Source organism: Mytilus galloprovincialis, chromosome 11, assembly GCF_965363235.1.
Source record: "Mytilus galloprovincialis chromosome 11, xbMytGall1.hap1.1, whole genome shotgun sequence".
Lineage (NCBI taxonomy): Eukaryota > Metazoa > Mollusca > Bivalvia > Mytilida > Mytilidae > Mytilus > Mytilus galloprovincialis.
The window spans coordinates 22205804-22263848 of record NC_134848.1 but is presented as its reverse complement, the minus strand read 5'-3'; the positions used below and the strand labels follow the sequence as shown (position 1 = coordinate 22263848).

The window sequence follows — 58045 nt, the reverse complement described above, 5'->3', positions numbered from 1 at the left end:
TTCTACCTAGCCTCGATAACATGATTTAAAATTTAAACATAATATGTGATGTCAACAAACACATATTCAGTTAATATTTGGTGGCCTCATGTCCACAATTCTCGAGTTATTTTTCTTTATAATTGGTTAAATTTCCGAAGATACAGTATAATTACAAGCGGGGGGTTGTGTGTCTAATAGATCTGTTATTTTTCTGTTTACATCTTGATGATGTACATATGAAGTGTCATAAACAAATGGTTCTGATATTTGTCTTTAATATTAATGAATTTACATTTAAACCTGTTTAAACCGAACCAATTCAGGACTTAAGATTGTGTTCGGTTTTGACCTATGTTCGGTTTTATCAGGTTCATAACGCATACAATTTGATATGACGGTACTTAAGAACATGTTTGGTTTATACAGGATTTCGGTTTATGCAGGATTCGGTTTAGTCAGGTTTCACTGTATTTTTCCGAGTGTATCACAAGCCCAGTAGACAGCACTTTTTGTGCTGACATGAATTGTCATTGATATGGTTATTTATTGATATTGATTCGAGCATCACTGATGAGTCTTTTGTAGACGAAACGCGAGTCTGGCGTATATACTAAATTTAGTCCTGGTATATATGATGAGTTTATTTACAACCACTGAGTCGATGCCACTGCTGGTGGAGATTTATTTCCCCGAGGGTATCACAAGCCCAGTAGTCAGCACTTTTTGTGCTGACATGAATTGTCATTGATATGATTATATTCATAAATTTAGTGTTTACAAATTTTTGAATTTTTTGGAATACTAAGGATTTTCTACCTCAGGCATAGATTACCTTAGCTGTATTTGGCAAAACATTTAGGAATTTTGGTCCTCAATGCTCTTCAACTTAGTACTTTATTTGGCCTTTTTAACTTTTTTGGATTCGAGCGTCACTGATAAGTCTTTTTTAGACGAAACACGCGTCTGGCGTATATATACTAGTCAACAAAAGAAACGATACACGACTTTGAAATAAAATTTATTAAAAAGTATTAAATATAAAACAAAATGAAATACACTATTTTAAAAAACTTTCATTTGCAATGTATGCACATGTGATAATGAAAATCAAAACATGTCGGAAGGTATCTAAATTCCCCGTAAACGACTATAGGGCGCAAATAAGTTTTGCGGAAAGTTGAATAAAAAATCGACACGTAATTTTCTAAGTACTAAATAAAATTTCATCTTTGTTTAAAAATATTCAATATGCTAATCAAGTTGTGTTTCATGTTGTAACTAATGGGTTGAAATATTGTTTTTTTCAAATTTTTGGGAAAAAAAGTGTTTTTTTGAAATCTCAAAAAATGCTAAAAAAATTTTTTTTTATTTTTGTCTCAAATCAATGCTTTGGATATGAAAACAACACACAGTAAATTTGGAACATTTCGGATTAGTTTTAAGATTGTGACCGCTTTTTTGAATATCACTTTACACATACTGTCTATGGTAAATCAGTTGATAATGTATACATTTTAACGATTTCTCGTGGGGCCGAACTTTGGTAAACAAATAAACGAAGAAACTGTATGATTTTTAAAAACAAATTGACGGCAAACATTGTCTTTACCTTTAAATGAGAGGTTGGCATCATTAGTTGAAACTTCTGTTTTTCAAGTTGTCGTTTGATGTAAATTTTGTAAAAAACAAACAAAATCGTCAAAAAACATCACGAAAGCAAAAAAATATTTTTTTTAAACGGATTTATATTTCCATAATGATTAAGTATTACTACCTTCTATATTGGTCCAATAAACGGAAAACTGTATCATAAATTTGAAAAAAAGTCTTATATCGTTTCTTTTGTTGACTAGTATACTAAATTTAGTCCTGGTATCTATGATGAGTTTATTTAGTTTTATGACCTCCTTTTATAGCCTCAACATTATTATTATAAAAATCACGTTCACCGCATGAAGCTTCATTTTGAAAGAATACGAAATAAAAGGGAGTTGTCCAATCCCCACCAAAGCAATTTGAAAATATTTGCTTTGTGTTCCTAGTTAAACAGACTAATCTTCTACTAAAAACTTTTTTTTTTTGTTTTGTTTTTAATTTTTAGTAATTTCCAAAATTACTAAAATAATTAAAACTAATAAGACCAAAATTGACCTGTTATACAAAACATATTACAAATACTAATGAAATTACCATTCGCTCAATGTGGATAACAGTAGACTTTATTGGTATAATTTCCAATAAAGCAAGACTTTGTTTTGCAAACCTTAAACTGAATGGGATTGTTTTGGTCATTTCTGAGACTGCCAAAGTGGACCTCCGCAAACTGAACTATAAATAGTTGCTGAACATACTGAATGTACATTTTTTTATCAATACAATTGTTACTACATAAAAACAGAATTATATAAGATAAAAATAAAAAAGAATCAGTCGTCCCTCAAAATTTTAACTTGTTTGTCTTTTGAACACGAAGTTTTGAACCAATTGAAAATTATTAATTTATTCGTGTAAAAGTACAATTGGAATCACTTTCACAATATAAAGATAAAGAAATTTAAGATTCAAAATAAAAACAGACTAGTGTCTTTGTTGAAACGCCGTATACATAAACGACTGATGTCAATATTGAATGATCAAGAAATTCCAAAATAAGTCGTTTGTGGAAGCTGCAGCATTGACAAAAACCTAGCAAAACTTGGAAACTCATCTCAGCTTAGGGGTCATCCATAATTGTCAACCATTTTCCAAAGTGTACGAAACATATTCTTGGGGGTGTGGGTAAAAATCAACATTTTTAAAGTACGCTTTTTTTAATTATCAATTAAAACAGTCAGATATGTTTCAGTTATTTTCAATGCAAATTTCTATATTAAACTAAACTATAATAGACTTGATCTTAAATTTTTTTAAGAATGATTGAATCTTGTCTTGAAATCTGAAAATGGTTGATGTACACTTTCTAAGGGAGGGTAGGGGGTCTGACAAAGTGTATGTTTTGTACACTTTGGAAAATGGTTGACAATTATGGATGACCCCTTAATCCGTATCTGTTGTAACGCGTCGAGTTTCCGCAAACTCTCTCTCTCTCTCTCTCTCTCTCTCTCTCTCTCTCTCTCTCTCTCTCTCTCTCTCTATAAATATATATATATATATGTATAGGAAGATGTGGTGTGAGTGCCAATGAGACAACTCTCCATCCAAGTCACAATTTATAAAAGTAAACCATTATTGGTCAATGTACGGCCTTCAACACATAGCCTTGGCACTCATCGAACAACAAGTTATAAAGGGCCCCAACATAACTAGTGTAAAACCATTCAAACGGGAAATCCATCGGTCTTATCTATATCAAAATGAGAAACGAAAAAACACGTACGACAACTACTGTACATCAGATTCCTGAATTAGGACAGGTGCAAACATTTGCAGAAGGATTAAACGTTTTAATGGTACTAAACAGTCTTCCTTTTCTGAAACAATAGTATAACATCACAACATAGAAAGACAGACTATAAAATATCAATTGGAAGGCTTAACTAAATCAAAAAAGCAATATATATGTTTTTGAAACAGTGACTGACAGTAAACTCGACATGACCTGTCCGATAAACTGTAATCTTAACTCACGAAATGTGAGTTGTAAGTTGATAGACCTTCGATGATAGAGAATTGTCTTTTAAAAGACAAACCAATATTTAAAAAAGGCAATGATTGTTAATGCAGCAAACATGCTATGAAGCTGATTTTATCCTGTCAAATGTACAATGTAGCATGAATGAAATAAAGTGGCGAAGGGAATTGCTTAGACAGCTAATAAACGGAACGAAACAATTTTTCCATTTTCATTATTTTTACGGCACTGACCTGGCTGTTTGGCTATAAATATCTAAACGTTAAACCCGCTGCAAAATAGGGCCGAAAGACACCCGAGGGACAGTCCAACTCATAAATTGAAAATAAACTGACACCGTCATGTCTAAAAATGAAAAAGACAAACAATAGTACACATGACACAACATAGAAAACTAAAGAATTAGCAACACGAACCCCACCAAAAACTTGGGGTGATCTCAGGTGCTCAGGAAGAGTAAGTAGATCCTTCTCCAATTGTTTACACCTGTCCTATGTTAGGTTCGCGATGTTCAGTTGTTGTCGTTTGTTGATGTGTTGCATAGATGTTTCTCATGTTTCGTTATTTTTAATATAAACAGATAAATTAGACCGTTGATTTTCCCGTTTAAATGGTTGTACAGTAGTAATTTTTTTGGGGCCCTTTATATTTACTGTTCGGTGTGAGCCAACGTTGAAGACAGCATGTTGACCAATAATGGTTTACTTTTGCAAATTGAGACTTGGATAGAGAGTTGTCTCATTTGCAATCATATCACATCTTCTTATATCTATCTGACAACCGTGATTGATGCCTGAAAAATCTAAAATGGGAAACTACAATTTGTTTAAGTGTTGTGACAGAGGTGCTCTGCCGTACAAGAGAGCGAGTCATTTTGCTATGAGTACACGAGACATTTGACTTTACTTACTAATATTTGATAACATTTATTTGGAATTTCTTGGATATATCTGCAAAGAATTATAATGTTTCCACAGTCCATACCTGTTAAATTCATTTCTGGCTATGTCAAATCAACATATCAACACTTAATATATGATTTTGCATTAAGGAAGACATCAAAAAAATTCATTGGGGATAAAAAAAAACTTAATTCAAATAGTTTGGGATGGGGTAAAAAAAGTTTTGTTTAATTGACATCGATTTTATGTATATCCTTATTTGTCAATCAATTTTTCCCAATTTAAGTTAAGAAGGGTAAGGGGGTCAGTGAAAAAACCGTATGAATTAAATTTTAATCCTTCGTTGAACTTTTGATGTCGTCCCTTATTTGCCTTACAAAAAATATAATAAAAATAAACCAATAAAACAAAATATAATCATTGCTGCTTGATGTGTTGATGTGTATTAAACCATGATATCTTGTACTCCCTTACAACCTATAGTTTTACTTTTTTTAAATTATTTGTAATTGATATATTTCTTTGAAGTTTAATTTCGCCAGATTTTACCATTCATGGCAATTTTTGTGATTAAGTGCATGCTAATTTTTCTACGCTTTTATTTTCAAACGTCTGAATCATGGCTTTGTATTTTTGACACATAATTTAAAACCGATTTCAGTTTTAGCATGCACTTAATCACAAATTTACATAATAATTTGTATATGATTACATAATTTGTCAATATAAAAAGAAATTCTTGACCCCGAATTTAACATTTGCCAGCTGTCAGTCACCAAAATAAATCCAGTCATTAGCGAAAAGTTCAACAAGGGTTATGTACTTTTAAAGTGTGTATGTATGAATAATGAAAAAACATTTTGTCACATTTATGTAGTGCTAGGACTTATATGATTTTATGCCATTGCAATGAATTATTAAAATAGATGTTATAAATGTATGCGGACGGTGTAGATAATGTTAAGCACATGCAAGTCCAGGGTATGTTGATTGAACAAAGATTTTCTGATTGATGGTTTTCATTTTATTTTTGTGACGTATAAAATTTTATGACGTCAGACACACAAATCAATGAATATGTTTGTAGATAGATGTTTTTTGTGTTCTGTTAAATTGTTCCTTTTAAAATTGTTATACGATGATGACTGATGTGCCCATATTTTGACTAGAAAATGCCTGTACCAAGTCAGGAATACATGTATGACAGTTCTTGTCCATTCGTTTTTGATGCGTTTTGTTTTTTGAGTTTTGATTTTGCCATGTGATTATGGACTTTCCGAATTAATTTACCTCTAAGTTCAGTATTTTTGTGATTTTACTTTTCATAACCTTGTCATATACAAAAGACGATGTGGTATGATTGCCAATGAGACAGCTCTCCAACAAGAGGCCAAAGGACACAACACTGCAAGAAAATACATGAAATAACACAATTAAAAATCCATTTCCAATCCTATAGTCTTGTATATAGTCTATAATAAAACAAATCTATTCCGTTTTAGGAAATGTATCTGTGATAGTATAAACGTCACAAAAAATACGTTACTTATGCTGTTTAAATGTCGCTGGTGGAGTTCTGGTGAACTATCGTCAAATCAAAAGAGTTGTCTATTATTATTATGTTGTATTTAGTTTATACATAAAACTTGTTTTGTATTTCCCTGTCCTGAGTGTTCCTTCGTCTATTTGTACTGTATTCCTGTCACATAACGTTGTCATTGTAGTGGTATCATTGCCATATACGCGTAAGGTTTGGCTAGCCATAGAATAAGATTCAACCCGCCATGGTTTTCTCACAATGTTCAGTATCAAGTCAGCAAAATTGGTAGTTGCTATAAAATAGTTCGTTTCTATGTATGTTTGCGGGTGTGTTTTTGTATCAGTTCAGCGTTTCTGTTGTTCTGTTGTTTATCTTTTATAGTCAATGTGTTTCCCTCGGTTTTAGTTTGTAACCCGGATTTGTTTTCGCTTAATAAATTTATGAGGTATATTTCTGTTGAGTTTATCGATAAACAGTAAAATTTATTGTCTGTACCAAGTCAGGAATATGACAGTTCTTGTCCATTCGTTTGATGGGTTTGTTCTTTTAATTTTGACATTTGATAATTAGGGACTTTCCGTTTTGATTTTCCCTCGGTGTTCAATATTTTTGCGATTTTACTTTACATAATTGATGTTATTATCTGAATAGGATTATTACTGATTTTCATAAGTTTCACGACCGATGCTACCAATGGTGATGAACCTAATGGTCTTTCCGGAAAATCCAAGTTTATGAATTTAATCAAAACGATTATTACTTGTTGTCCATTCGTTTGATGTGTTTTATCATTTGAATTTTCATTTTGATTGGGGACTTTTCGTTTTGAATTTCAGAGTTCAGTGTTTTTGTGGTTTTTACTTTTTGAAGTACAATTAAAACGATAACAATGTCTATGCAATCGAAACTTGTCTTGGAGAAAAATTGAGGAATTGGCATTATAATTAGATCAGAATTGCATTTGTAAGTTCATGGATTAAGAGTTTATATATTTGTATTTATACAAGTGGACAGTACCACAGTGCGTCCGAGGCAGATACATGTATTGCCCGCGGTGCTAATAGTTTAATAATTTTCGCTCGAATTGTAAATCTATTATTGTTTAAAGAATCGGATTAATTATTTAGTAGAATGCATGTAGTGCAGATTTTTCTGTCTTGATTTTAAGGTATGCGTGCGTAATCAATTATACGATTAATATATATTTATTTTACCTAATTCGCATAAGTTTGTCGTGCGCAATATGGTGCATCAATTTTTATGATGAATTATGTCGTGTATAAACTGTTTATAAATTCAAGACGTTGTCCGAGCATTTTTCATTTACGAGATTTAACGTGATCGTACGAGAATGTGGCAAGCCGGCATCTTGATCATTTATCTTATTCATCATGCACATGTAAGTTTTTTTTTATATACAAACTAATGATATAATTCTTTAAATGAACAGCCTTTTCTTTGATACTTCGTTTATTAACTGTAAAAATGTATATAAAAACGTGGAAAGGCAATCAAGGTCTTTTTTCCGTACTCCCAACAACAAATATATTATATTTTATTTACCTGTGTATGTTACTTTATTGAAAGTAATGTTGTCCTTTAGGTTAAAGTTGTCTTTTTGTCAATTAATATTGTATTTATATTGTGTCATAGGTCAAAACTAGATTTGTAATTGCTAGCAATAACGGATGGCACCCTTCCCCCATTGCCAGGATAACAGCAGCCATTTTGAAAATTCCAAAGTCAAAGACCGGAATTACACATGCCTATTAACATTTTTGTAAAGTTTTAGAAAGATTGGAGCATTTTGAAAATTTTGAAATTTTTTCGCATTTTACCAGTTTCCATGGTAACGGCGGCCATCTTGGTGGTGCCAACCCTTATTTGCAAATCTGCACATGGTGGTTAACATTATTGTAAAGTTCCATTTGCATTGTTCCATACAGTTCCGAGAAATCGCCTGGACAAAAAAAGTACATGTTTCTTGGGTGTTTTATATGTCTTTTTGATCCAGTTAAGTCATTTCAATTGATATTTAACAATGTATCTTTTTATGTTGCAATGTCAAAAATAAAGGTAACATTAGGATATCACTGTTCGAAAGTCATAAGTCGAATGAGAAAACAAGAATCAGGGTTACAGCCGAAAACCTCGGTAAAAACATCAACTATAAGAGGAAAACAACGTAACAACAGAAAAACTAAATTGAAAAAAAACCGACACACACACATAAATGAACTATAAGATAACAACAGCCATTTTCCTGACTTAGTACAGGACATTTTAAGAAACAATGGTGGGTTGACCCTGGTTTTGTGTTTAGCAAAACCTCGTGTTTTAATGGCAATGTTGAATATAATGCTAAAAGGACAACATTACATGATATGACTACAGTACAAATAAACGCAAAAATATTCAGAACGGAGAAATACACAAAAAATAATACAATAATACATTTTGACAAGATTATAGCTTTTAAAGATACCAGGCTCATAATTGAATACGCCAGACCCGCGTTTCATCTACATTAGACCCATCAGTGACGCTCAGATTTAGAAGTCTGATGTTTAGTGTTTGTCGTTTGTTGCTGTGATTCATCAGTGTTTTTCGTTTCTCGTTTTTTATATAGATAAGACGTTATCCTATTTGAATTGTTTTACACTAGTCATTATGGAATCTTTTATAACTTGCTATTCTGTGTGAGCCAATTATTCGTGTTGAAGGTCTTTCACCTATAATTGTTTACTTTTTTTCACATAGTAACTTGGATGGAGAGTTGTCTCATTGGCACTCATACCACATTTTCGTATTTTTTTTAATATTTTGTTTTCTTAGCTTTAAATGTGTTTTCTGCATTAATTTCCAATCATTAATAACAATTCGTCATCTGTTGTCCGGAGTAAATGTTTTAACATTTTTCCTCAACGTCATGTTATTTTTATGAAGGAATGCCTAGCTACTAATCGTATTTTCGAATGGAACACGCCTTTTAACGTTATTTTAAATATACAGAGTCTTAAAAAGTTTGCTTTTAACCAATGATATTCTTACTATCATCACTCCAACAGTTCCTAAGCGTATTGGTCCATTTCTGTTCATGAATTGTAGAATTCGCGAGGACCTGAAGCGACCAAAATGAAGAGTAGAATATGCGGAGAAAATGATGAAGATACAACATTACAATTGCTTTCATTAACAAACTCCCTTCGAGCTGTTTAAAGTAAAATATTGCTCTGTGCATGCATAATATATGACTTACATAAAATGGATTTAGGGTATCGAAAAGCTAAATATGTATTTGTTATATTTATTGTGTCTGTTTATTTAACGCATCAATGTAAAAATATCGGAAATTGATGAGACTGTCATTAAAGTGAGAGGGTTAGCGCTATAGAACCAGGTTTAATCCACCATTTTCTACATTTGAAAATGCCTGTACCAAGTCAGGAATATGACAGTTTTTGTCCATTCGTTTTTGATGCGTTTTGTTATTTGATTTTGCCATGTGATTATGGACTTTCCCAATTGATCTTCCTCTAAGTTCAGTATTTTTGTGATTTTACTTTTTTCAGAGACGTTTGTAATGTGTTGTTATCTTTATTAAAGGTTTCATCGCAAAGAACGTAACACGTTACTGTGGAAAAGCCAATCTTACATTGATTTGCCTCTGATTTAGCCATGTAGAAAGAGTAGAAATACTTTATATTCGGAAGAACTTATGAATGAGTATTTCAAGATCTACTAGTAATTGCTTGGACAGATCAATGTAATATACTGTTAAATATAACGTTCAAAAGTATTATCACAAATTGTGCACTCAAAGGTTGTAAAGAAATATATTTAATCTATTCACATATGCTGCACTCATAACCATAAAAGATCACTAAATATATTTAAAATATTTTGCAATTTTACGGTGCAACACTATAAAAAAGAATTATTTTTATTTTCATTCTAATACTGACTCAACGTTTATAGTACATCTCCTTTGATGGAAACGGCCGCACACCTATTGAATATACATATGCACGCGACCTAGATACTAAATAACATTTACTCTTCCGTTTCGCTTCGCTCTCACCTCATGTGAAATTTACTGACCCCATATATATCGTATTAGGTCACTAACAAACCATGTAATTAATAGTATGAGAACTTACCGGTTTTGTGAAGAAAGAAACTTAAAAAAGTTTTTTAACATGCAAATACCGATTACACCAATAAATTGTAAATAAATGGTTGATTGATTAATGTGTGGTTAATTATCATCCCAGTGGCAAATATGTCAAGTATTCCCTCGATGTGATCAAATTAACCAACAATCCAATAGGGAAATTTTGAAAGAGAGGTCACCCGGGCTAAAAGTCGGGTAAAGCGAGAGCAATTTTGATAGAAACAGATAGTTTGCAGGCCATATACGGACCCCTTAAAAGAGCTGTTGTTATGTTTTTTAACGTGCAAAGATCGTGACACTCTCTTCTCGATGCATTGGATTTAACGACTTCGTCTGACTGTTTGTGTACTTGAACATCTTGCACAGTTAAATGTACGCGTCACTTAAGCATGATTTATTTTTAGTCAGGTTGAAATAAGACCAATGGGACCCTATTTATATTCCCTAGTAATCCATATAGGTGTATAAATAAAACTTGGTTTTCAAAATTTGTTTGTTTTAATGTTATGATACTGGTGTACATACTTACAAAATACGTAATGAACACTCTCGTAAAGTGCAAGAACAACAACATTTTTTTATACAAGCTGACCTCCCACCCGTATTCAAGGTTAAGGTTTGTGTTGGTTGGTTATGTAGGATCATTACAACTTGTACTGAAATGATATGTATGACATAACTTAAGGGTACTTGACCTTATACAGATTAAACCACGGATTGACCCATGATTTGGTGTTGTACAACGAGCGAAAGCAAACCGGTCCCAGGTAAAACTTCACATAAATTCAATCACCCATGAATTAATTCGTTTGATGTGTTTTATCATTTGACTATGCAATTTGGTTAGTTTTGAGTTTTCATCGGAGTCTGACCGCAGGTAACTCATTCATAAATGCAAATCAAATTGGGAGTAAGATTCGAACAGTCCTAATAATTCATGACGTTGATGGTCAGTTGACAAATTTTACAACAGAAAAGTGTATGAAACGTCATGTTAGAATGGCAGTTATCTACCTAGTAACATTAAAAAACTCATCAGAAATGATTCAAATTAACATTTTACAGAGTTGACAACAACAATAAACATCGATTATCATTATTTAGGGCCAAAACGGACTTTAAGACCAGATTCAAATTTCCCAACATATGGCCTTGAATTAATATGTATATAACTTAATATACAAAAGGTGATTTTAAATTGGTTCTAAAGTCTGTATATATATCTAAAACCCCTAAATGATGAGCACATCTTGCATCTACTGCTTAAACGTACAATTCATTCTGTTATGATACAAAAATGTGCCAATTTTATTGATAGCAGGTTGCAGCCAAAGTAATCTCTGTTATTACATTGCTGTAAATTTAAGAAATAACAATCATACATAATTTAAGATTCATAACGTCATAATTGATAATGTGATAAGCCAAAACAAAGCTATTCATATGAAAAAGATAATTAATAAGAAGTAATCCTTTCGTAAACTCAATGGTATAAGCATAAGTGAAGAAAAACAGATCGATAAATAGTGCATTGTACGAATGCTACAGCTATTACAGATTGGTGGTTTTTTTTTACCTCGAGATAAAACTATTTTTATAGTTGCGGATCTCTTTTTTTAATTGTAAATTATATTCAGTTACTCTCACATTGTTGTATTAATGAAGATTTGCGTCTTTAATATAAAAAATAATATTTTTTCATTTACCACAGACAACATCTCATTCCCGTTGCCCAGCATTGAACCGAAGTGTGAGATGTGAAAGTTACCCAAAAGTTGATCAATGTCAAACAGATACAAACTGTCATGGTGGTTAGTATTTACATATCTCACACAGCGCTCAACTGATATTGTGTTGAGTATTTAACAAATCAACACAGATACCAACTGTCATGGTCGTTAGTATTTAACATATCATACATTGTCTAACACAGATACAAACCGTCATGGTGATTAGTATTTGCAGATACCAACTGTCATGATGGTTAGTATTTTAAATATCTAACACAGATACCAACTGTCATGATGATTAGTATTTGACATATCTAACACAGATACCAACTGTCATGATGATTAGTATTTTACATATTTTACACAGATACCATCTGTCATGACGATTAGTATTTTACATATCTAACCCAGATACCAACTGTCATGCTGGTTAGTATTTTACATATCTAACCCAGATACCAACTGTCATGCTGGTTAGTATTTTACATATCTAACACAGATACCAACTGTCATGATGGTTAGTATTTTACATATTTTACACAGATACCATCTGTCATGATGATTAGTATTTTACATATCTAACCAAAATACCAACGTTCATGCTGGTTAGTACTTTACATATCTAACACAGATACCAACTGTCATGATGATTTGTATTTTACATATATATATGTTACAGTGAATTTGTATAATCAGGGATTATGTAGAATCCCTGATTTTTCAGGGAATATGTAGAATCACTAAAATCATTAGTAATTATATATAATCCCTGAAAATGACCAGTGATTTTATATAATCACTGAACATTTTAATAATTATTCTTCAAATTCCCTAATATTTTTTTTTTAGGGATTATGAATAATTTAAGGATCCTTTGTTTGATAAAAAAGAAAACTACATATAGACTAATTATCATTTTTTACTTTCATAGTTAGTTTAAACATATTTTATTTGCTGAATTAAAGCAAAATGGATTAGACACAAGTAAATCATACTTTCATATTCCTTGTAGATGAAATAATTTTGCTTTTAAAACACAGAGGATGATCTTAAAGATACAACCAACTGAAGGTTTAGAGATAAAGTTGATGACTTTCAAAATTAATATTATCAAGATTCACTTTAAGGCGATAACTTTACATGTTTATTAAAAGCCAGAGTCCAATGGATATTCATGTTCTATTTGTAAATCCACAGAGCATGTTATTTGTAGTACATGGAAAACAAATGGTGAAGACGATTATGGAACATCTGTTTTTTTGGTTTTTTTTTTTGTTTTTGTTTTGTTTTGTTTTTGTTCAAATGAACAAGAAATTTAAACAGAGAGAACTTACGCATCTAAATGTATAGAAAAACTAAGGCTTGACAATTAGAACAAAGGTTAAGAGGAAACTGGCATTTGGTGTAATATTCTCTTAAAATGATTCCACAGGGTAAAAAAGGAAAGGGGAAGCCAAAAAACTTAATGATATTTGTTCACCAAAAGTCTGAAAAAGGATATCGCCTGGCCAAAAAACATGGTTTCTTGCTCGAACCAGTTCGGTATTGCTAATTCCCTTTTGGGGGGGATACCTACAGATGTTTTTACTGAACACTTTATTTCTCTTAAGCGGGTCATACATTTGATTCGATATGTGAATGAAAATGGTTGCTAAAATGTGGATATTGTGGTAATAACAGATGTGAGGCATATATTTTAATATATTGAGTTTAACATTTTAATATATTGTGCCTAACATTTAAAAAAAATAGGGTTATCATTTTGATATTTTGTGCTGAACATTTTACAATTATGTTTATACAGTGTAAAGCTATTTTATAATGATCATTTATAGCATAAATTATTTGACTTTTATTCATTTTCTTTATAAATTAAAACTATTTCTTCATTTCAGTTATTATGTATAATCCCTGACGTTTTTTCTAGTAATTATACAAAATCCCTGAAAATTTTAGTGACTATATATAATCCCTAAACTGGCCAGTGATTCTACATAATCCCTGAAAAATTCAGGGATTATGTAGAATAATACATAATCACTGATTATACAAATTCACTGTTACATATATATAACACAGATACCAACTGTCACCATGGTAAGTATTTTACATATCTAACACAGATCCAACTGTCAGGATGGTTAGTATTTTATATATCTAGCACAGAACTGTCATGATGGTTAGTATTTTACATATTTTACACAGATACCAACTGTTATAGTGATTGGTATTTTACATATCTAACACAGATACCAACTGTCATGATGATTAGTTTTTACATATATATATATAACACAGATACCAACTGTCACCATGGTTAGTATTTTATATATCTAGCACAGATACCAACTGTTATCATGGTTAGTAATTTACATATCTTACACAGATACCATCTGTCATGATGATTAGTATTTTACATATGTAACCCAGATACCAACTGTCATGCTAGTTAATATTTTACATATGTAACACAAATAACAACTGTCATGATGGTTAGTATTTTACATATTTAACACAGATACCAACTGTCATGGTGGTAAGTATTTTACATACCTAACTAGATACCAACTATCATGATGGTTAGTATTTTACATGTTTAACACAGATACCAACTGTCACCATGGTTAGAATTTTACATATCTAACACATATACCAACTGTCATGATGATTAGTATTTTACACATATATATATATATATATATCTAACACAGATACCAACTGTCACCGTGGTTAGTATTTTACATATCTAACACAGATCCAACTGTCATGATGGTAAGTATTTTATATATCTAGCGCAGATACCAACTATCATGGTTGTAAGTATTTTACATATATCACACAGATACTAACTGTTATATTGATTGGTATTTTACATATCTAACACAGATACCAACTGTCATGATGGTGATTATTTTACATATCTAACTAAAATACCAACTGTCATGGTTGTAAGTATTTTATATATCTTACACATATACGAACTGTTATGGTGGTTAGTGTTTCATGTATTTTACATATCTAATACAGATACCAACTGTGATGATGGTTAGTGTTTCGTGTATTTTACATATCTAACACAGCTACCAACTGTGATAGTTGTTAGTATTTTGAATATCCACACAGATACCAAATGTCAATATGGTTGTAAGTATTTTGCATATCTTACACATATACGAACTGTTATGGTGGTTAGTGTTTCATGTAGTTTACATATCTAACACAGATACCAACTGTGATGATGGTTAGTGTTTCATCGATTTTACATATCCAACACAGATATCAACTGTGATGATGGTTAGTGTTTCGTGTATTTTACATATCTAACACAGCTACCAACTGTGATAGTGGTTAGTATCTTAAATATCTCACACAGATACCAAATGTCATTATGGTTAGATAGATAGATAGATAGATAGATAGATAGATAGATAGATAGATAGATAGATAGATAGATAGATAGATAGATAGATAGATAGATAGATAGATAGATAGATAGATAGATAGATAGATAGATAGATAGATAGATAGATAGATAGATAGATAGATAGATAGATAGATAGATAGATAGATAGATAGATAGATAGATAGATAGATAGATAGATAGATAGATAGATAGATAGATAGATAGATAGATAGATAGATAGATAGATAGATAGATAGATAGATAGATAGATAGATAGATAGATAGATAGATAGATAGATAGATAGATAGATAGATAGATAGATAGATAGATAGATAGATAGATAGATAGATAGATAGATAGATAGATAGATAGATAGATAGATAGATAGATAGTTTATTCTCATAAAACCATGCAAGTACAAAGGTTACTGATAATATACCTAAAAATACAAAAATGCATTAGCATTTTACATATCTTACACAGATTCAGTTACCAAAAGTTTATAATTTCGTATTCACAAAATCCCAAAATTTTAATCCTTAGTTAAAGGATAAATTTTACGTGTTTGGTATCTTATATGTATACATGTTTAAGCATGCAATTAACTTTTTATCTGAAATTTTTTCAAATGAAAATTGTGTAAAAATACAAATGCTGTTGTTCAACATGAATGAATTCTTTAATTTTTAGGTAAAGTATGTTGCCCACAAAAATGTGGAAAAGAATGCATAACCCCAACACTCCCAATCGTAAGTAATATTCGTTTGCAGTGATGAGAAACAGCATCATTTTCTTATACGACAAAAAATCATATACATTATATATATTGCAGAAATGACTAACACCATTATTGATATAATATGCTATATTTCATTTGAAAGCTAGTAGAAAATGTAGGTGATTTATCAAAATATCTGAACAGCATTGAAAGAGGACGTCCAGCTACAAAAACATTTGTATACTTTGTGTTCAAAATTAATATATTTAATGCATTTATACTTTTGTTTCACACATCTATACTCTACCATATAAAGACACCCCGTTTTAATTTGTTTATTCCAAAAGGTTTATCTTATTCAATATACTAGTAATAGATTCGTCAAATATTTCAGCAAAATTTATAAACTATCAATAATGTCCGTAATAAATAATTAAAAAACAAAGATAAAATTAGGCTTTGATAAGTAAGACGAAACATAATTCATCTCAATTGTTTGTTTTAACAGTTTCTAGTGTATGTATTATTCAATCGCAGTAGAAACAAAATGCAGATCTGTTTTTTTAATAATCAAATAGGGTAACCGTCCAGGATGTCCAGTTTGTCTAGGCACCCAAGCCGGCACAGAATGTCCATTGTGTGTTCATTTCCAGAATCTGTGTAGCGCAGATACAGAATGTAAACCAGGTCAGTGTATTGTTCGTATCTTACCTCCTTAAGATTGTTTGGGGATATCATTGGTTATAAACTAGCACGCGCTAATTGTTTATAATAAACACAGGGTTAGTGGTGCCTTCATTTTAATATTGTGTTAGTCGCAATGTTACGTTACTTAGTAAAGACAACATGACAGTGAAGAAAAATCGGAAACGTTTTGCCCAAACAACAGATACAGATATTAATTATGAACAACGAAAAATGGACAGCCAAATGAAATATATTTTTAGATTTACACAAGTCAAAATCCAAAACACAGTGCATTTCAAATACACATTTTGTCTAATGAAAAGATATATTTTTAGGTCAAGTGTGTTGCTACAATCCTTCCTGTGGTACATGGTGTAACAATAAAGGTATGTGAAATCTATTTGGCGACGATAAGTAAAATTGTTTGTTTTAAGTTTGCAAAAGAGGGACGAAAGACACCAGAGGGACAGTCAAACTCACAAATCGAAAACAAACTGACAACGCCTGGCTAAAAATGAAAGAAGACAAACAAACAAACAATAGAACACATGACACAACATAGACAACTAAATAATAAGTAACACAGGGATGACTGCTCTATCCATATTTTGACTATTTTATAAATAAGGTCTGTTTTTGTTCACGCATAGTTGTAAATATAACGGAATTTGATTAGACTGTCGTAAAAGTGAGAGGTTTTGGGCTATAAAACCAGTTTCAATCCACCATTTTCTACATGCCTGTAACAAGTCAGAAATATTCAGTCTATTCGTATGATGTGTTTTGTCATTAGATTTTACCATGTGATCAGGGACTTTCCGATTGAATTTTCCTCGGAGTTCAGTATTTTTGAGATTTTACTTTTTACCAATAAACAGCATACATGTAGCTGATATGCAGATCTTTCTTCCCATTTTTATACAATTCATTTTCTTCATTCTGTTATTCACTTTTTTTTTAATGATATAGTTTACATGGTTGACGCGCTTTTAGAAAAAAATAAAATTTCAAAAGAATGATAATAATGTATAGATAAATAAAGTAAGTAAATGTATAGATACAGAAAGTACGTAAAACAGGCACAAAAGATGTCAGACGGACATTCAAACTCGTACATAAAAAAAACTGACAAGCCATGGTACAAAAATAGAAAGACAAACAGACAAATAATAGTACACAAGACACAACATAGAAAAATAAAGACTAAGTAACACGATGTATAGATGCAGAAAAACGGTATATGTATAGATAAAGAAATTAAGTAAATGTATAGATACAAATAAGACACGTTCCTACTTACAAAAGCGTTTTCCAACATTACTATTATCTGAATACTAGGAGAAGAAACGTAGACTCTTATAGAAATAAAATATCATTTCATTAAAATTGATTTTTATTCAGAGCCCGTAAACAAGCCAGGACAATGTCCACCTAACCTACCCGGTCTCATCTGTCCGTTATTTGTTAGGCCAGGAGATTGTATTAATGATGGAAGTTGTCCTGGTAAACAAAAGTGTTGTCGTCAAGGATGTTCCAGTGGTTGTGTCGATCCAGGTAATAATCTATATTTGATGTAACGCGTCTTCTGATTGGTTGATATTGTCCATCTAACACATTCGGTCGTAACTGTCCGTTATTTGTTAGACCAGTAGATTGCATTAATGATGGAAGTAGTAAACATTAATATATTTCGCAGGCGGTAAAACAATAATGCTAATAATATGTCTGTGGTGCTTAATTTTTGGCAGACTGTTTATATATATTCTTTTTTATATACAGCTTATTTATGTATAGGTATTTAACCATACTATTCAATTACGAGAACTCTGTTAAAAAATCATTTCCTTTGTTTGTTTATAATCTGACAATAATTTACTAACTGTTTGATTTTGGCCAATTATATCTATTTAAGTGAGCGTTGTAAAATTAACCCACATGAACATGAGATTGGAAATCTGCATTCCTGCTAAAAAAAATATCTGCGCATTTATATTATAAGATCGCTTTTATGAACATTTTGACTTAGTTCATTCCAGGTTTTCAGTTCTAAATAGTTAGGTTCGTAACATTTTTAAGGTACTGTTGTTTGTATTCTTAACTCGTTTTTTTTTCTGCCGGAATCCATATAGGTTTCGGTTGACATCTATGTTCCTTCTTATTTTACCTATAAATCAAGAGAATCCGAATGTAGTAGTCAATAATCTGATTCAGTAAGTATTTAATTTCCTTCTCAGTTTCTTCTCGAAAAAGAGCTATAAATATGTTGCAAAAAACAAACCTTATTAAAATTAAAAACCAATTGTTCAGAGAACAATTGAAGGTCTTTCCATCAAAACAATGTATTTTGATATGAAAAGTTGTGAAACTAACAATTTAGTAAAAATAATTTGTTGATATCTTATACAGTCTTTGGATATAAGTGAAAATAAGCCAAATTCAAATATTAGAATATGACCTTGACCTTTGACATTGACCTAATTTTTATTTTTTGGGACCAAGGACGTCAAATCAAAAGATCCTAGGTCTCTATCACTTATGATTTATAAGATAGAAATTCATATCACTTAAATCAGATGCATAAGGGGAAATAACTCTCATATGGAGCGGTCATATTAAAATGTCATTTCAATCGTCAAATGATAGCTCCTAGTAAGCTGATTCCAAAAATATATTGTTTCCATACATTTTTTTTTAGATAAGGGAGATAATTTGTTACTTCCGGTTTGAAAAATGTTACTTCCGATTATATTCGAAGGACACTAATTCCAAAAATATCTGGTTCTATATACTTTTATATTAATAAAGTACAAAAAAATAGCTACTTCCGGTTTACAAAAGGTCACTTCCGGTTGTTTTTTTCAAGGTTAAATGGTTTGATACCTTTTTCTAAAAGTTGTATATCTTTATCATGTAAACATATAGAATAAAAGCAAAGGTCAAAATGTAGAACGTCAAATTAAGCTATGACCTTGAGATCAATTTCAAGGTCATAAACCAAGGACCTCAAATCAAAAGACCATAGGTCTTAATTATATTTAGTTAATGAGTTATATCACCAAACGCGTATTTTTAAATACAAGAGGGGAGAAAACTCCCTTTTACATTCAACGTACGCTTGCAATCAAAATTTACATCTTACGACATGTCGCAACTAACAATTTAGTAAAAATAATTTGTTGATATCTTATACAGTCTTTGGATATAAGTGAAAATAAGCCAAATTCAAATATTAGAATATGACCTTGACCTTTGACCTTGACCTAATTTTCATTTTTTGGGACCAAGGACGTCAAATCAAAAGATCCTAGGTCTCTATCACTTATGAATAATAAGATAGAAATTCATATCACTTAAATCAGATGCATAAGGGGAAATAACTCTCATATGGAGCGGTCATATCGCTTCGGTCAAAATAGGACAAATCATGCGAAGGATATAACGAGCAATTTTGTAAAAAAAATTTGTCATAATCTTTTACGGTTGCGAAGGAGATGCGCTAACAAGGAAAACAGTGTTTGGGGAGATAACTCCTACAAAGAAAAGTATTTGTTTACGCAGGGTAAATTTCAAAAGCGCATAAACTGTTCGATATCATATACAAAATATCTAAGCGACATATTGCGAAACAAATGTTTATCGCAAGAACAAAATTAGGCGGAAGAAAAAAAAAAAAAAAATAATCAGAAGAAAAACAATAGGTCTTTCCACAGAAAAGTGGAAAGACCTAATAATGTCATAAATGTTAATACATTTACACTTGTTACAGAACCTAGATGTGGAGACCGTCCCCCACACACTTGTGCTATATCCTGTCCCTTCGGATATGCTCTCGATGAAAACAAATGTCCAAATTTTTGTAAATGCAACACAGGTATGTTCTGTTGTACTATCAATACTATTGACATTGTTTCTCCTCAATACACAGATATTATATTTTATGACTTAACATTCGACATAAAAACACACACAAACAAAACACATTAAGACATTTCATAGAATTAACGGAATTGCAAAAAAAAAAAAAAACGAAAGTGCCTTTACCAATTTTGGAATATGACAGATGTGATCCATTTGGTTGATGTGTTTGAGCTTGAGATTTTGCAATTTGTTTCGTGTCTTTCCGTTTTGAATATTTCTTAGAGTTTTATGATTTTACTTTTTCTTGCGTTAATGTGTGTTACAGAAAAAATTTATATATGCTGTCAAATATGTGTGTTTAATTTACAATTCTTTGTCTATGTAGTTCAATTATGTAATGATATGCATTTATTTGCATCCAACTGCTTACAAAACTACGTTCTTAATTTCTCAATTCAAGACCGGTTTCCGATGATTGTAGCATACATACCTATCCTCCTTTACTGTTTTGGATGGTTAAAAGGTGTACTATTGTTTTAACACTTCCTGTAATAATTAAGCATTTTCAAGTTGTTTTTTGTGCTTTGTTATCGATCTAAGGAGATAGTCCCTTATAACTTGATATTTATTGTTTATTGGTATGGTGTGCTGTGAAACCGTTGTCCCAAGTTGTACACCCGCAAACATGGTTTACCTTTTCTTATTACACAACGTGCCAGGTCAGAAGCCTGTTATTCAGTGACTGTCGTTTTTTGTTCTGTACATAGACATGTGCGTTTCTCTGTATTGAAAGTCGGTGCCGTATTTCTGTCACGAAGGGTTGTAACTTTTTGGTTTGGCTAGCAATAAAACCAGGTTCAACCCAGTATTTTTCTCTGAGAATGTACTGTACTAAGACACAAATATGGCAATTGTTATAAGAAAAATAGTTTCAATATATGTTGGCGTTGGTTTTTGTTGCACTTTAGTGTGTCTGTTGTTCCTTTGTTTTCCTTTGATAGTTAATGTGTTTACCTCGGTTTTAAATTTTAGCCCAGGTTGTTTTTTTACTGAATTTGAATGTTGAAATTTATAAATGTGACGTTAAATCTATATTGAAAAAAAAACTTAACACCGAGTTCTTACTGCTCACACAACTTCGTGCTTTTCTTTGATGAGTTTTTACATATGCAAGTGTATAAGAAAATTTAATATAAATTGCAACGATCAGGATCTTTTTTTTTTTGTACTTTCTGACCAAACTAAATATTGGTGATTATGAATAAAAAATAAAAACACAAAAATACAGCACTTCGATTGAAATTCAAAACGGAAATTTTCAAATCAAATGGCAAAATCAAAAGCTCAAACAAATCAAAAGAACGAATTACAGCTGTCATATTCCTCACTTAGTACGGGCATTTTCTTTGGTGAAAAATGGTGGATTGAACCTGGTTTTATAGCTTGCTAAACCTCTCACGTGTATGTCAGTCGCATCAAATTCTATTATAATTACAGCGATGCGTAGTTGTTTTTTAGCATATTAAAAAAAAAAACAGAATTTAAAGTCAAATCAATTCTTCAAGTGTGTGGCAGAAATTTTAGATTATACGCAATCTATGCATTGGAACTCATATCTTTTAAATTTTGTGTTCTGTTTCAGGATGTGCGGGTAATGTTCTTCCAAAACCTTTCATCAACTGTGGTTCCGGTCAACAGACATGTCCCTCTCGATATCAATGCACCATACCCCCAGAAGGTGGCAGCGGAGTATGCTGTCCTTATGGTAAGATTTTCTTTGCGTTAAGCAATATCAACCAAACAATCAAAAAAGGTATGTGTATCAATAAAATGAATTAAGCCTTTGTTTTGTTCATTGTTGAAGGCCATACGGTAGTTGTTAATTTCTATGTTATGGCTGTCCACACTTGCTTACATCAACTTCATTTGAGCTTTGGTAGATTGTCGCTTTGGCAATTATACCACAATTCCTTCTTTTAGTATTTCATAGACATCAAGAGATTTACTTTACGTTATAACAGCTTATTTTTGTTTAATAAGGGATTTCCTCGAGCATCATTGAGGACATATTTTTTGTCGATTTCTCATATGGTGCAGCACAATTAATACAGTTAATGCTTTTATGGAACATTCTGTTTAGTCAATTTTGTGGTTCAGTTTAGGTATAAGATTTTTTTTATATATAAAATGAACCAAGTCACGTACAAACATTTCATTAAGGTCCTTAACATGTAGTATACTGGTTCCAAAAAAAATATAAAATGTTCAGTACAAACAAGGTTAGTGTAAAATTGAATACCATGGTCTGTAGTAAAGTTATACTGCTACATGTTTACGTATAAAATTTTGTGAAGGAAAAGGAAAAAGAAAAGGAAACAAATACTGCAGGTTTTTTTCACTGTGTTGAATACCCGTTGGTGGTTTAAGGCTTTTTTCTACTATTTGGTCGGGTTGTTGTCTCTTTGACACATTCCAATTTTCAGTTTTCAATTTTATCATAAAAAAAGAATAAATGAAACGAATATTATCTGTGCAAGGGCAAACGAATAGTTTGCAATTACTAGTAGTTTATAGTACTAGTGCATTTCACATTCATTTACATATTACAATGTACATCTTTATTTTCAGAATGTCCTCAAGTAAAGTGCAGTAAACCATGTCCATATGGTTTTGTCATTGATGCAAATGGCTGTCAAACATGTCAATGTGGTAAGTGTAACTTTTGTTGATGCAGGATTGGAGTACACCATTGCATACGAATTATCATTGTTAATATTTTTCTTTTGTCTCTGGTGGACAGTTGTTTAATCGGCAATCATACCAAATCGCCGTGATTGATATTTGTACAAAGTAAAACCACAAAGATAAGTACTGAACGCCTGGGTATTTAAAACGAGAAGTCCCTAATCAAATGACAATATCAAAAACTCAAACACACCAAACGAATGCATACCTATATTGGTACAGGCATTTTCTTGTGTAGAAATTGTAGATTATTTTACGTTCCATTGATACAACACGCTTTACAAAAGTTAACATTGCATGACTTCGTATAGAATTATTATAGAAACAACAGATAAGAGTTTATTCTTGAAAAAGAAACCACGAGACCGCTTATTCATTGTGGTAAATCTTTCTTATAGGGTATCACCAGCCCAGTAGCCAGAACTTCGGTACTGGCATGAAAATACGTATTTTTTTTGTGTTATTAAAGTTTGCTGTAACAAAATGTTAGAAATTATTATAAATTAAGGAATGTATCAACCTCATGCGAAGCTCTGATTCCTTTCATGGATTTGGCTATACTGTTTGGACCTTTTGGATTATAGCTCTTCATCTTTTATATAAGCTTTGGATTTCAAATATTTTGGCCACTAGCATCACTGAAGAGACATGTATTGTCGAAATGCGCATCTGGTGCAGGAAAATTGGTATTGGTAATGTTATTATACTATTGTGTTGATGTCTTTTCAAAATTAAAACAATTTCTTAACCAACATGTATTGTTTGTGAGTTTATATTACAATGTTATTATGTTTAACGATGAATTGCTAATCAAAGGTCATAACTAATTGAATAAGTTAGAGAAAATCAATTTTATTATGATGTTCATCAAACGCTTCAGACACGGCTTCCTCCGCTTCATTTGTAGGCCTATATCTCGAATTTGACTTACACAATCACCTCAGTACCAGAATCTATGACAAACGAGACGATTTTAATTTTGAACTTATAAATTCCCCCACCTAAGTAGCAATATACCAACTTCACCTGTATATGGGATATATATTTCCCAACTTATTCAATATTCAAGAGCTTGCAGCTCCTACTCAGAATTTTTAAAACGTCATCAGTGTCTGAGTAGAAAGTTGATGAACCAGGGGTATGTCAAAGAACGTCTCGTCCTTTTTCTAAAAAAAAGTTCATCGGAAGGTACCAAGACCTTGTTGATAAATATTCCGTATCAACTTCACAAATAATACATGATGGTCTTGATATATAGATTCTGCGTACTGATGTCGTTCATCATCTAACAACGTGTTTTATTGTTCTTTCATTTGTCTTGTTCTATTATTAATATAACTGTTACTGTTGGATAGTTTTATGTGATATCCATTTAACGTGACTCGGTACTTATACATCCCGTCAATGTGTTTGTATTGTCTTCTTCTTCGCATTTAAAAGTGTTTTGATTTTAACTTAGGAGTACTTTATTATATCACTTAGCATTTAATTAAGTATATACACATAAGTAGTATAATACTTGTTACATGTTACATTCCCACGACTGACTTAACTGATTGTTCATTAACAATTTTGTTTTCCAAAAGTTGGGCTCTTTTAGCATGCAATGCATAGATCCAGTCTTTGCAGATTCGTTCTAAATCTCTCTGCTGAGACGCACCTATAAGGTTGTTCCTAGAACAGTCAACTAAGAATTCGAGAAGGTCCTCGTCAGAATTAAATATACTGCAATAAGGGATATGATTCTCCTCTAGTAGGGATTTTAGTCTATTGTTGTGAGTTTTTCTCACACTATTCAGACTTTCACACAAAACTAGGAAGTGTTTATAATCCTCAGGTCCTACCATGCACAATTAACATTCTGCAGATTTTGTTTCGTCAAATCGGTTGGTTATACTTTGTGTTTTGTAAGTTCCTGTAAGTATCCTGGATTTTATTATCCCTTTGCTAACATCTCTTTTGTGATAAATGACACTGCTCCAACAGAAGTCTGTTTTTGTTAAATTCCAGTTGTTAATTTCCATGTATTTGAGTGTTGTTTAGCTTCTAGCAATTTCGGTCCATCTATTTTTCCAGGTTTTGTCTATGACGTCGTGAGTCAATCGTTTCCATTTTTTTCTCTGGATTTAGTATAATCTCATGTGCGGATGGAAGATCATAAGATTTGAGGATTTTGTCCACGTTTATGTATTAACTATTTGATTATCGTCCTTTGTTGCTAGCTGTATAATTCCAATTTTACACTCAATTGAGTTGGGATCTTTTGATATTCTTAGAAATAGTGAAATGACAGCTGTATGTATGAGTTGCATAATAGATTCTGCTCCGAGCAAGTTATAGATAGCAGCATCGGCAGTTCTTTGTGGTAAACATGGAATTTGTTTATATGTTTTTTTTTATTTCTGAAAAGCTTCTTATTTTTGGATATCAGTTTTAGTAATGTTGAGAATTTCAATTCCATAGAGCATTCTCGGTATAACGTATATCTGCCATAGTTTATACCATTTATTCCATGTAATCCTGCACCTAACAGTGAATACAATGTAGCTCTTGCAGCAGAGATTCTTTTCTCTACGTTTGGATTATTTAGTCTTGTCCCTCAATACCTGAATGTTTGATTTTTGCTTTTCATCTATTTTTTCATTAAAAAGTTGAAGATTTATATCTTAATTCTTCTTGTTAATCAGCAGAATATCAGTTTTTTTTTGCTGTTTAACTTTACCCGATCGTTTTTTGTACAGTTTCCATTTTATGTCATTAAGATATATTTCTATTATGAATTACAAAATACGTTGAACCACAAACGTCAAATTCATTCAATCGCGTGGTGGAATTAACAATTTGTGGATTCTTATAAATTCTATATAACTTTAGGACTATTTCAAATCTCGGTCTATTTCTGAAATTTGTTCTTGCATACTTTTAATTTTTTTAACCCGGTATGCTAACATTGCCTATGTGAAATTTTAAAATTGTTTGTATGTACATTCAAGGATAAATATATGTGACGTATAAAATTTTCTGACGCCAGACACGCGAATCAATGTATTTGTGTTTGTAGATAGATGTTTTTCTGTTCTGTTAAATTGTTTCTTTTAAAATTGTCACACGATGATGACTTCTGTACCCATATTTTGACTATTTTATTTATTGTGTCTGATTAGGTAACACATCATTGTTAATATAACGGAATTTGATGAGACTGTAATCAGAGTAAGAGGGTTCGCGCTATAAAACCAGGTTTAAGGTAGCACAATACAAAGATTTTTCATTCCCAATCAGACGCCTTTAAACTGATGTAATTCCACTTATCTTTCTTTAAATTTTATAAATGAAGTACCAAAAGAAAGAAGAAAGATTAATCTTTCAAATTGTGATAATTTCATTATGACATAATTATTACATAATTGATTGTTATGTAATTAGTTGCTATATTGTGATGTCCATACTTGAATGAATTTAGCTTCCTTGTTATTCCTTGCATCCCAAAATATTTTATAGATTCTTACACAACACAGTTTGACCTCAAAAACTGTGCCTCAGATTTTTCCTATTGCATTTCATTCTCTCATAAATCTTCAATGAAGTATGCAACATCAATTCATAAGAGACCTCTAAATTCAATTGGGTATAAGATTTGTTCTATTGATGTTTTTGGAAATCTGAGACACAGTTTTGGAGGTTAAGCTGTGTTGTACAAGAATCTATAAAATATTTTGGGATGCTATGAAGCACAAAGACGCTAAATTCATAAAAGTGTGGTCATCACAATATAGCAACTAATTACATAATAATTAATTATGTCATAATTATGTCATAATGAAATTATCGCAATTTGAAAGATTAATCTTTCTTCTTTCTTTTGGTACCTCATTTATAAAATATAAAGAAGGATGGAATGAATTACATCAGTTTAAAGGTGTCTGATTAGGAGTGAAAAAATCGTTGTATTGTGCTACCTTAATCCACCATTTTCTACTTTTAAAAAAGCCTGTAACAAGTCAAGAATGTCCATTCGTTTTTGATGTGTTTTGTAATTTGATTTTGCCATGTGATTATGGACTTTCCGACTTGATTTTCCTCCAAGTTTAGTATTTTTGTGATTTTACTTTTTGCAGATAAAAATTTTAAAGATATGAAAATAAACCCAGAAAAATTACTCTAATATTAATGTACTTTTTAAACAATCAAAAAATGTGTTTAAATGTAATATTAAAAGTGTGTTTCAGAGGAATATGTAAAAACTACTTTAAATAAACTTTTAAAATTGAATTCCTCTTCCAAACTTTGTCTTAAAGGGAAATAAAAAACTAATTGTCAGTCTGAGGAATATTTAAATTGCAACAATTTTATACATAAGCAGCTACTCTCAAAATTTAGACTTAGTGATCATTCCCTATGCATTGAATTGGGAAGGTACAGAAACATTCCAAGAGCACAAAGATTATTTAAAAATGTGGATGTGGAGTCCTAGATGACGAATTTCATTTATTGTTGTATTGTGACATTACCATATCATTGCGTTCTATTTTATTCCTTACCTAAAAGACTATGTACCATTATTTCAACATCTTGATGCATTTAATAAACTAAAAAACATTCTTAACCCCATCCCTGAACTTGTTTGTCATATTGCAGTCTTTATTTAGCAGTCTTTAGAACTGAGGGGGTCAGACCCATTTCAGACAAGCTCATGTTTGTGTTTTAAACATCAATTTATAATTTGAACTCATAAAATACATGTATGTTATATTATATTGTATTGTATTTCATTGTATTGTATTTCATTGTATTGTATTGCATTGCTTTTTAATTGTGAAATTGTTTGTTTGTATTGCTTGACCCTTATGTGTGTAATTTTGCAATAAAGATTATATAAAATATATATCCAGGTACATGTGATATGCGTGTTGATATATGCTGTAAAACATTATTTTACATTTCAGTGCTCGTCGAACCTTGTTGTTTATCAATATATGTGTCCCTAATGTCTGAACTCGCGTGTGTGCTACAGTTATAACTAACGAGTTATTTGACATGCTTCATCGTTATTTAAATTTCTCAAATTTTATCAATGTCAATATGACTAGTGAAGAATACAATGCAGGACTATATCTAAATATAAACGATGAATGGGAAAAGTTAGAAATATTTGGTTAAAAAAGAGGGGGGAGTGAAGATCTTGCAATAGAGCATTTGGATATAAATAGACTACACTCATACTATCCAATGATTCGTGTTGACACACTTACAATTTCGTGTCATTTGATTTGTATAAATGCTTTTTTCGCCTTTTTCAGAACCTAGATGTGGAGCTGTTTGTGCTATATCCTGTCCCTTCGGTAATGTACTGGATGAAAACAACTGTCCAATATGTGAATGCAAAACAGGTAATTATGTATTACCAATTGAAATTAACCTTATTATGTATGTATTTAACACGTACGTAATTGTTCGAGCCCTTGATAGCTTGCTGTTCGGTGTGAGCCAAGGCTCCGTGTTGAAGACCGACCTTTAACCTATAATGGTTCACTTTTACAAATTGTTATTTGGATGGAGAGTTGTCTCATTGACACCCATATCACATCTTTTTATATCTACCCAAAAAAGGAAACTCATTTCATAAACCGAATGTATACGGATATAATAATAGCTATGACTCAATTTATTTCACTTGACCGGGCGGAGTTTATCCAGTTCGCTCATAATAAACCAGTCCATCTATAGATAGGTGTTTAAGGATACACTCATCAATGCATTGTCCAGTCATTCTTTTGTAAATTCCTTTGAGGTCACTGATAGGTGATTAGAAATCAGTAATAACTATAACGGCAATCATCGTAATCACACACATTTTCAAAATCGACTGTCCTCATGCAAATTAAAACGTCAGCTCCGCCCGATCAGTTGAAATAACATTGGTAATACTAATAGTAAAAGAAACAATTGTTCATAAAAGGTATGTTCAGTATTAAAGGTAGCTTTTTGATAAATAAATGCATGGTAATAAAAGAATATATAAGCATACCTGACTAAAAGATAAGTAGATTTAAAAAGAAGATGAGGCATACATCAATGAAACAAGACTATACTTTTTGTCAAACTCCTCTTCAAGCTTCGTGTCATCACTGACTCAAAATAAGTTTGTTTGCATGGCAACAATTCTAATCACAATCATACAACTTATAAGAAATGGTGATTAATAAGTCTTGATAGCATCAAGTAAGCGTTTTGCAACCCAAGGATAACAATTTATTTGAATCCGTTCAGAAAATTGCGTTTACACACAAACTATTCTGAATATTTAAATCTGAATAAAAACAATCTCAAAGTACCCATTCAAAACTTATACTTGTGTTTATTGAAAGCTTGCTATTTTGAACGTCGGTTACACTTTAGAATAGATTTCAAAGACACGACGGTGTATATTGTCAATGCCATGAGCATGGAAACGCGTGCACAAATTAATAAATAATAAAAAATAACATGTATTGTGTTTGAAGAGAGCAGTGCACCACGATATGTAAAAAACGCAACATCCTATACATAATATTATGAATGGAAAAGATTTTATAAAACGAACGACTTTCAAATTTTGAAATTTCGAAAAGGACGAGCAGACCCTCGGAACGCACGAAACGTTCATATAATAAAAAAAGATGATAAACAAAATACTACACCAATCAAAAACGGGGGTTCAACCCCGAAACACCCCTTTAATAATGGGGGCATGATGTACATTCAAAAAACAAAACTCGAATGGAGTCAAGGTGCGGTTTTGGAATTTCTGTCAAATGTTCGGACTCCTGTTTTTTCTACGGTACAAGATAAAATAGTTTTCCCATTACACCCATTCTCTTTTCATATAAGACTTAATAACGACTTAATTGCTTATAAACAGTAATTTACCAAAATTAAAGCAGAATCCATATTGTTTTTCTTTTTAAATGAGACCCAAATAGTACCTATGCAAATATAAGGTAAAAGTCCGAGTCAGCATTTTGCCGTCACACTTTCATAAAAATGAAATATCTCGAAAAGTAGCTCCATGACCTCTCGAAAAGTAGCTCCATGACCTATCAATATAGCTAGGTCATTTGTTTCCTTAAATATAATTGTTCTTCCGACTTATAGTAACAATATTAAAGTGGAAAGGGATTAATATAAGTTGAAAAACTGGTTTCCAAATCCACTATAAATAAATATGTTTAAACTAAACAAGTCTGTTTTCCTCAAAACTCACATTTATTTTTTTCTGTAGGATGTGCAGGTAATGTTAAACCAAAACCTTTAACCAGCTGTGGCGCAGGTCAACAAAGATGTCCCCCTCAATACCAATGCAACACACCTCCATTAGGTGGCAGTGGAGTATGCTGTCCTTATGGTATGTTCTTTTTTGTGCTAAAATCCCATCAACCAAACATTGAATTTTACTAATATATATATATATAATTGACGCCCGTCAAGCAAAAACCACCCTTATCGCATTTGACGTCGTTGTCGGTAGTCAACGCTAGAATGTAACGTAGAACAAACCGATTTAATTGCACGTTGAAATTGAGATATTTTTTCTAAACATAGCGTTATCCATGCGAACTGAATAGTATATTCTTATATTACATTTAAATACTTCTGTAAAATAATGCCGTATTTACGATTTAAAATTTAATTTTGTGATAAATTTCTATCAAAACTTTCCAAATGCTTGTTTGACATACGCTGTATATTCTTATTGTCTTGAGAGGGATGATTTATAAACAATATAATAAAATCCCACACATCACCAAGTCTCATTATGACATAGTACCACGATATGTGATGATACACGTATTAACCTTCTACAATATATAAATAATACCAATGTTGTGTAAAAAAAAACACTTAAATATTTTCTAAAAACCACTAAAAGTGTTTTTCCGCAGCTAGATTTCTTTTTTACTTTTAATACGGCAAGTTATTGTATGAAGAACCTAAGAAAATAATTTTATATTTGGCGCAACATTATGCATGCCAAATGCGGAAAATCTTGCATGGTTAATCACACGAGAGAGTTTGCTTACAAGAAATCAAGTACGACAGAGAAGAAAGTCTGTCTGAAATTTTTCGTCTTTTATTTTGCCACGCTTTAATCTGCAATATTTACTACTGTACATAAAACAATAAACCAATTTGTTCAAATGAAAACATTCTATGAGTATTTTATCAGAAAATATATCAAACAAGAATGTGTCCAAAGTACACGGATGCCCCACTCGCACTATCATTTTCTATGTTCAGTGGACCGTGAAAATTGGGTAAAAACTCTTATTTGGCATTGAAATTAGAAAGATTATATCATAGGGAACACGTGTAATAAGTTTCAAGTTGATTGGACTTCAACTTCATCAAAAACTACCTTGACCAAAAACTTTAACCTGAACTGGGACGAACGAACGGACGAACGAACGGTACGACGAACGAACGAACGGACCCACAGACCACATAATGCCCTCTACTATCGTAGGTGGGGCTTAAAAATTTGCAATGCGTTTAAAACTGTTAGTATGAAACAAATATCAGTTCATAATTATATCACTCACTTTAAAAAAAGTGGGGGTATACTGTTTTACCTCTGTCTGTCCATCCGTCAGTCCGTCCGTTCGTCCCATGAATATTTTCGTCGCATATCTCCTAGGAACTACATTGCAAGGATTTATGAAATTTTGGTTTCAGGGTATATATAATTCAGTTATATCGTGCGATGCGTTTTCAGATTCATCACTTAACAACTTCCTGTTTACCGAAATATTTCGGCGGGGGTATTATCAGTAAGCAGAAACTCAATGTTTCACTTGTTTTAAATGCTTTAGAAGTTTACTTAAATCTCCTACTAAAATCGCCAAAATCGGCTTTAGAGGTCCCGGTCACTCATCTTCTAAGTGGAAAGTGGATGGAATTAACTCGGCTCCGGCATACGGCACAAAAACTATACTAAACCTACAATTCGGTTCTTTGGCCAGGATGTTGTCTTTTTGACAGATTCTGCATTTCCTTTCTCAATTTTATTCAGGACAAGTTTTATCTTTATTCTTGTTTTACATTTTCTAAAAGTAAACAAAATATAGGTGTTCTGCTTCCATTCGAAAACAACTATTTTAATCTTTTATTCTTAAATGGTCTGTGTGGTAGGCCATGAAGAAACAAAACAACAAAGAAAGGAAGAAAAATCGTCAGTAATCATTAGAAAATAAAAGATGCTAGAGGCTTGAGCTAGTTCGAAAAATGATTAACAATGTTGGATGCATACAAGAGATTGTTTAAGCTGGTTAATCATTGTTACAATGTTGTCAAATATATGTATACTATTTAATGGTCACAGTTCAATTTCGTTGTATTAATTTTCTTTGATTGTGAATAAAATGAGATGCGGGATATTGTTTGACTTAAATTGAGTTGTTAACTTGATTGAAATAAATATGCAACTCTAGTACGAAAGGTTATACAACGACGAGGAGACAATTTTTAAATTGATTTTTTTTTACTTAATGATCAGAAGTCACTGACTGTATCACCCGTTGTGTAAATCTCTAAATTCACGGAAAGATAAGGTTAACATTCCGATAATAAACTTTCAATGGAATTTTTAAACGCCATGTAAAATCAGAAACAGAAACAAATGCAATTTTGCAATGTTGCGTTAATTTTCAAAAAAGATGATGCTGGATATATTACAATGATCTGTAAACATGAGGCAAGGACTAATTGAGGCAGCACAAGCTGAAAAAAAACCATATAATTAGATCACATCAAATATTCTTGTTCTTCGTATTTTTTTCAATCTTGAAATGTCATACTTTAGATGTTAAAAAACAATCTATTTTACTTTTGCATAATATTGAAATTTTCAAGTTCACTTCGAATCAAATTTCTCTGATAAGGGATACCCAGGCGAAACTTATTATAATAATAGTAATACATAAAAATAGTTAATATTTATTACGAACACGGACAGATTGAAATTTCGCACTTGAGATATATTTTTAATGTTATTTAATAAAGTTTTCAAATGTTATTTTTCGTTTAAATCACTTTTAGTTTAACGTGCATTTTAGTTTGTTTTGTAAACATTGACATGCGTATATATTTATTGCAAGAAATACGGTGACGGATGAAATTGCACACGCAGCTGAAGTTCTCATTTAACGATAGCATTGAAGATAATGCATGTAGAAATGAACTATCCAAAGAAGGCAAAGATATGTATTTATTGGGTAAATTAAATTAAAAGGCGTAGATAAACCCCGTTCTAGATACGGAGAGCGAAAGCGAACACAATTTTACATATACTTTTGACAACAGATAAGTTTGTCGAGATGTATTTCTGTTACCTATAGTATTCGAGAGTCCCGTTTAAAATCTTTGATTAAACACATCAACAGTAATAGAAATACCAAGACAATATCAAAATTTTAATAGACGTCCAAAAAATACATTTTTCATTTGAGGGAATTTCAAATATGGTACAATATTTGAAAAATTATGCTAGTCTGCATGGTTTACCACAAACAGTACATCATAACAGACATGACTCTGAACCTCAGATTGTGTTATCTTCTTGTGAATCAAAACAGTCGGGTTTTGACACATATGTATCAGCATTTCAGACAAATGGAACTGGATGTAGATATAAGAAGATGAATATGAGTGCCAATGAAACAACTCACCATCCATGTCATAATTTAAAAAAGTAAACCCTTATAGGTCAAAGTACGGTCTTCAACACGGAGGATTTATAGACTAGATAAGCCCACTGAACAGAATGGACAAATGTCTGGTCGCCTTGCTGTCCGCACATAATATTTGCATCTATATATTCTGATGTGTGTCGTAGATGGGACTCTTATACTAGTATAATAGTCCCAGGTCGTAGTTATAGACCTTCAACATTGAGATAAAACATACCGTATCGTCGGCTAATAAAGACCCCGATTTGAAAAATATGAAACAATTAAATTAATTACAGCCGATTCCATTGAGTGTGTAGGCAAAGGTAATATCTTTGGTTAGCTAAGGTATACGACCATCCTTTCGGAGTAGCCTGGTCTTACAGGCAGATATATTGGTTATCTGTCGGATGAGTCTACTTTTAAAGGAGTGTAGTTTACCTGAACTAAAAATGACTTCACGGTTAAGCTAGCCGCGAATCAAGCTAACCAAAGCTATTACCTTTGCCTTCACACTCAATAGAATCGGCTGTAAATTGATATCAGTATATTAAACGCCCTATTGGCAAAATATATTCCACTCCTTTAGATTAAATGTTCAAAACATTGACCTTCCACGACAAATTCCAATATTGAGCTCCTTTAATCTATATTTCATTTCTAATTTTATTGTCAATTTGATTTTGAATGGCCAAACTGTTTTAACTGGCAATATGAATTGATTCAATCTGAACCTGAGAAAGATCGAATAAGAGTAAAAATTAGTCAAGTTGATCCTTAATATCAAATAAATACAAACAGACACCACGCGTGAAATCATAAATCATAAACAGAAAACTCAGATGACCATGTCTTAAAATCAAACGAGTGAAACAAAAAAAAAACACAGAAATTTAAAAATTGAGCAACACGAAACCCATGAAAAACAGATAGTGCCTCGGAAGAATCAGGAGTTCACACTTCAGTGTGTTTTTTTCTTTATTACATTTAAGATAACACTGAAATCGCTACCAAAATAAAAAGAATTCTTTTATATTTGAAATCCAACAAATGAAATCTTTATTGTTCTGATATTGTAGGAGAAAAAAAAAATCGGTATATGACTGACTATCTTGCTTTGTGTGTGCTACATGTAACTGGACATTATTAGAAAAATAAGCCTTTGGTCATACTAAACGTTTGGTAGATTTTGTCAAGCTAAAAAAAAATATTGACGATCAAACTGTGATACTGTATCGCATAGGGCACAATTCTTCCAAAAATCATCATCAATAAGATAAGTTGGTTAACATTGTAAGTAAGAGAACGATGAATCTACTTAGAACATGGAGAGATTAGAAACCAATTTTATCTGTTTTGATTAAACCTATTCTATGGTATCAGAAAGTACCATTATTTCATCGTTGCTCATGATAAATCAGAAATTAATTTTGCAAAAAAATGCACAAAATAAAAAGAAAAACATACTCTTTATCGTACTTATAATAGTTCGATAAGTTGGCTCGTCCTGTAGTTATTCCTGCATTCAGAATTGCACGTGTTCGGTAGAAACATCTATATTTAAAAAATCGTCCATATGCTAGGAAGGAATATCAGGCTACATTTTGTCAAGTACCAGGAGTAGAGTAAAGTAGTAAATGGCAGCAAACTTATATCGACGTCAAAGTGTATGATTCTAACGTTACGTTGAATTTTACGTTAGAACACATTTCATGTGTTACTAAAATTGAAATTTCTCAACTAATTTTTCACCGATCGTTTTCAAATTTTTTACATTGAGTTGGCATAAGTATTTTCTGTTTAATTAATAAAAAATCCGATAATTCATAATTTTTGCCATAAGGGTCGTTTTTGCTTGTCGGGTGTCATATATTATATACATATTCATTGAAGTTTACAAACATGTTCAACCCCGCTTCCTTATGTTTGTGCTAATACCAAGTTGGAATCCTGCAGTGAAGTGGTTGTCGTTGGTTCATGTCGGTTATATTTGTATTTCGTAAATTGCCTTTTTGTAGATTAGGCTGATAATTTTCTCAATTGAATTGTCTCACTTTTTCATGTCGGAACCTTTATAGCCAACTGTACTGTATGGGTTTTTCTCGGTGTTGATGGACAAATAGTTGCCTATACTTGCTTACATCAACAACATTTGAGCTTCGGTGGATAGTTGTTTCTTTGGCAATCATACCGGTTCTCTTTTTTTTAATATTTCATAGACAACAAGAGATTTACTTTACTTTTTGTCCTTTTTTTGGTTTTATTTTTATTGTCCTTTTTTTATTAGTTTCTCAATCATGTCAACTTAATAAGTTTGACCTCGAGCATCACTGTTGTCGATTTTACATATCGTGCAGTACAATTGATTCAGTCAATGTTCGAGGGTATCACCAGCCCAGTAGTCAGCACTGGGGTGTTGGCATGAATATCAGTTATATGGTCTTTTTGAGAGGTTTCCTGTTGACAAAACTTTCAATTGTTTGAAAAACTAAGGATTTTCTAATCCCAAGAATAGATAAGCTTAGCCGTATTTTGCACAACGTTTAGAAATCTTGGGTCCTCAATGCTCTTCACCTTTTTACTTGTTTGGCTTTATAAATATTTTGATCTGAGCGTCACGGATGAGTCTTTTGTAGACGAAACCCTCGTCTGGCGTATTAAATATATAATCCTTGTTCCTTTGATAACTATTTGGAACATTCTGTTTTAGTCGATTTTGTGGTTCTGTGTAAGTATCTTTTGGATTTATTCTATGCAACGTTATCTACTTTTTTTGTCTTAAAACTTAAGCAGCGTTACTTGATATTTTTATTACAGCAAACCAAAAAACTTTTAGATTCAAAACATATAGTTTTGTATACATGTTACTATCTTATGCATTTGTATCTATAATGTGTGTATATATATATATATAGCGCCTTATTCAAGGAATTTATTGGTATATAAACTGGACCAAGTCACTTTCAAACATATCATTAAGGTCCTTAACATGTATTATACTGGTTCCAAAAACATTGTTTCAGTACAATCAGGTAAGTGTTATATTGAATACCATGATGTGTAGTGAAGTTATACTGCTACATGCTTTCGTATGAAATTTTGTAAAGGACACGGAAAAAGAAAAGGAAACAAATACTGCATGATTTTCTGACGACTGTGTTGATGACCCATTTGTGAACTTCTTTTATTTCTGCTCTTTGGTCGGGTTGTTATTTCTTTGACGCATTCCACATTTCCATTCTCAAATTTATCATAAAATTCATAAAAAAGAATGTGATGGACGAACAATTTTAAACGAACATGATCTTTGCAAGAACAAACGAACAGTTTGTAATTACTGGTAGTTCATAGCACTAGTTTATTTTACATTCATTAATCATTTAATTTTGAATGTAACGCGTCTTCTGATTTGCTGACGTTGTTTTACTTATCAGCTCATAGACATAATTTTGTCATGTGACCATGAAGTCATCAACGTTTTTTTCATGATTTACATTGAAAATGGAATTTAGATTTATTATGAATGACTTTTCATGACTATTCGGTACGCTGGTTATTCAGTGGGCACAACATTGTTTATGTTATTTCTTTAAAGCCAGAAAAATATTACAGTCATTCCTAAAATAATTTTATATATTTATTTATATCTTGCAATATAATATTGCAATGTACGTCTTTCATTTTAGAATGTCCTCAAGTAAAGTGCAGTAAACCATGTCCATACGGTTTTGTGATTGACGGAAATGGCTGTCAAACATGCGAATGTGGTGAGTATAGTGGAAAGTTGTTTAATCGGCAAACATGCCAAATCACTGTGTTTTACTTTTGTAGAAAGTAAATTCACAAAAATACTAAACTGCGCGGAATTCAAAACGGAAATTTCCTAATCAAATGACAAAATTAAAAGCTCAAACACATCACACGAATGGATAAAAACTGTCAAATTCCTGACTTGATATATGCATTTTCTTGTGAAGAAAAGATATTTTCAGATTAATACGACATAACTGACGGGGACTTAATATAGAATGTATAAAAGATACAACAGAAAACGTTTAGGAATGAAGGATGAATGGGAAAAGTCAGAAAGATTTGGTTAGATATTTTTTTTAATTGAAGATTTTGCAATGACGCATTGGATATGTAAATACGCAAACACTCAAACAATCATATGGTTCGTCCTGGACACGCATACAATTTAATGTATACACATATTTCATTTGATTTGTAAACATTCATTTTCGTATTTTACAGAACCTAGATGTGGACCTGTTTGTGCTATAGTCTGTCCCTTTGGTAATGTAATGGATTCAAACAACTGTCCAACTTGTGCATGCAAAACAGGTAATGACGTTCGGTTATTAAAAGTGATATACATTTGACCTTATTATTCGTTTGTAAATGCATTGAATTATAGCTTTGTACATTTCAGTATTGCGATATCAATTTGCATTCAGATATATATAAGTAATCGGAAAATTTGTTAACCCATCCATAAAAGACTATAACAAGTACAGTGTCTAAATCTTTCATAAACGAAAACCTGTTTAAACCATTTATATGTCAGTCTACTGATATCAAATTGTATGTGTTGTGATCCTGGTTCAACCGAATATCTGCTAAAACCGTACAGAATCGTAAGTCCCGAATATCATGAAGAGGTTTGGTGAAGGCAGGTTTCACTGTATATACGAAAACAGCGGAAATACACCAGTGGAAATACATTAGAACTTTGTCGAACTCCTCATCAAGCTCCAGATCATGAAAAATTCTACAAAAACATGCAAATAATTTTGAATATATTCTCCAAACATAGAAATTTCGCTGTTATAATTTCGACGGATTCGAAAATTTAAGCAATACTTTTGCATGTGCACTTTTAAATTAGCGGAATTTATTTTGGAAAAAAAATCGCTATACGGTATTTAACGGCACAAACCATGTCATGCTGGATTTGTTGATCGAAACCTTTAGCTGTTAATCATCTTGTGTGAATCTCCTCGTGTTTTCCGTGGTTCTGTTGATTGAAAACTTTAGCTGTTAATCATCTTGTGTGAATATCCTCGTGTTTTCCTTGGTTCTGTTGATTGAAAACTTTAGCTGTTAATCATCTTGTGTGAATATCCTCGTGTTTTCCTTGGTTCTGTTGATTGAAAACTTTAGCTGTTAATCATCTTGTGTGAATATCCTCGTGTTTTCCTTGGTTCTGTTGATTGAAAACTTTAGCTGTTAATCATCTTGTGTGAATATCCTCGTGTTTTCCTTGGTTCTGTTGATTTATACCGTTTGATTTGGTCATTTTCATGGACTTTACCTTTTTGCATTGGGGATACGTATGTATTTGTGTTATACTTTCTAATAAATAACTAGATAAAAAAAAGAAATCTAATTCAAACCAATGTACCAGCTTGAGCAACACCACGGGTTCCACATGTGGAGCAGGATTTGCGAATGTTTCCAGAGCATCTGAGATTACCCCAGTTTTTTTTGGTATTCTTGTTGCTTAGTCTGTAGTTTTCTGTGTTGTGTCATATGTATCGTTTCTTTTTTGTTTTTTTTTGTCTGTTTGTCATTTTCATTTTTAGCCATTGCATTGACAGTTTTGATGGATATCACAGGAACAACTTAAGTAACTGAATTGAAAATTGATGGCTTATATCTTTTGGTTATAAAATTAACATGTATCGATGTCTTTGTATTTGGTGAAGTATAAGGGCTATACAATCAACATGTATCAATGGTTTTGTATTTGATGATGTCTTTGGGTTATACAATGAACATATACCGATGGCTATGTATTTGATGATGTCTTTGGGTTATACAATGAACATATACCGATGACTATGTATTTGATGATGTCTTTTGGGTTATACAATGAACATATACCGATGGCTTTGTATTTGAAGATGTCTTTTGGTTATACAATTAACATATACCGATGGCTATGTATTTGATGATCTCTTTGGGTTATACAATTAACATGGACCGATGGTTTTGTATTTGGTGATGTCTTTCACGATTGCTAACTATCTCTTCCGTTACGATTTTCGTTCGCACTTTCCATAAACAATTGTGGATTTTATAACGAAAAGTTGTCTAATTTAGATCTACTCGATGTGTTTATCCTTCTAGACCAGCTGAGATCGACCAAATTTTTTAGCAGTTTTAGTTTTCTATGCTGTTTTGTGTTATAATGTTTCTTCTGGTAGTCTTTTATCTTGTTATCTATGTCATAGTCGACTTATGAGTTTGAACGTCCCTTAAGTATATATCGCCCTCGCCACTCTTTCATATTTTTATTGATTTTAGGTTTAAGAATAATTTTAAACCATTAGGATCTATCAGCTGCAGTTCAGGTCAACAAAGATGTCCGGCTCGATATTAATGCAAGAAACATTAAGTATCTCTCGCCCTCGCCTCTCTTTCACATTTTGTAATTGATTTTAGGATGTAGGAATTATGTTAAACAATTGGGATCAATCAGCTGTGGTGCAGGTTCACAAAGATGTCCCGCTCGATATCAATGCAAGACACTTTGAGTATTCTCGCCCTCACCTCTTTTCACATTTTGTTTTTTGTTTCAGGATGTGCAGGTAATGTTTATCCATTAAAATCAGTCAGCTGTGGGTCAGGTCAACAAAGATGCCCGGCTAGATATCAATGCAAGACACCCTCATCAGGCGAAAGTGGAGTATGCTGTCCTTATGGTATGCCTTACTGAGTTCTAATTCTCCGTTGTAGAATCTAACGCACTCTGGGTAATATTGTCAAAAACGTTCTTCAAAATGTTGTGATTGGGTTTTGATTAGTTAAAACGTCAATTTCAATAATCATCATTTAAAATATTGTAAAGTACTGGGTACAATGATAACGATCAGCATATTTTAGTGCAAACAGTGAATACCGTAAAAAAATAGGAAGTAATACTTATACACGGTAAAGAAACAAATATCATAATAAAAACATGTGATGGACGAAACGTTTATGATCTGTACAAGGCCAATCTTTACAACGAATAGTATGTAATTACTGGTAGTTCATAGTGCCAGATCATTTAACATTCGTGAATAATTTTATATATTCAATAGTATCTTACAATGTACACACTTTTTTTTAGAATGTCCACTTGTAAAATGCAGTGAACCATGTCCTTACGGTTTTGTGATTGACGTAAATGGCTGTCAAACATGCAGATGTAGTAAGTAAATTAAACAAAAAACTATGACAGAATTCTCACAAAAAGTTTTAAGCAATAAACATATATTGTTTTTGAGATACAGCAGGACAAAAAATGAATATCACTATAATAAAAACCTACCCCTTTACAAAATACTCAACAACTCAATAATAAAATTTTGAATCATCACCAAAAAATATACAGATCTTTAGATTAATATAACAAAGAAGTATGTAAAGTTTTAAGCAATAATCATAAATCTTTTTTGAGTTACGGTGTGACATGTGAAAAAAACACCCCCTGTTTTTTGTAACAAAGTGCCGTATCTCAAAAAGTTTTAATCTTATTTTCATCAAAAAGTATACAGATCATTTTACCATCCTACGAAACAACTATATAAAGTTTCATGACATTTAGATAAGTCGTTCTTAAGTTACGGTGCGACAGGTTTACGCCGGACAGACAGACGGACAGACGGTCACACAGACAGACGGACGGACACCGGACATTTGTATACCATAATACGTCCCGTCAAAAGTTTGACGGTCTTATAAAAAAGAAAATATATCAAGGATTTCTCTTATAAATTAAAGCAATAACATTGCTAATGTTCCTTTTTGTCCCATAAGTTTTAATCTTATTACATGTGTGATTTTTTTTTTGCACACTAAATATATTCAATTATCAGCTTGAGCGCTTAATACAAAATGCACTTCGATCAACGCTTTTGCATTCCAAAAAAGAATACAAAAAAGGAGCATTCAATCCCTAATAAAAGTTAAAAACCAATTGTTCAGAGAACAATTGAAGGTCTCTCCACTAGTAAAGATCTATTTTGATACTGAAATATGAAAAATCAGTTTAAAATGTTAGTTCCTATGGCTTTATGATGTATTTATATGAATTTAAAACAAATGTCAGACTAGAACGTCCTATTAACCTATGACCTTGACCATAATTTCAAGGTCACAACCCAAGGACCTTAAATCAAAAGACCCTAGGTCTTTAATATGTTTGGATAATGAGTCATATCACTTTACTCATTATTCTAAATATAAAAGGGGAGGAAACAACCATTTACTGCCAAGGTCTCCTCGCAATCAGAATTTAAGTGTTACGACATGTCGCAACTAACAATTTAGTGAAAATAATTTGTCGATATCTTATACGGTTTTTGAAAATAAATGAAAATAAGCCAAAATCAAAATTTAGAATATGACCTTGAACTTTGACCTTGACCTCATTTTCATTTATTTTTTTGGATCAAGGACCTCAAATCAAAAGATCCTAGGTCTCTATCACTTATGGTTTACCATTTCAGTCAATTCAAATGGAAAAGGGGAATTACTCTCATATGGAGTCTCCGGAAAGTTTCGGTCCAAATGAATATCCTAATCTTTAAGGTGTAACGAGCAATTTGGTAAAATAAATTTGTTGTAATGTTTTACGGTTGCGGAGGAGTAGTGGCCACAAGAAAAACAGTGTTTGGGGAAATAACTCTTACAACGTAAAGTATTTTGTTACGTCGTTGTAAATTTTTAAAGCGTATAAACTACCATATTATATTCCAAATATCTAAGCGACATCTTTTGAAACATCAATACTACGCAAGAAAAAAATTAGACGGAAGAAAAAAAAAAATTATAATAATAATAATAATCAGAACAAAATCAATAGGTCTTTCCACGGAAATTGTGGAAAGACCTAATAATCAGAACAAAACCTATAGGTCTTTCCACGGAAAGGTGGAAAGACCTAATAATAATCAGAACAAATTCAATAGGTCTTTCCACGAAAAGGTGGAAAAGACCTAATAATCAGAACAAAATCAAAAGGTCTTTTCACGGAAAGGTGGAAAAGACCTAATAATAATCAGAACAAAATCAAAAGGTCTTTCCACGGAAAAGTGGAAAGACCTAATAATCAGAACAAAACCTATAGGTCTTTCCACGGAAAGGTGGAAAGACCTAATAATAATCAGAACAAAATCAAAAGGTCTTTCCACGGAAAGGTGGAAAGACCTAATAATAATCAGAACAAAATCAAAAGGTCTTTCCACGGAAAAGTGGAAAGACCTAATAATCAGAACAAAACCTATAGGTCTTTCCACGGAAAGGTGGAAAGACCTAATAATAATCAGAACAAATTCAATAGGTCTTTCCACGAAAAGGTGGAAAAGACCTAATAATCAGAACAAAATCAAAAGGTCTTTTCACGGAAAGGTGGAAAAGACCTAATAATCAGAACAAAACCTATAGGTCTTTCCACGGAAAGGTGGAAAGACCTAATAATAATCAGAACAAATTCAATAGGTCTTTCCACGAAAAGGTGGAAAAGACCTAATAATCAGAACAAAATCAAAAGGTCTTTTCACGAAAAGGTGGAAAAGACCTAATAATCAGAACAAAATCAAAAGGTCTTTCCACGGAAAAGTGGAAAGACCTAATAATAATAATAATAATCAGAACAAAATCAATAGGTCTTTTCACGGAAAGGTGGAAAAGACCTAATAATCAGAACAAAATCAAAAGGTCTTTCCACGGAAAAGTGGAAAGACCTAATAATAATAATAATAATCAGAACAAAATCAAAAGGTCTTTTCACGGAAAGGTGGAAAGACCTAATAAACAACAAGTCATAATACAGATATGTCATTAGTAAATTCTATTTTTACAGAACTTAAATGTGGTCCTGTTTGTGCTGTAATCTGTTTCTTTGGTAATGTACCTGATGAAAAGGGCTGTCCAACTTGTGCATGCAAAACAGGTAAAGAGTTTATGTAGAAGTTTTTCGATGAGACATGCAGTGAAGGCATGACTGTAATATTTTTATCTGTATATGAAGATATAACATCAAAACTGAGTTGCATACTGAAGGACTTGCGCAGAGGGTTATTTTAAAATGTGAACAATAGTCTTGATATTTACATAATAGAAACAGAATATACAAAAAATACAGTCATACTTTATAATTTTAATAGAATTCCATTTTAATCTGGAGTAATTATGAATATTCCTGTATATAATGAAAGCGACCTCGAAGTAATCATCCAAGAAATTTGTGAATAGTAAAAGAGCTGTTTTGAACGTCGGCTACAATTTGTATTTCAAAAAACAAAACTGTGTAATAATAAAAAATGAAGTTCTGTATGAGCATGGAATTTCGATACACAAATAATACAACCATCGAACAATTAAGTGTGTTTGTGTTTAAAGAGAGCACTAATTCACGGCCGACACTCGGCTAACCGAGAGATTGGTCAGTTAATCTATATTGAGTATGCGGCTATATCGGCGGTTGGTCTGTTAATCGGGTTGGCTAAAGTCTGTTAATCAGGTGTTATCGAGAAAATCATTGAAAGTTCAGCATGTTTCATTGTATAACTTTCTAAATAAATTTTCATCATAAAAAGTATTCATGTCTAACAAAACAATTCAATGTACTGAATTCAGTGGTGTAATTATTATTTTTCTAGCTTCGATGTACGATCTATAAAATGAAAAGGCGGGTTACTCATCAATAAATTTATACACATTTTACACACATAAAATGTACACAAAATGACATATTGGTTAAATTTACTTGCATTCGATATTTTGAACATCGAAAAAAGAAAGCATTATGTTTGTTAACCATATTGATATCATTGTGTGAAAAATCTACACGAAAATCTGTATTTTGGTGACATACATCAATCTTTATTTAAAACCTGGTCTGTTAATGGGTCGGATGTATAAAACCCGGTCTGTTAATTGGTCTGTTTAGAGTTATGAATGGCAATAAGAGTATAATTTTATTGCTATATGGGGTGTTATCGGATCAAATGAGTAGGCTCAAGACGAGCGGCTAAAATATACGAAAACAAAACATGAGCAATAAAACATAACATATACGGAAACAACACATGAAATTGAAAATTGATAAAAATGGTTTCAAAAAGTGTAATAATAAAGTAATATTAATTTCATCCAAGAATGATCGCATATATCATGTTGGTTCTGTTTAATTGTCATGAATGACACAAATTTGTCATCTACATTGGTAACCAGTATATAAATCAGAGATAAACGTCGTAATGTAACTAAACAACAGTAAGTAAAATATATTGGGATGACAAAATATGAAAAATAAAGAAAGAATAAAGAGAAAGATAAATAAAATGTAGAAAAAAATGACATAACAATTTAAAGAATACAGAAATAAAAAATACCCCCAATCCGGACCCTCATGGTATACACGAAAATCTGGATGGAAACGCAGAATATAGAATAATATATAAGGACAGTAGAGAGTGAAACATTGCTAAAAACGAGAGAAAAATAATACTTGTTTAAGAATACACACATGAAACACCGATGGCTATTGAAACAGTAACGGATTGCGATGTACTTATATTGGTGACAAATACTAGAAGTTTACATGTATGGTGTAAAGTTTACGGACAACTATGGTGGCAGGTTAATGCCATTTTGCGTTTAAGTTCTTTAGCGTTTTCGCCTTACATATTCTATATGGCGAAAACGCGAAACTGATTTCTCGTTTTCGACTTCACGTTTTCGCGTTTTCGACTTCGCGATTTCGTGTTTTCGCTCTATAGAATATGAAAGGCGAAATCGCGAAAACGCAAAATGGACTTCACCGGCCACCATAGACAACTGTAGTTCTCCTCTGCACTCATGTAGAAAGGAACTAAACGGAATAAAATGAATTGAAACTTAAAATAACCAAATGTAACTGCATTCGCTCCTTCCGTTTACTTCTTTAGAGTGATTTGTAAACAACATATGATTAAGTAATAGAAGAAAAGAACCAATTGGATGATGCTGACGAACTAGGGTTTAACGTTCAGTGACAAATATCATGTTTATATGTGAACGAGAACACGTTATATGTAACCTGTGTTGTATTAGAAAGACACTTTCAGTCGGAATTGAGAATGTGGTACTTCGAATAGACACAAAAATTAAGGCTGATTGAAAACGTCAATAAAAAATTCATGCATATTCCAGAGGCCAATCCATATCACGCTATATTGAAGTGACACACCCTTCAATAAAATGCAAAGAAAGTCAAAATAAAAATGCTCTTTCTAGGATACTGTGGCACCGTATTGTCATTTTTATTTACTCAGGAACATCTCATTCTTAAATTTTTCAAGGGGAAAATATAAAGGTAGCAAAAGTATTGTCGTGGCTAAATAACTCTTAACTGACACAATTTCAATTGTCCAACCCATTTACAGACTTTATTCCCATAATTTTCACTAAAACGTGGTATTATTCACGTTATTTTACAATTATGAAATATTTACTAATGTTCATTTATGTTTTAGAACCACAGTACGATTTTTTGTCCTTTAAATGATATCTAAATTTGTTTGTTTCGCCTTTTATTAAAAAAATTGCTATGCGTATAAGCATAAATTCTACATACTTGCGCGACGCCTTTTAGTTTTACTGAAAACTGCGCAGACTAAGAAATGTTTTTACAAGTGCAAAATGTTCTATGATAGATATCATTTTGTCAGACACTTTTCTTTTTTCGATTTGGTTCTTATAACATGCCAAAAATCTGTATATTTAATAGAATTTAACATTAAATTAAGCGTTTTACTCTTAACAGACGTATAACCAACCCGATTAACAGACCAATCGCCCATATAGCCGCATACTCATTATAGATTAACCGACCAATCTCTCGGTTAGCCGAGTGTCGGCCGTGTAATTGGGCAAATTTGCTACACATGTTTCACGCATGTACCAAAATATAAATTGAAACGGACCCAGTTGTCCGTAACCAGGCTTGTCAAGTCACATGTCGATATGTTTGTTATTGTGCTTTCACATTTATCTTCTTCTTTCAGGATGTTCAGGGAATGTTAAACCATTGTCATCGGTCAAGTGTGGCACAGGAGGACAAAAATGTCCGGTTCGATATCAATGTAACTCACCTCCACACGGTTACCCAGGAGTATGCTGTCCTTATGGTATATTCTTAAATTGTATTGTTCTACTTCTGCTGTGTATATTTTTGTAATATCCATTTGGCGTGTCTCCGAACTTTTACGTCTATGGGTTATCAAAATCAGAAGGTGCAGAGCCGAACCCAAAACGTGCCAAACAAAATAGATTGAGCTTTTTGACAATCATTTTGGGGTTTGTTACAGGCAGATATTGCTTTTATGGTGACGAGATCATTGGTAAGGGAGAAACTACCAGGTACCAAAATATTTGAACAATGAAAATGACGCGATCAACGCAACTTTCGAACTTTGCATTTTTCTTTAAAACATTGCAGGAATGAAAGAACTTTCTGTTCATAAGTTTGTTTATAAAAAAATGCATTTTGAAAATGGGAATTACAAAGAAAAATTTAGTGTTGCGTTTCTAAAGTCGGTCAGTATAGTATGTTTGAATGACTGCCATACAAGTGACAGGTTGAGAATGCTACAAAACTAGTTTTAATCAACCATTTCCTAGATCAAACGTGTATGTACCAAGTTAGAAATATGGCAGTTGTTATTCACTCCTTTGAAATGTCTTGGCTTTTGATTTCGAAATTTGATTTGGAAATTTCTGTTTATAATTTCTTCAGATTTCTGTACATTACCTTAGCTGTATTCGGCAAAACTTTTTAGGAATTTTGGTCCTCAATGCTTTTCAACTTTGTACTTTATTTGGCCTTTTTAACTTTTTTGGATTCGAGCGTCACTGATTAGTCTTTTGTAGACGAGACGCGCGTCTGGTGGATATACAAAATTTAGTCCTAGTATCTCTGATGAGTATATTTAGTTGTCAAGTATTTCGTCGCTATAAGACAGTTATGTCTTGTTCCGATACTTTTAATTACGATTTGGGGTATGGAAAGCACGACAACACGTGCACTCTTGTTGTATTATGTCTTATATAATCAATATTTTTTATTTTTTAGAAACTAAGCCAACACCAGACAAATGTCCAAGAGACACATATCCGAGGTCCAGGTGTTATGTCCGACGTAACTGTAAAAATGATTCATCTTGTCGTGGGAACAAGAAATGTTGTAAACAAGGATGTCAATATAAATGTGTAGCTCCTGTTTACTGAACAGTTCTACAGAAATAAATACTAACATGACTATATAAGTGTTGTAAATTTATAAACTTCAGTTAAATAAAGTTAATTAAAACGTCTTGTCTTGACTTCCAGAAGACCAAATGACGCAGAAATTAACAGCTAAATGTCAACAATGAGCAAAACCCATACTACAAAGAAGTTTGTGTAAGAGACAAGAACTCATAATAATGAAGTAAACAATTGTGAAATAACATTTTTATTCACACCCTGATTTATTTTTGTCCGTCTAATAGTCAATTATAGATGTGGTATGATTGGCAATGAGACAAGAATCCCCTATGGTTCAAATGAATCAGATGTAAGCAAAATTAGGTGATCATACAGCCTCTAACAATGAGAAAAGCACATACCAGGTGTTATGTCAGACGAAGCTGTAAAAACGATACATCTTGTCATGGGAATAAGAAATGTTGTAAACAAGGATGTCGGTATAAATGTTACATATTTGTTTTTCGTTCATTTTATTACATAAATAAGGCCGTTAGTTTTCTCGTTTGAATTGTTTTACATTGTCTTTTCGGGCCTGACTATGTGGTATGGGTTTTGCTCATTGTTGAAGGCCGTGCGGTGACCTATAGTTGTTAATGTCTGTGTCATTTTGGTCTTTTGTGGATAGTTGTCTCATTGGCAATCATACCACATCTTTTTTATAAGCTCCTGTATACTGATGAATAGTATAGAAATAAACACTATATAAGTGCATTGTTAGTTAATAAACTTTAGTTAAATAAAGTTTATTTAAACTTCTTATATATCCGTTAGCGTTATTAACTTATTATCAATTTTTGCAAGTACTATAATAAAGAAAACATAAACAGAAGTTGTGGAATGATTGCAAATGAGACAATTCTTCTTGGAGACCAAATGATACAGAAATAAACAGATAAAGTTCACCGTTCATCCTTCAGCAACGTGCAAAACTGTATATATAGATACGACAGTACGCCCTACATTGAAGTTCATGCGTGAGACAAAAGCTCAAATAAAAGACTGAGTAAACAATTGCTAAATTACAATTTTATTCACACCCTGATAAGTTTTATCTTCATTTTTATATCGACCGTTAGGGCATTCCGATGTATTTCTATCGCCTTTAGTACTTTGATCAATCATACTTCATCTCTTTATGTGTATAAATTACATACAGTTAGAGAACGAAAAGTGATGTTCGGACGTCCCAATTTTGTTTTCGTTCTCAAACTGTATATATGGATAAGAAGATGTGGTATAATTGACAATAAGAAAACTATCCACCAAAGTTGAAACGAAGCAGATATTAGCAATATACGATAGTACGCCCTTCAACAATGAGAAAAAACTCCATACCGTATGGTCGGCTATTAAGGACTCAATATGAAAAATATGCATTTCAATTGAGAAAAAATAATGGCCTTATGTATAACAAAATAATTAACGAAAAACAAATACGACGGACATGAACCATAATTGACAACCACTGAACTACAGGCTCTTGGTTCTTGCTTATGATTGAAGGCCGTACGGTCGTCTTGAGTTGTGTTAACGTCTATGTTATTTGGTCTCGGGTGGACGTTGTTTCAATTATGGCAATCATACAAATTCTTCATATTTTTATATTCTTATTAGACATGTTACGAAAAGGTATATTCTCGACGCTGAGGTTGACAAATTAGACTTTAAATTTGGGGACGATGTCAAAACATTGAATATAAATTTAAACAGGTAAAATTTAAATTCTGCACGTCTTGGTTACTTCAAATCACATTTATCTAGAATCTCATTATGTAACATCTTACATGTATATAACAATTTCTTTTGTGTTATCATTGCTGACAGAGGCATATCCAGCCATTTAAAAAAGGGGGATTCAAACCATATGTCCCCATTCAAATGCATTGATCGTCCAAAAAGGGGGGTTCCAACCCCCGGACCCCTCGCCTTCGATCCGCCTCTGTCCAGCCTATCGTGACATGAAAGGTGTACGCGTGCAGGAATGGGCGGCTAGAAAAGGGAGGGCTGAGAGTTATACAAGTTCATTCGATTCCAGATTGATAACATAAATATAGTAAGATGGTTAGATATTAGTCAGTTTTATTTGTTGTATTACAGTTCCTGACAAAGTTCAACCTGTCGCTCCACTAATCCCGCACAAAGCTCTACAGTCTGATTGATTCGTCAGTCTGGTGTCTCCATAAGCTTCCAATGACTCTGAAAGTTTTGAAGCGCCTTGTAGCGTGTTCGACATATACCCGATACTCTGATATATGCAAATTCATTTTTTTTTTATATTTTCTTCTTTCTGCTCGTGGTTTAGCTCTAAGTTGATGGCGCCTGTAGCGGATAAAGAGGGGCGATCGACATGGATAATTTTTTCCCGCTAAGATGACAAAATTCGGTGGGAAATTTAACTCCAAACCTGGTCGAATGAAAGGCAATAGATTATACTGTTGGGCATCATTTTGGTGTCCTATATATGAAACCACTTCGAATAAATCTTGTATGACTTCTGTTGTCCACAATCACCTATGTATGAATGCAATGTCCGCAAAAAGTGGAGTTAAGGTGTAAATGCAAAGTCATTATGCAATGCTTTTGAAACTCTGCAGGGAAGTTCAACCGGTGAGTAGTGAGTCATATTTTACACAAACCTCTTATCGTTCTAACATGCATGAAATATTTGCAACTGGACGTTAAGCAACCAACAATCAATCAATCACAAACCCCTTATAAAGAAAATACAAATTGAGCTGAAACTGTTTAAATTAAGACAAAGTTGGAAGGAAATAAAGGAAGAAAATACATGCCTTCGCCGCTATATGACCGGGAGTAAATTTTCTAAAACTATTATGCAACAAGTTCCAAGTTGAAATTGCATAAAAATCGTATTTTAGGTGTTTTAAAACATACCCCGTTAGGTAAAAATTTAGGTGGCAAACAACTGGATCAAAATACATACACTCCTTTGTTTGCTTTTCATAACTATATAAAAATAATCGTTACATATATATTCACGAGTAGGTATAAAACAGATTATAATACTTTGATTATTTGTAAGGTCTATTAAGGACTAGCCGAAGAATTCACACACTCCGCTATCCCCCCCCCCTCCCCCATCTACTGCTGCATTTATATGACCGTGTCCCTCTCCCCCCCCCCCACCTTTTTTTTGCATTATAGTTCCTTAAAAAATATTATGGAATTTATTAATATCAATTTCCTATATTTTCTTATGGTACAAATGTCATTGAATATTCGATCCAGACGAATTGCCTCCAAAAGGAGTAATGCAATTTTTAAGTTATATTCAATGTTATTCAGGTAATATATTTTGTGTTTTGATACAGTCCCCACATTTAAAATGTAATTTGTCAACCTCAGCGTCGTGAATATACCTTTTCGTAACATGTCTATTCAAAGAGAGATAACGCATAACTAAATTGTGAATTTTTTTTTTTGGTTCGTTACTTTTTGTCCTCTGACTTTTTGTCCACTGAGTTTTTGTTCGTAAGTTTTTGTCTGTGACATTTTGTCTTTGACTTTTTTTCCTGTGAGTTTGTGTTCGTAAAGTTTTGTCTGTGACATTTTGTCTTTGACTTTTGTCTGTGAATTTCTGTCCTACATTCATCTATGGTATGCAGGCCCTTACATATCTGACTCGTAATTATAATAGGTAAAGGTCACTTTAATGAAATTCTCATAATTTTGTATCCCTCTCACTCAAAATTATATCTAGTATTTAGTTGGTTAAAATGCTCAAATCCAAGAAAATTTGTGCTACGAAAGATTATTATTTTGGTGCATGAAACCTGAGGTTAAGTGGTTGACGTGATTCATAAATATTTTTCGTTACCGCATCTTCTTACATCTATTATAGTTATGGATACAAATTCCAATAATATAATAACCTAAGTTCTGCCACAAAAGGAATAAAAATAGGGGAAAACCATCATAGCATCATAGTATTATAGCTAGCTCAACCACTCACTTGAAACGCATTTTTTATATCTACTTCAATTCGTCAGCAAATAAGTGTGGACACAGATCTGTGTGGATATCAATAGATTGATTTGAGTCTTGAATCAATCGTGCAGAGCGAGCGGACTGAGAAAGTTTGGTATTAAAGTGCAAATGATCGTACCAAGTTTTGTAATGCTCAAAAGGAGTCTGTGAATTTGAATTTAGAATTTAGAATTTAGAATTTATAGAATTTAGAATTTAGAATTTAGAATTTAGAATTTTGTTGAATTTTGAATTTTGAAATTTAAATTTTGAATTTTGAATTTTGAATTCAAACAATGTCACCATGGTCACGAATTAAGTTTGTCCTGTAAATTACTGTCCTCCTATCTAGGAACGTATCGATTGCTAGATATACTGTTCCCATGCCTTTCTTACTAATGAATACTTTTATCAAAGAACTTACTTTAGATTTTTGTTTTGACTCTACAATAAAAAAAATACAGGTGACTAATAACCGTTTACCTGGTCAAGTATATAGCTAGGTGTGTCAATTTAATTGCTAAAACAACAGCTCCCAATAAACGTTGACATAACAAGGGACGAAAGTATAATAAAAGTGTTATTTGAAGACTTTTTATAGCAATTAAAATATTTCTTGTCTTTTCAGCTTTTCAGCTGTGGAACAGCAAAACGGTCAAATTAAAATTATTAGCGTTAAAATTCTTAATCGAACACCTTTTTGAGTGTTATTAGTTCTCTTTTAACAACTTCGTGTGATAACGTTATTGTTATATAAAAAACAGTTTTGGAGAAAATTTGATCACCAATAAGTCGAAATTTAAAATCTCTAACTTATAGGTAGTTTTCTTTGAGAAAAAAAAGTTACAATCCTCCTTTTCTGTTTATTTGTCATCAAGACGATCGGTGCATGGCCGAAGAACTGATGATCATCGATGTTAGACTATTCAAGGGGTTTATTCCTTGAATGCCAACATCCTTTGATCTTCCGACAATTTACCTGTAAAATTATGTTGGCATTCGAGGAATAGGTGCAAGTAGATATCACAACAAAAGTGCATGCTTATCAAAACAATCACATTAATTAGACATAGGTAGATTTCAGGGGCCGATTTCAGGTAACCTTAATCTAGTTCATGTTTGTCCAGTCGTTGAACATTGTTTTGGCTGTTACTGCTTAAGGTACCAGTCTTGTATTTCAAGTGAGCATTTTTTTCTGATTTTTTTTTTCTGCACTCATTTTTTTCTGATTGATTGTAGGTTTATGCTGAATTGAAACATATATATATATATATGTCGTGTAAAAGTTGCAATTTTGTACAGGTTATAACGTGTACAAAAATATTGTACATTTTATAATTTGTACAATGCTAAAATACAAGTTATAACATGTACAAAAGTACCTCATACATGTTGTAACATGTACAAAATATTACTTAAAAATGGTTCTAACCTGTACAAAATTTGGAAAATAATAATAAAATAGAATATACATGCATGATTGAAATTTATTAAATAAAACAAACAATAATCAAAAGCAAAAGAAGGTGCATTATTTTCAGCATGCATTACATACCAAATTTTCATTCATTTTAGAAACAAGTTTTTTTTACTTGTTACTACAAGACAGAGACATGTGACACCTTGAGTTGCACAAAACTTTCACGCCTCTACATTTGCACCTACCAGACTTACACTGCCTTTCTTATAGTGACAACGCACAAAACCTCAATCAATGATAACTTACGCACTATCTCTCTCACTCATTGGGACTTCAGACACATTTAAAGTTGCCTTTGCTAAAAATTGAACCTGGTTCCTACTCAAGTATCCCTTTATTTCAAATTTACCTCCAATTGTGTAGCCTACACGTTCATTCACATTGATCACCATGCCTTTTATGTTTCTCTCGTCGTTAGGGCCCCTATGAATAAACTCATCATAGATACCAGGTTTAATTTTATATTACGCCAGACGCACGTTTCGTCTACAAAAGACTCTATCAGTGATACTCGAATCAAAAAATGTTAAAAAGGCCAAATAGAGTACAAAGTTGAGGACCAAATATTCCTAAAAGTTTTGCCAAATATAGCTAAGGTAATCTATTCCTGAGGTAGAAAAGCCTTAGTATTTCAAAAAAAAAATCAAAGTTTTGTTAACAGTTAATTTATAATTATGAACATATCAATGATAACTCAAGTCAACACAGAAGTGCTGACTACTGGGCTGGTGATACCCTCAGGGAAATAAATCTCCAGCAGTAGTGGCATCGACCAAGTGGTTGCAAATAAACTCATCATAGATACCAGGATTAAATTTTATGTTACGCTAGACGGGCGTTTTGTCTACAAAAGACTAAAGGACAGAATATGAATGATAACGTTATCACCTTGGGAGAGAACATTTAATCTAGTTTTAGTGTTTCTGATCAAGGCATTTGCTTATACCTACTGGCCAGAAAGGATCCTTTTCCGTGCATGCTTGCTGTCAATATTTGAAATTTCCGAAAACAAGTATTGACAGCAGGAATATCACTACCAAAAACTATGATGGCCACTTACGAGGAAGAAAACCAGTAGATGTCATGCTGATACTGATTCATTAGCAATGTTAGCCATGTTGACTGTTCCTTTGGTACCTTTCGTCCCTCTTTTTTTTAGCCAAGTTAGCATCACTAAATTCAAAAACCATTGTTTCTGTGTCTAAGTCAATGTATTTTTCATCGTTGTCCGCTGAATTATGACCACATCGCCATCGGTTTTAGTGTTTGTGTCAGTAATAATGTCCGTCTCTGACATTCTGATCCCCAATTTGATGCAAAAAATGTTCTGGTCAAGCAGATGACACAAACAAAATATTCTGAATGCTAATTCCATCTATACTTTATAGTGTTATATTTTGAAAAAAAAAATCTGATTTTTTCTAAATAAAACTAAATAAATTTGTTCGTCGTTTGCGCAAAAAAAAAAAATTTACTAAGAAAAAAACAATCACCTCACATGAAATTAAATCATTGCACTCGAACTGCACTGAAAAGGTATCTCACTAACATGAATGGAAAATAACAAAAAATGATGAACAGATTATGGAGGTTAATGGTATGTGTTGTTATAATAGATGAATAGAAATATATTTTTATTTTCTAATTTTGTACAAGTTCAACCCATTTTTAAGCAATATTTTGTACATGTTAAACATGTAGGAGGTACTTTTGTACATGTTATAACTTGTGCTTTTGCATTGTACAAATTATAACATGTACAATATTTTTGTACATGTTATAACCTGTACAAAATCGCAACTTGTACACGACATATATAGACTTTAAAAAAAATCTTGCATCTTTTGGGGGATATCAATCCAGGAAAGTGGAAGGATATCATGTTTCCTGGAAGTGGTGCGGCCTAGTAAAAACAGCAAACAGAAAGTAGAAAAAAATATTTTGACGTAACTTTTTATTCTTCGGGGCATGACCCTCTTTTTTTTCGATTAAATCACAATTTCACAGTAGTACATACATGATATAAAAACGAAATTTTTTTTTATATGTAGCATTTTTTATTTTTTTATTTTCAAAGATCAGCTGTTTTGCATGTAAGCCAATGGAGCAGTCAATTACAAGACTGCAACCTTACACCAATATGACCTTCTCTTAACATAAAACAATTTTATTTTAATTGTTGCATCACAAAGTGTGTCTATTATCAGGAATTCTAGGTTGCACAAATTCTACAATAGACTCTTTGGACTTTGAAGTTTCTTTACAATATTTCTATAGTTGTGTGTGCTGTATTATCCTCCCATAATACTTGATGGAATTTCTCGCAACTTTGTATCTCATGTTAGTGACACTATTTTATTTTGTTCAGTTGTTTAGGATTTTTTCTTGGTTATGATATTACACCATTCTTGTTGTAAGTAATTCATAGCACACAGAAAAGAGGTAGTCGGGTAAGTGCCGATTTTGGCCTCAAGTTTCAGGTTCATTTGACGAAAGATTTTGGACACTGTTTAACCACTTAAATGTCTATTTCAGTTGATTCAATTAGTTTATGTGAAAGATTTTAACCAATTTAGACACTAAAAACGCACCGATTCAAGCTTAAATATGAAAAAATGCGGCCACTTTCGTTTAAGACAGAAACCGCCTAAATTTTAACTCAAATGCTAAAAATGTGAAGATTTAAGTAATTTAAGCAATGACTTATTGATGCTAGTACCCGATAAATGTGCTTTGTATTGACAAAAACAGCACATATTTATGTAGCAGAAGCATTCTACTTCCAATAAATAACTAAATGTCTACATTTTAACAATTTTGTAAAACTGCTATATTTTTGTGCCAAAAAGGGATTTTACTGGACCTATTCCTTTCAAAACAATACATAATATACCATAACATTAGCAAACATTTTACGGCAGATTGACAAAAAGCACTACTTATGTGATATGATTACAATTGTTGAATATTTCATACAAGCAATTTTCAAATTTAACAGTCTATTACAAGTGAAAAGTTAAATTTATTGTTCATTTGAAATGTTTATATCAAATAATAATTTAAAATATTAAAAGGATTTGAAATTGAATAAATCTCTATCTTTTTTTCTAGATTGAAATAATTGTTTTTAACTAAAATTGCTTTAATATTTGTAATATGTCTTATGAGAATAAACATTTCCGTTTTCAAAATATATTTTTGTAATAAAAAGTAAAAAAAAATGTTTTATTTTCTTTATTTCTTTAAAATTCATAATAATTTTAACCCCAAAATCGACTATTTTTTTCTTATCAAAAAGTGATAAAATGTTTTAATTTTATCAAATTCATTAATTATTTTTAACGTTTAAATACTTATAAAATAATTTAGACTTTTATAAAAACACTTATTGTTCTTATATAAACATCTATTGAAATATTTTTGTTGGCGTTCAAGGAAAAGGTAACATATAAAATGTTGGCATTCGAGGAAACATAATTGGTTTATTCCTTGAATGCCAACATCCTTTGATCTTCCGACAATTCACCTGTAAAATTATGTTGGCATTGGAGGAATAGGTGCAAGTAGTTATCACAACAAAAGTGCATGCTTATCAAAACAATCACATTAATTAGACATAGTTATGGTTATTTATCAAAAAACATCATAGATGATCAAATGATTGTTAAAGAAACAAAATGTCAAAGAGGCTTGGCATATAAATGGCTTCATAGTGCCAAGAAATCTTTCTTTTGCATAAATAAAATCAAATAAATCTTCATTTCACGACACATTTCCTAAACTTTCTTATGAATATAAAATTATTGTATTAATTAAAAGTAAATATTTCGAGACATTTCTCTTGTATATTCAAACAATTATCAACAGATTATTTGTGACTTTTTGTCTTGACGTGACTTTTTGTCCTAAAGAATTTATGATTTATGTCCTGTGACTGTTTTTCCTGTGACTTCCTGTCTGTTAACCATTATTTGACACCATTTGACAAATTGTTTTCCTAACAATTATATGATCATCATTATTGTTTTCGGTGCATTACGTTTGCGCGCATTACCATTATATTTGCGCGCAAAAATCATTACATTTGCGCGCAGCTTTTAATTACATTTGCTTTACATATATAATAATTCAATAGAAATACTATTCATGCTTTCCAAAATAAAAGTTCTTTTAAAAAATATATTCTCGAAAATAATCTGTAACTTTCTGGCCGATAACTTA

General features: G+C 32.0%; 1 protein-coding gene across 1 annotated transcript; it reads left to right on the top strand.

Annotated features, from left to right (window-relative positions):
- The first annotated feature begins 7391 nt into the window (after nt 1-7391).
- On the top strand, nt 7392-48421 carry LOC143051873 (uncharacterized). Its single transcript, XM_076224862.1, has 18 exons — nt 7392-7454; nt 11941-12040; nt 16054-16112; nt 16660-16768; nt 17104-17154; nt 18170-18322; nt 20535-20639; nt 22269-22391; nt 23255-23335; nt 28672-28761; nt 30633-30755; nt 37761-37841; nt 38329-38418; nt 40659-40781; nt 41192-41272; nt 43928-44017; nt 47115-47237; nt 48182-48421. The coding sequence occupies exons 1-18, from the start codon at nt 7407-7409 to the stop codon at nt 48334-48336; spliced, it is 1785 nt and encodes a 594-aa protein (XP_076080977.1). The 5' UTR covers nt 7392-7406; the 3' UTR covers nt 48337-48421.
- Nucleotides 48422-58045: the final 9624 nt, after the last annotated feature.

What these genes read in the sequence shown, in the direction of transcription:
- LOC143051873 (XM_076224862.1), top strand. Translation starts at nt 7,407, where the DNA reads ATGTGGCAAGCCGGCATCTTGATCATTTATCTTATTCATCATGCACAT. An exon ending in TACATGGTGTAACAATAAAG is followed by an intron (nt 17,155 to 18,169) that starts GTATGTGAAATC and finishes ATTTTTATTCAG; the next exon opens with AGCCCGTAAACAAGCCAGGA. An exon ending in CTGTCAAACATGCAGATGTA is followed by an intron (nt 41,273 to 43,927) that starts GTAAGTAAATTA and finishes CTATTTTTACAG; the next exon opens with AACTTAAATGTGGTCCTGTT.